The sequence below is a fragment of the Neopelma chrysocephalum genome, unplaced genomic scaffold, assembly GCF_003984885.1.
Source record: "Neopelma chrysocephalum unplaced genomic scaffold, ASM398488v2 Primary Assembly neopelma1_25, whole genome shotgun sequence".
In the NCBI taxonomy this organism is placed as follows: domain Eukaryota; kingdom Metazoa; phylum Chordata; class Aves; order Passeriformes; family Pipridae; genus Neopelma; species Neopelma chrysocephalum.
In genome coordinates, this window is record NW_020897694.1 from 5,580,676 (window position 1) to 5,652,764 (window position 72,089).

General features: G+C 40.6%; 1 protein-coding gene across 1 annotated transcript; it reads right to left on the reverse strand.

Moving 5' to 3' along the window:
• Window positions 1–3,468: 3,468 nt before the first annotated feature.
• OLFM4 (olfactomedin 4) lies at window positions 3,469–26,566 on the reverse strand. Its single transcript, XM_027675199.1, has 6 exons — window positions 26,463–26,566; window positions 24,157–24,234; window positions 19,714–19,866; window positions 13,523–13,735; window positions 12,437–12,590; window positions 3,469–4,887 (listed from the first exon to the last, which is right to left on the reverse strand). The coding sequence occupies exons 1-6, from the start codon at window positions 26,541–26,543 to the stop codon at window positions 4,094–4,096; spliced, it is 1,473 nt and encodes a 490-aa protein (XP_027531000.1). The 5' UTR covers window positions 26,544–26,566; the 3' UTR covers window positions 3,469–4,093.
• Window positions 26,567–72,089: the final 45,523 nt, after the last annotated feature.

Below are 72,089 nucleotides of genomic sequence, written 5' to 3' on the forward strand. Positions count from 1 at the left end.
ACCAGGGAAAGAGGAAGAAGGTATCAACCCATTATGCTAGGTTCTGTACTACCCCAAACTTAAAGACAGGAACATACTATCTCTGTTTAAGACAAGATATAACAAGTGATTGTAACAGGGAGTGAGGGAGTGACATACGGGAATGAATAATAAGAGAGTTTATATGTGCCAGCTTTATGCACTGATGTGCCAGCTAATTGAATACTCGATGCATATAAATACCAATCTCATACCGAAGGCAACAAGTTAACTATATCCAGTTAGCAATTTATCAGGATATTCACAGATAAATTACTGAGAAATTTGGAGGAGTCCAGGGAAGGACATCCCAGAGAAAAATGGAATAAATGGAAGAGCATGTAACAAGGGAACAGAAGGATAAAGGAGGTTGGCATCGTCTAGGCAGCAAAGCAAGGAGGCTTAGGTTGCTGAGAGGGAAGGATGTGAAAGTCATGGATCAAAGAATTGAGAGCTTGTATCTAACTTGTTAAAAAAATAGTGAGACCAAGGAGGACTGCAAAATGCAAAAGAGGATGAATATGTCACTGCACTTTGAATAGACCGGGGAGAACAAGGTCAGCGGGAAAGTCTGGGTGAAAAGGGTCAGAGTGAAACTTAGTGCAGGCAAACACCTTCCCAAGAAATGATGTAGAGCCACCAAACCAGTAAGAGTCCTTGCTGGGAAGCATGGGGATGAGGTCTTCTCCACATCCAAGGAGGAAGAAGAGGAGGAAACACACCCCAAATAAAGCAGAGGTAGCACCAGCGACAGGAGACGATGCAACAGGGATATCTAGTGAAGTCTGCCCAAGGTTGTGTGCCATGGTCAGCTCAAGAACAAGCTTTAGTTTTAATAACCAGCTCTACTGAACCACCTTCAACAAAGGCCTGAAAGGACAGGTCTAAGGGAAGAAGTGAAAAGATGTATTACTCCCTCTTCTTGAAGTGCTCCTTTGCAGAAGATCCCTCTCTCCCCACATGCCATCATTGCATGGATCAGAGCCAAGTTTCCCACCTTAGGTGACCTGACTTAGGTAGTGTGAAAACCACTCATCAGCGAAATTGCATCTAAGTCCCTGTACTGCAGTTCCCTGTGTCACCACGCAGACAGATGTCCTCTCCTCCAGGCTCTGTGGCAGGCACTATTTATGTTCAATATTGTTTATAGACCCCAAGACCTCCAGGGGAGGATGCCAAATCAATAGTCCAAGAGCTGAAATAAAGTCATTTTTTGCCTTTATTTTTTCTGGTTTTTAAAAGGACAATGTTCATTCTACAACTCCGCAAAACTTCTTATAACATTAACATAAGCACTGCCAGCTGCCAGTGCCCCAGGGGCACTCATGTGCCTCACTGCCCAAGGTGCCCACCTGCTGGGGCTCCCCCCGCCCTGCCCAGGACCCCATGTCAGCCCTAAGGGCCATCAGCCCCTAACCAGTGGTGCCACAGCAGGGCCAGTCTCCAGCTACCCACAGCCCTGCGCTGCCCAGCCATGGGCCCCATGGAACCTGTCCCACCGATGAGCCCAATGTCACAGCCTAGCCTTAGCCTGTTGCCCGCGGAGGTGCCCAATGCCTGGGGCTGAGGCTGCCCTGGTGCCCCAGGGTTGCCCTGATTCCTGGCCAGGGCAGTGGGATGGGCCCTGGCTGCCAGGCCTGCCCTGACAGACCTGTTGGGAGTCCCAGCTGCACCCTGGGACCTGAGAAATATTAGCACAGGACAAAAATCAAAGGACAAGCTCAGCCTTGTCAGCACCAAAACATCCTGACCCAGCCCCTCTACACAATATATTTTAAGGTTTTGGAAGTTCAGGGATGTTTCTGCTTTCATTCTGGTGCTGAGCTACTGACGTCCAACCCAGTTGTGGTTTATCTTCTCTGTGGTGACACTGAGCGGTAACCTGAAGAGATGGCTATAGTCACAATCTTCCCACCTCAGTGACATCCATCTGGAACCTGGTGCCAAGTCCTACAGGGTCTGGATCACACTGTAAATGAACATGGTGGGCAGCCACAGCATCCACACCTCAAGTGGAAGCCTCCATTCCAGGCTGACAGAGGTTTCCAAAGGGGAGAAAACTGTTCCCAAGCATCACAGAATCATAGAACCACAGAATGGTTTGAGCTGGAAAGGACCTGAAAGATCTTCTAGTTCCAACCCCCCTGCCATGGCAGGACACCTTCCACTAGACCAGGTTGCTCAGTCCCATCTGACCCGGCCCTGAACACTTCCACAGATAGGGCATCTACAACTTACCTGGACAACCTGTTCCAGTGTCTCACTACCCTCACAATGAAGAATTTCTTCCTAATATCTAATCTAAATCTACCTTTCTTCAGCTTAAAGGCATTGAAACATTAAAGACATTGAAGGAAGGATTTGAGTACCACTGTCAATTCACCAAAATAAGTCACTTACATGCTAACATCAACTGCCTCCCTAAGCAGTGGTGAGCTGAGGAGCCTCAAGGCCCACACTGATGGCATTTCTTGATAATACCTGGATAGCTGCTCACCTTCCATGACACACAGAGATTAAAGAGAGAAAAAATATTTTTTGCAGTATTTTCCTCTTCCTTTCTCAGCCAAATCCTTATTTGTGCTGTTACAGATTATTCACACAGCAGCCCTGCCTGTACTGCCTGATCTGATTAGTGCACCAACACCTCCATGGCTTTCAAATTCATTTCACAGGTTTACAAGAAACAGATACTGATACCTGGTAAGTGGTAGCACCTGGATTCAAAACATATCATCAGTTCATCTGATATCTTCAATATCTTGAGTAACATCTAAGCTTGGCAGAGAAGTGTTACCCTAACCACCATATTTCTGTGCAGGGAAATAAAGCCCCCCTTATGTACTTGTTGGCATACAGATTCACACCTTTGTGTTGTTCCTACCTAAGCATACAGAGTCCAAGTTGAGTGCAGTGATTCTATTTCAAACATTTGGTGCCCTGGCTTACTGTTGTATCACAGAAGTTACCTATTTGTCACAAGCAGCTTTAAATGCCTCTGTAGAACAAATGAGATTCTTTGAAATTTTTTTTTATTAAAACAAAAACAATCAGTTGTATATGTGTTGATTTTGATTATCAGAGGGCACAGACACAGTTGCATATGTAAAAGCACAAAATTAACCACATGAACCGCTTTCTTAGTCGGAGCTCTGAATTTCTGAAATTATGAAAATAAGACATTACAATGCACATACTCAGAAACTATCACACAATACCCATTTAAAAAAAAAACAAAACCACATCATAATATTCAATTAGTTTGACCAGACTCCTGTTTTCCACAAGACCTCTTACTTTGCTATAAGATAGAATTACCCAGAGAACAAATTGGACCCTAGACTAACAAGGCTCTCAGGAATCTAATTACAGAATGGCAAAAATGTTGAAAAGAGGCACATCTAATAACATGTCTGTTATAGCAATGCGTTATATATACCAAGAGCTGTGTGTGGCCAATAAAGTCAATGGAAGGATTTGCATCAACTTATAAGAGCATAAAGGAAAGGAAAACAGTGTCTTTGCATTGTACTGCCAGGAAAATGGAGTACATGACTGAATTGCAGTAAGACATTCGTAAGACCAGGTTTAGACACGAGAAATTGTTAAAGGAAGCAGAGTGGGACAGAAGGGGCCTTATTTCACTCTGATGAAGATAAGTGGAAATTCATTCTCAGTTTCTGAGTGCCTTGCCTGTGTTACTCTGACAAATGCAAACCAGTCGGTAACTAGCTTCTTAGTCAATAGACAGGCTGTGCCCAGCTATTTCTGCAAACAAGATGCACTAAATCTATGCACAAAAGCTACCCTCAGAGGCAGGACAATTGTAAAGCACTGAGCATCAATAAACACTGATCAAAACCTAAAGAACCCAGTAGTGCCAAACACTGCTGCCAGCAATACTAACAACAAATAGAGCAGGCAATCCCTTTAAAGAGTATAAGTATATGACATCCAAAGACACAGTACATCAAACCAGATGAACTCTAAACTGGCAATAGCACTGTTTAAAGGCATAATGGATCTCTCATTTTAGCTGCTGCCAGTTTTATGACATGCATATATCACTAGGGTACTAAGGCTGAAAGGTCACATCATAGCTTACAAGGTAACCATCATTGTAAACATGCAGTCTCTGATCTGTGGGGTTATAATCAATACTCTGGATTGTATCTAACTTTTTATCCATAATGACACTAATTCTATCTTCTTGGCCAGTACTCGTGTCATACATGTAGAAGATCTCCTCTTTCTTAGTGTTCAATGGCCTTGTGGCATAAAGAACACCACATAACATGAAAGCATTGGAAACAGATGGCTTGTACTGTCTTGTCTGCCAAGTATTTAGCACATCAAGTGTGGTCTCATTGAGTTTGCTAATCACAATGTTGCCTACATTATTTTCTGTTGAATATATTACCCATAACCCACTTTCATCCACGGCAAAATCTATGTCTTGCCATGCTACACCTGCATAAGAGAAACGGTTACCAATAGCAGCACCTGGAAGCTCCTTCCTCAAAACCTGTCTGTTTGTTTTTATATCATGCTTCACCATATATCTTGAATTATAAGCATGATAGTACAAATAGTTATTATAAAGAGCAGCACCACTTCCTTCCCCATAGGTTATTCTACTTTCATAGACGGGTTTGAACAGCAGCAAATTATCAAAGGAATTATAAATTCTGTAGTATTCCAAGTATCTCCCATCTGTGTTCAATGGTGCAACCCAATAGACTTCGTTCTCTGGATTAGAGGGAGAGTAATCTCTACCCCAGGAGCCATATTTGTAGGAAAATCCTCTCCAGTTCAGCTTTACCACATAGGGCTGGCTAACATTCAGCAGTCCACGGTGAATGCAGGTACCTGCAATTAAAGAGAAAAACAGGTTTTCCAAATGTCATTACCAGGAGATAGGTTTTGCAGACTATAGCTTCTAGACTGTGCTTACTAGAGATTAGCTTTGTGGCAAAACACAGACATAAATGAAGAGCTTCATGTGTAAAAGGTTCATTTTGGGCTAAGGTCAGCAACTGAATGGCACCCAGTGTTCCAAGTTAACTCAAAAAATTTAGCAATAGAAAACAGAGTATGAATCATTACAGTTATTTGAAGAATAAGAAAATAAGTGCTCACTGTGCTGTTCCATACAAGGGACAGATTTCTATTTCTACCCATTTGATGTTGGCCAGCCTGATGCACTAGGAAATCCCTTGGAAAATACAAGTTCAGAAGCATTTTAGGTTATTTTCTACCTCAGTGGAACCAAAAGCTTGGGCGATGGGGAAAAAAGAGGAAGGAAGGAGCAGCAGCAGCAGTAATTCCAGAGTCACATTTCAGATTAGCATTCTGCTGTCAGAATCACAGCTTTACAACAGTGCGTCACAGCCACATGGTGCCTTCCACCTCAGGCCCTCAAAGAAATCTGCCGACAGTAACAATCACAGCCCAGGAAATGTAGACTGATATTACTTTGAGTTTTCATGTGAGGTGACTTGGAAAAAAATACGACTTCAAGCTAAACCAGAACAGCTCTGTTTTACACATATCAACAGCAAAACCATGGAAAATTTAATTTAAATGCAAGAAATATTTTCCTTTTACTTATGGTGAATTAGGGACTTTCCTGTTTCCTGATAAATTCTCAATATTATAAGTCACTGGTGGTAAAAATCCTGCACTCAGAAGTGTTCATGGGCTGCTGATGTGTCTGAAGCTGCCACTGGCAAAACCAGCATGCACTTTTCCAAATGTTAATATCAGCTTTTTGTACTACTGCCACAAAAGTGTCCCAGATTTTTCTTTGTAAGAGCATTTTCCCCTGAGGTAATAGAGACAGAGATGTCAAGTGATTGGTACCAGCTCACAAGCTTAGTGGTATTCCAATGTTTCCCAGTTCATTAGGGCGCGATAGGCACCAGACAGTCTTTCTTATTAAAGATGGAGTATAACATTAATAGACCCAAGTCTCCCACATCAATTAATGAATAAATTAATGACCACAATTGTTTGATGTGAATAATAACTCCCTCAACACAGAAAATCCATGCACTGCCAGCTATAGTGTCAATGATGGAAGTCAAGATTATATTTTGAGGCTTTAATACTTTGCATGGGAACCATGCATTTTCTTACAGCTTCTACAAAAAGAATGGCTCATAAGCTTAGTCATATGAAGTGACGTCTGGCATATAAATAATTTCTGTCTTATCACAAAGAAGAACGAGAAGTAACAGAGAAAGAATTTACCTTTTGTCCTCAAAGCTGACCATCCCTAAGCAAGGCCAGACAATACTTATGGAGAAGAACTGGAATCTCCTAAAGTCATTGATAGAAAAAACCTAGGAGACATTTTGGTCTCAAAGGCATCACAGTCCATTCCACAGATAGAAGGAAATGTAGAGACAGACCAATTTGAAGCACTCTACTTGGAAAAACACTGGGAAACAAGATATTTGGTGAAAAAAATGGACTGTTGCAAATGCAGAGAAACCTCTTTCTGATCTGTTTTGCCCAGGAGAAAGGTGCTGTGCCTCTGGGACAAGGAAACCTGGATTCTGAGTGTTGGTAATGTCCAAGCAAGTGGGTAACATTTGTGTCAATGTGTAAAGTCAATTTGGGCAGTGAAGCTCTTCATGTCTTCTTTCTCAATCAAAATGCAGTATTTCTTTGCTTCCCCTAATTTACACCTTCATTCTTCATAGTTTTGTGCAGTCTTGTGCTAAGGACTGTGACCTGAGGGACAGGTGACTCACCTGCAGCCTCCTCTCAACATCTGTGAGGAAGATGAGGAGCGGTTTTATATTAATCACTATGCTGAGCTAAATCCCTGTGTCCCCAGGCCATGCTGGCAATTTCCTTGGAGTCAGTATTGCCCATAAGAGCGGCTCTTCATCACTGAGTGTCCAGCTGATGGCAGAGAGGGTGACATGAATTGTAAACAATCCCATCTCATCCCCCAGACCCTTTTGTGTCCTGGGATTCTTGCAGCTGAAACGTGGCATAACCCTGGTTGAATACTGCTTCCCTTTGTACCACCAAGAATCGAGACAAATAAGCATTCCTGGCTCAGAGCAAATGAGCATTTAAGCATTCACTTAAGTGCTTTACAAAGGCCAAGGCCCTGGAGCAGAAATCTCATTTCCAAATATAGCATACAAGGCAGGCATTGCTGTATGGCTATCCAGGCTGTATCTCTGGAAATGGCAGTAGCATGTCTGGTAATGTGGCCTCAGCAGTTGGCACAGATACCAGCATTTGGAGGTGCTTATACCTCAGCTCATGCAAAGGAAGAAAGCTAAGGCAGCCAGTACAAAATGGTTTGCAGCCTGCCAACTTCATAAATCAATTGGAACTGTTTTTTTCTTATATTTCTATTATGTATAACTCTGGCATGAGGACTTCTTTAAAGATGGTGACCTATTGAATATATTACTGTGCTTAAATCACAATAAACTTATCTCAGAATTAAATGGTTATTAAGTGCTCTAAAACTCTTCATTTGTTTAGAAAACTACAGCACCAAAGCTTGCAGGTAGTGGAGCACTGCTAAGCTCATCTATATGCGACCTCAAACAATTTTTCATGCCATTAAGCAGAACACAATTCCAGATTTATTTTAATAATTCATACATTGTTTCATAAATAAAAAACAAACGTATGTTCAGCAGAGAGACCTTTTTTGACAAAAGAAATAATAAATTATTATTTCTCCCCTTAAAGAGATCTCTCTGCTGAACACTTGTTTGGTTTTTATTTATGAAATAATGAATTATTAAAATAAAGTTAGAAGCGTGTTCTGTTTTAATGACATCAAAAATTGTCTGCAGTTTCTATAGAGAATGTGCTTGATTTTGATTCCTTGAAAAAATTCTCCCATAATTTTTTTTTTTTACAAAAAAACTGTGTTAGTCGGGGGTGATCCGTCTTTTGCACAGGTTCAGAAGAATTCATTGTTGTTTATTTAATCTAAACTTGCCTCCGTGTCTGGATCTTGTGGGGAAAAAATGCACAAAGGAAACAAAGTGTCATGTAATTTTGTAAATATTAGAAGGTACTTGAAATAAATCCATATGCATTATTCAAACTTTCAGATTTTTAACTCCTTTCTCCACCATTTTGTGCCACTGATAAATGCTGCCCTGGTATTTTTGCCTTCCTCTGTTTCATGCTAATGTAGCAAATAGACAAGGGAAGGACTAACATAGGTACATACACACATACTTCTACTTCTCCCTACACAAAGTACCAGTATCTCAGCTCAGTTGTCTCTCTTTCTGATTTATCAGAAAAGGAGCTGACACCTAATTGTCAGGACTGGAGTGAGTCTGAATTGCTTGGCTAACAGTCTGCAGAACTGAACGTAAGACACATCCTGTTGGGTCTCATTTTACCCACTTCACTCTGAAGCACTGGCAGAGCACTTCAGCTTCTCACTCCAACAATACAGGAAAACATTCCAGCAGCCTCCTCCCACAAAGCAGCTGCATCTGATTGCAGAAGAGAAGGGACCACAGTTGGCCTATCAAGCCAAAGATCACGAAACAAGGTGGGACTCACTTTTAAAGGAACTCCCACGAGGGGCACCAGAAGCAGGATGGTTCTATATTCTCACACATGCTCCCAAGCACCAGATGGGCACCCTCCCATCCCATCAGATGAACCACTGCATCCAGATATGTGAGCTGTTACCAGCCTTACTAGGACTTGAAATACAGGAGACAGAGCTCTAAGGGAAAGGTTCATCCTGTCTCCTACTGTCTCACTGACATAGGAAGACAAACAAAGACACTCCAGTCTTTCACCAGTATCATGGTGCACAGATACAGGCTGACGGCTGTCAAAGAAGACCTGTGTTGGCAACATGTAACAGCGGATGAGGTGGAGGGAGGGCTGGAGTTCATCTGACCTGTCTTAAAACAACTATAAGTTCTGCTCCCTCAGCTCAGCTCCCTTCACTGCCAGTGGAGAAATGCATGTGTCTCCAGGGGCAGTTCAGGAAGTCCTGGAAAGAAAGACTGGCCAGCTCTTTTCTGGTGCCTCTGGGCATGTCTCTCTCTTTGTGGATGGATGTATTCAGTTCAAAACACAACTTAATTACTCAAAAAACACAGAAAACTTAGGTCATAGGGGGTAAAATATAAGGTAAATTGAAATCACTGTAAGACTCCAATAGAATTGCCTGAGTTTCAGCATTAGGCTACTTCAGGTTTTCCTCCTGCTGAGGTGTATTCACCAGTAGCTTGAAATCCTTAATTTCTGAGTGTATAAAAGCCAGAAAAAAACCCCCAATGTTGCTCCTTTTTTCTTTTCTTTCTATTTTGTCTTTGAGTTTCATCTGACTCACTTCTCCCCGCTTCCTCTCTCAGATTATTTCAGTGAGATGTGACATAAAATCTTCTGCAGTACTCAAAGAACCATTCTGAGGTCTTTCCTCTCTATACCTACCCAATGCAGCCAGATGAGATCGGCACAAAAGAAAAGAAATGGATAAATATTTCTTCCCACTGGAGTGGTGAGGAGCAAGATGCCAGGAACCACTGCAGATAGGAAAGCCAGTGATGATGAGGGGGACGATTAACTATATATCAGACACTCAACACCCACCTCTCCAGTCAGAGGGCAGGGCAAATGGAAACAAGTGATTTGTTTCTGTTATATTGTTTGAGAACAGGCCTGCTCACTTTGAGAAATAGAGCAGCAAAAGCTTTGGGGGACCGAGTCAGAGGGGCTGCGTACTACAGCAATGCAAAGCAAGAAGCTTTAATTAAACTTGCCTTTAGACTCATAATCTTAGACATCTTAGGGATTAGCCAAGGTCTCTCTAGTTCATGTTGCCTACCCAGGACATGCAGGAGAGAGGATGAAGGGGGAAAGAAAAAGCAATCTGAAAACAGGACAAAGAGTCAGTTTAATACAAACTTTATAAATATAACATGAACTAAAAGCAGGGCAAGGCCAAGTGGTTTGGCAGAAATTCAAGGCATTCAAGCTTGCAGAGAAAACATATGGAAATTGTGTTCAAACACATAAATGTGAGTGCTAGAGAGCTTCAGAGGTCTAGGTGTGAGCATCCATGCCAAGACTTCAAAATGACCAACTAGAAAATGCAGCCCTCCCAGATACTTACTCCATCATCCTAAGCAATCACATCTTACTACTTCTATGTGTTTTCAGATACAGTCTGCAGGACATGTAGTTGCTCTGCAAAGTTCTCTGCACAGATGAGAGTTGCTCCCCATCAGTCACACAAAGTCTATGCATATGCTATGTACTAGTCCTGCGTGGATTAGCAAGGATCTGAGCCTACATAACACCTGGGTTATCTGTAGAGCTGGTATCTCCCATCACAAAGAAAACTTGCCAGCCTGCAGCAATTTCTCTGCCAGTCCTTTGTGCCAGCCTCAGAGACTACCCTAAAGGTCACCCTTATCCTTAAGGAGGCCATGACAATACGCTCACGCACACAAGAACCCCTCCCAGGTTCTTGTTGCTGTGAACAGAAGACAAACTCACAGACAACACCAGAGGTTGTCCTCAGCTGACGTCACTGGTAGTAAGTCTCTGGAAGCTGTTATATCACCTGGGATTTTGACCTCCTTGGTTACTTTCTGCTACAATGCAAGGGTGCGTGAGCTAGCTGGCACACCAGTTAGGAATAAGACAATGCTAAAGCAATACCATTTTGGTCCTGGACAAACTCTATCCATCTCCCTACCATGCCCTGAGAAACAATGGTGAATAATTCTATTACAGTCACAATTCCATGCAGTTACATTTAGCCATCCCAGAGTTATCATCCTGCTCTAGACACGACTTGCCTATCCCTTCATGGAGCTGCACTGTGAAGTGTTGTCCTCTCTTTCCCACTTAGTGAAAGCTGCTGTGTCCCCCAGACACACCAACCACCCAGACATAAAATCAGCCCTTTCCTTCTTCGCTCATGGAAGGAAACAGTATTCTTGTTCCAAAGCTCAGTACTTTCTCACCAAAACAAAGGCTTGCTGTAGGCTTGAAGAGAACGAGATGGTTTCTTTCCACACACCATCACCCTCAATAAATCAGTGAGATGCCTTTCATGTACTTTTTTTTTCATTGAAACATTTTAAGCCCTTCCTTAAGGAGCAGAGAAGGGCTTTGAGATTTTTTGATGCAGGTTTTTGTTTTGGCTTTGTCTCCTGTCTGATTCCCAGACAAGGTGTTACTCGTGCATTCTGTCAGAGAAAAGCAGCAACTGCCTGCACCACCATGAAGCTCCAATGAGGGGCTGCTCACCCTAAGGAAAGCTTGTATTTCTACCTCTCACCTTTCCAATGAGATGTTTGAATTAGCTGACCTCAAGGTGATGAAAGGTAAATGCTGATAGGTGCAAATCTGTGCTCCTTGCAAGCAGGATACTACTTGTCCTTTTTTTATAGACTCCTCTAGCTGATTGCTAACCAGCTTATGTGAAAAAGCAAGATTCTTCCCCTGTGTATTGTATACAACACAGCACTTTTGCTCTTACAATACTCTGCCAAAAGGAACCCCCTGTGTATAAAACACTCAGGGGATCAACACGGTTTGATAAATCCTCTTGTCTCTTAGCAAGTGGGATGCTTGACCTGGCATATCTAAACTAGTGTTTCCTAAATGGTCTGCTCCAGTGTATCATATCTGACTCTCAAAATTTCTCAGACTATGATTCACTCACAATGTGATTTTTCAAACTGAACACAATGTCAAGACAAAACTTATTCTGGTTAAAAAAGAATTACCATACACCCTGTAACTGTTGACACCATTATATGAACTGCACTCTGGGAGCCACTGATCCAGGCTCCAGAATATAACCTTTCCTAGTTAAGAAAATTATAAAATCCTAGTTCCACTGAAAGCAGTAATACAGCTCCCACTTACTTCCCTGAGACCAGAATTTCCCTCCAAGTCTCTTGACCTTCTGTTTTAGAAGAATTTTTTGCCTGTAAAGCAAAAGTAATCTTCATGCAAGGTTACCTTCTGGAGCTTGCATGCCAACAGCTTTTGTACACATTTCCCAAGCAGCATTAGAGCAATATTGCCATGTCACAGGTCACTTTCACAGAAACTATTAAAAATCAAAGCTGGTTAGAACAAAACCCATACTTTCCCACAGGTAATTGTTTTGGAAAAAAGAGAAGAGGGGTACTGATTTACTTTTTGCACTATAGGTGAGAAGAAGATTACAACTTTTTCCAGTTGAAAACAGCTACTGTGTCTATAAAAGTTTGACTCCTTCTTTCATTTTCCATTTGAACCCGCTGCTGAAACATTAGGAGCTGTCTACTCAAGGCAGCTAAGGGTTATCATTACAATTGTATTTAATATTAACAAAGGGAAACCTCTGCATTTACTGTTCTAACTATGTATTATGTTATTTCTTATGCGATGTGCTTACCTGGTGGGAAATAAGGGGGTACTGTAGTTTTGTTTGCGTTCTCTTCACACTCTTTCAGTCGTTTCTGCAAGGACGTAATTTGTCGACGAATTGCAAGGACATTGTTTTTGTCCAGTGATTCTAGTTCATTTACCAGTATAGTCAGATTTGTGATCTAGAGGGGAAAAAAACAGAGCAAGCTTGATGTCAACTTTATTGTACAGGTATTTGCAGGCAGGGTTGATCATAACACAGAAGACGCTACAGAAAAAGGTTTTAAAAAATATCCTAAGAATCGGCCTTATCCTGCCAGCCTCAATTTGACATTTCCAGTAGAGGTATGTGAACACAAGGAAGTGCTTTAAGACTAAGTTGTATAACAAAATGCAAAAATATAGTGTTATTTTATATTTAGTAAAAAAATATCCAGTAAGTCATAGGCAAGTACTAGCTATTAAATATAGAAAGTACTTATTCCAGCCTTACAAAAGTATCTGGAAATTTTATTTGCAAAGATAAATAATGGTTTTAATCACCTGCTTGATGATCTAGAGGACAATGGAGAAAGTGATATTTCACTATCCATCTGAAGTAATTATTCTCTCTAGGTGAGTGATTAACTACAGTTTTGAAAATGTGATTTATAGTCAGCTGAGAAGGTGATAGTCTTTCCCACTTCTTGATTTCATATTGATTGGGCCACTGCCCTAGCAACCAGAAGCTGATTTTTTAATTATCCGAATTAAAGCACAGAGGCTTTCAAGCATGGGGGTCTGTAAATTAATATTCATTATAGTAATTTCATCAGCTTGTGTGCTTAACACTACACAACACTGTTAACTTTCGGGCAGATATTCTGCAAAAACGGAGTGGTCTCCATTTGTTTTTGGGTTTCTTTGCTTTTCTGTTCTTATCTTTTCTTATCAAGGAATAAGACTTTAACACATTTAAGGTCAAGTTTTCTTTTAATTTATGTTGATGAAATGCTAAAATAATTCCACCGGCTGCAGTAGAGACAGGCTACATTTCCTCAACCTAAACACTGAAGAGAGAATAGACTATCTGTATATTTGAACCCTCTATGCCTAATTAAGTCTTTGGCAATACCTCCAAATATATTTGCTCAATGATGACATTGCTTCCAACAAGGCTGGGTTTCAGCTGAGTGACCAGTCTCTCTAGGTCACTGATTTCCACTTTCAGTAACTGGAAGTCCAGTTCTGTGTAGGATATACTGCCCTCCTCCATATGCTGCACTCTGATGGTTAGATTAAGAATTTGCTGCTGATACAGTTCAATCCTTTTTGAGTACTCTTTGACCTTAAAGAAAGAAAAAAGAGATACATATTTAAGTCCAGGTTAGCAAATAAGACAAGCCTGTTTGACATCTTTATGATATTTCTGAGTGCCCTATGCATAGCTTCCACATACTTGACATATCTATTCTTCACATAAACTACATAAATGAAATTCTCGTCACATACATAAAAAATGTGAAATTTAACCCTCATTTATTGTTGGCAGTTTCACAAAATCCCCTCAGGAATGCCTGGGGATAACTGAAGGCAGAATATTACTCACAGTCTTCCATTTTTTTAATTCTTTGCCAATATTTTCTCTGTAAGCTAATTTTATCCTCAGTATGCCAAGAACTTCTGTTGGTGAAAATTTTATTAGGAAATATGCAGTGTATTATCGCTCAAAAGCAACCAGAGGAGGCTGGAAAATGCCACAAAGGATTCCCAAGTTTTTCAGCTTCATTTCCTATTAACTCTGAATCCAAATAGGACTTTACCCAGTGTACATTCGAATCGTGTGAAACGTTGGCAATACTGGTTTGATGTTTGTCTTTAGACAGGGGGAAAATGTTTGAACACAGTGTTAAAAATCAAATCTCATTTAAGTGAAAGTGTAAAATATATTGCGGGCTTTAGCTAAAGTAATTTATATAGCAGGCTTTTCAGTCTTTGAACCATTAAGCAGTTGTCCAGATAAATATCTTTTCACACATGTATCTGCGAAGGTAAAGGTCACAGCACAAGCATTGTGATGCAGAATGTTAAGAATATGATATGGATTTGGTACTTCCCTTAGAAATGTTAGTTCCTTGAAATTTAACACATTGGTAAAGAGACATAATTTCTCTCCCATATGCTTCATAAAAGTCATGTCTCTTTTCCCTTAAATCAATATCATTATATCACAAAAAATAAGAAGCATAAATATAATTAGTTTGTTGCACTAGTAACTCCATATTTATACTCTGAGATGGTATGTGTGCCTCTCTCTAGAGCACTGTTGTTTCCATAACTATTATTTCTTCAGTTGAAAGATTTTCTTCTCAAGCATTTTCACATTATCTTAATATTAAATAAAAGTCAATATTTTTCCCTATTGTCATCTGAAATGTCATCAAAGATTCTGTCATGGTGTAAAGACCATGAACTCTCCATTTTTCTGTTCTGGTGCCAGCCCTTGAGATTGGGACCCCAAAAAAACCCTTTTATCAAATAATTCCTTTCAATTTTGATTGGATCCCTTGTGTACCAAAGAGGAGGTATGGGAGCTCATGGCATGGAAATTCATGAAGGGCAGAAAGGATCCATTAAGTTCATAAGTTATTTAGTGATGTGAATTAAGGAGAAGTGTAAGAGTAGATCCTCTGTTCAAAAGTATAATTTTCAATAGTGGCACAACTACATAATAAATCTTAAAGAACCCATTACAAAACCTCTGCATGCACATACGTAGTATACACCAAACCCAGGTTGCTTAGTTCCATATATTTAAATCAGAGTTTGAAACAGGTCTTCTGTTCTAAAGAAGCAGCCAGACTTTGAGCTGCTCGAAACTGTCTCCACAAGCTGTAGCACCCTGATGAATAGCACTGGATGTTCTAGATCTCCCAGGTCAAGCCAGGGTAACTTTAAGCTATTTATTGCAATTAAGAATAAAAAATAATAGCCTACCAAGACTTAGACCTAGTTCCTTGTAACTGATTAGCAACAGTGCCAAGAGCTGGGATCCTTTTTCCTAGCTGCCACCATCATCTGTTTGGTAGGGAACAATAAGAAGAACCAAACAATGCTCTTGGAAAAGCCAGAGGTATTTGGACCTCACACTTTCAATGATCACCAAAATCAGTTTGGAGTTGAAAGAGATCTTCAAAAAATATGACCTGGAAAAACTTTTCAAAGGTCAATGTGTGTCTAGAGTTTGCACAACAATAAAAAAAGAAAGAATATATTAGTGCAGCCTGAGAAATATAAAGTAACCCCATGTTTGAGCAAAATGGCAGTGCTGTGTAAAGCGATGTATATCATTGAGGTGAAGCTATGTATATCATAGAGGTATTAGGAAACCTCTCTAGGTATTAATAACATTTCTCACAGTAATACTGGTAATAATAATGCGATACAGACCAAATCCACAAACCACTGAAATAAACAGGCTGCTAGAATTAGTGTTGGCTATTCATTAGTGAGAAACCTATGAATGTGAAGTTTTCTCCAGGGTCCTCAGAGCCTGGACAAAATGCTGAGGGCTGGAACAAGGCATACATAGTTATTTCAGCACTGATTGCAGAATGCTGCAGGACACAGACCTGAAGTTCTCCTCCCATATTGGAGGATTTTCACTCAGTCAACCATCTAGGTCATTTAAGGACATGTCAACACCATCCAGCAGAGTACAGCTGAGCCTGAATTAGCACCATCACTCTGCAGGGCCACACCAGCATCACAATGAACTTAAGCTAATAACTCCCCTGGCGAATTATTGGACAAATAAAATTTTCTCAGCAGTGCTGCTCTAACAGGTCTATACTGCTTTTTTCAGATAAATCCAGTACATATGTCAAGCATAGCAATGCCCTGTTTGGAAATCACCACCTGCTCAGATCTGGTTTAGGAGTTTCTGTAGTTTAGAAATATCAGTTGAAAAAAGAACATGATGTTGCTCTTTTGATTGGCAGATAGATTTAAGCAGCATGTAATCCCTGCTCTTCTACTGCATCTCCCTGCTAGGGACTGGCTATTGTCTCTTGACAGGCTGGCACAGAAATTTTGTGCATGTCTTATATTTAAGGATAAAGACCAATAACTAGTACTGATTGCGGTCACATTTATCATAAAAGCCTAAAGTAGGGTATGATGAGTGCATAGAGCCCTTTATGGGAAGGGAATGTGAGGCATATGTAGGGAAAAAAATCCTCAGTTTCAGTTTTTTCCTCCTTTCCAAGCATTGTCACCTTCATGTAATGAAAAGGGCAGGAAAAATCTGCAATGCTCATTTACTGTGTCATTTACCTGCAATTGGTATTTATCAAAGCAGGTTTTGCAGCATGCAAAAAGACACTTCTCCAGTACACATTTGAAGAGTACAGAAGGGGGAACAAAGTTGCAGGATGAAGATGAAAAAGACAAAATGTGGGAGGACTGAGAGAAGATAAGAAAGAAATGACAAAACCAGCAACTTTATGAAATCACTCAGCCCAGGACACTAGCTTTGGGCAGGCTTGCACTCTGTAGGTCTATAAGGAGCAAGGCTGGCAGTCTGCCTCCTGAGACAGAGAAGAATTCCATTACAGGTTAACCGGTTTTGCAAAGCAGAGGGCAAGCATGCTTTTGCCTCCTGTTTTAGTTATGTGAGGATGTTGTGGCCATTGTGAGCCGTATTCTGAAAGGCATTTTGTCTCCTTGTGATCATGTGCTGATCCATCCCTGTTATGGAAGTGTCCTTTCCCCTTTTCTATTGAGGGGAGCAGCCAATTCCCACTTTGCTTTAAAAGGTTAATTTTCTTCTGTAATCATAATTATGCTGGCAAAGGTTGATGTGACAGAGGAAAAATTAGTCTGGTATTTTCAGCCTATGGTTTGTACTCACTTGGCACATGAGAGCATCTCTTTATCTGCAAGCTTCCTTGCCTGCTGATTCTATAAAAGGACCCCCTTGCTTTTTGAATTAACCAACAATCAGGCAAAAGGTTAATGAGTCAATCAGGCTGTTTTTCTGGGACTTCTAGCACATGGAAAGCATCCTTAAGAGGGTCCAATCCTGCAGCTCTTACCCAGGAAAAGTTTTCATGAGCTTCAAAGGGTGTTTCAGAAGAGCAACTAAAGCATGGATTCTCAGAGTCAGAAAAGGAAGCATTCAGTAGAAATTCACACTGCTGGGGTGAGACTGGGTTATGTCTGAATGAGATTCCCTAGGAATTTGCTCAGGATCGTTTCTAATAGTGATCAATATTGAAAGCTTGGCTTTCCTCCATTTCATTATTTCCTTCTCTCTATGAGTATTATCATGACTAAAGTAATATGCAGGATTGCAAAAGGAGGATTCTTTCTACATGGGAATCATGAAGAATTTTTGAGCATGGGGATGCATCACAAGATCTCAGAGTACTTAAGTTCAGATATCAATAGGGCCATGCTCAACAGCTCTCTTCTTTCTACAAAAAAATCCACAACATTATAACTGAGAAATCTTACACGCATAAAGTTACACCAAAACGCAATCTGTTCATTTTAATTTCTGACCCAAAGTGTCTCTTTGCCCATATCACACCGAAGTATACGTCACACTTCAACTCGATGCATTGTAACACTGCTTGGCGGATTGGTCTCGACAGGATGAAATTCAGTGAAGCCTGAATACGGTCAAGAATTTTCACTGTCTGCAGTGAGAACTGAAAGTCGAGGTCAGTGTCTACACTGTGGTACACTGCTGGGCACCGAAGGATGACAACACAGTTGTCACCAGCTGACACCAGCTGGCAACCTAGACATGAATGTCTAGGGTAGGGATTCAGCTTGCCATGAATTTAGAGGTGGGTTTCAGGTGCAAATCCATACACCTAATTTTAGGTATCTATAGCAACCTATGTCTATGTATAAGCATGATGTCTGAATTCAAAGGATGTCTGAGACTGTCCACATGGAGAGGTCAAGCAGCACTTGAGATGCTCTGCATACCTGTATGGCATTTGGATAAAGGAAGCATGCACCATTCTGAGGAAAGTACTGGTAAGAGGTTGGTCACACCAGGACAAGTGACTGGAAAAGGTGGTATACAAGCACCTTGAAGAATCATGCCAATTTTTTGGCTGGGAATCATGCCCCTGATCCTGTTCCAACGCAGTTAGCTTCCAATGACCACAGTGGGAACCGTATGGGGACCTTAAATCTCAGTGATTTTCATGGCTCACTAACTCTGAGCTACACCTCCATGCTGCAAGGGATCAGGTAATTCCTGTGCTTGGAGGCAGCGGGACTTCTGTCAACTTGTCCTTCATATGCCTGCTGACAGCTCAATGTTTTACACTGTTAGCTCCAGTTCTTTCAAAACAAACAGTTTGAACTGAAAGATCTTACCACAGGATCCTATGCCTGTTGTTGTGTTTTTTATGCATAACTTCTTATCTGTTCTTGATTATACCAGCAGAGGGTTATGAATATTAATGATTAGAATTTATAATTTAATGCTTTGCCTTTTCTGCTGATTAATTCAAGGACACTTCATTTCTTAAGATGTTCGGTTTCTGAAGAAAACACTTTCTGCTGGGCACCTAATCTGAATCCTGAATATTTATTCACTGTAAAAAATAAAAGGCAGAGTTCTGTCTTCACAGGCAGTTCACCCAGTGCACTCCAGCATGTGTAGGTTTGCCTGAGTTCCTCAAAAAAATGGATCTCAATTCATGCAACAAGCAGCCAAAGCAGTGTAAGGTATGTTTGTCTTCAACAGAAATGCATAATTCAGCAGTCTCACTATCACAGCTTCAGATGTTGACAAGGAAGATATTTGATTTTTATTTATTTTTATTTTTTTATCTGTGACAGCAGAAGCAGTGAAGGGGCAAATATTCACCTAGTTCTTCACTCTGGCCTGTGGTGACCTTTCTCCTCTTTCCTTTCATTGCCTTCCTACAATCTGGCTGGCTTGATACAAATAATAACACATGAAAGAGCAGGAGGCTTGGCTTCCTATAGCATCATGTAGCAATCACAAACTAATAAAACTGAGCCAAAAGAGGAAAAACATAATCATTCTTCCAAAAAATACCATATGTCTCTAGCTGTAAAGGCCTAGAAAAGAGACAGGAGGATATTCAAATGTATGATATGCTACAATGTCAAAGATTAGAGATTTAATCACCTTTCTCCTTGTTCTTACAGAGCCCAGTTTCCCATGGTTTGAACGACACACTACAGAAAAGTGCTGACTGCTGTACTTTTTCACAGGCAACCAGTTTTCAGGAAAGATGCAACTGTTATTTTTAAGAGAAAAGAACACCTTACTTTAGACAGCTCTGTCTCAAATTTCTTCGAGAGTGTTGTGGCTATAATTTCCAATTGCTCGACCTTCTGCACTGGAAAGGTGGTATCCGGCAAGTACACAGAGCATTGGCAAGTTCCCTCATCATCCACGGAGCCGGATACATTGGCAAAGAGCTGCAATAACAAATTGGTAAGAAAAAAAGTGTTAATATTCTTCTCTAGAATCAGTGCCTAATAATGTCTGGCACTAATATGAGCTACGACAATCATGAGATCAATAACTTCATTACTAGCCATCTTTCACCTTTTTCTTCCAAAGAACTCAAAATATCTAACAATTTTTATGACTCAGCCTTACAAATCTCTCTGAAAATAGTCAAATATTGCTGTAAAGATTTTACCATTAGAAAAACAGAGGCCTATAATAGTCCTGACTTTCCCAATCTTATGGACAATGTTCCTAACATAATGAAATAACTTTTCCAGCAGATAGAAAAGCAGGCAACAGCAGGAAAATAGTAACTTAGTAACTTATGTCTAATTCTGTTAATCTAAATTGATCAAATCATCTGGTCATTTCCATCTATAGAGATGAAAGCACCAGAGTAAAACTAGTAATAGGGAAAGTTTTGAAAAGAAAAATCTTTCATTTGAAGTTTCTCAGCCAGCCACAGCAAACAGACATATATTTAATTATACACCACTGAGAGGTGATGAATTAAATATGCAGGTTTGGCCTAAGGTAAAGGTTCTTATTTTCCTACAAAATATTGCTTGTAACACCCACGCATCACAGCCCACCCATCCCTTTTTGTGAATAGCCGGCAAAGCTATTGGCCATGCCATTAGCATGGATCGCCTTGTCCCAGTTGTCTGCATGCTCAAAGCATCATCACTGGAGCAATGTGTATGAGGTATGAAAAGGTCAAGGCTGGCAATTCACGATCTTGCCATAATTTACAGTCAAAGCACACTGTATTCTATAAATACTGGGCTGAATACTGAGTATGTTTGGATCAGTTCTTTTTTGTTTGCTCACAAAATGTTTCCCAATTCATAAACCTATCACAAATTTCTTAATAAAGATATTTGTTGTTACTTTAAAATATTCTAGCACACACTTCAATGCAGTTGCATATTTTAAAGCTACAGACTTACTCTTTAAACACACTTCATTATATAATCTCTCCTCCTGCCTTGCAGAAATACCAGTGTTATTCATGTGTTTTCTCTTTTTCTCTCCCTCTTAAATAAGCAAACAACAAAACTATGTCCTGAAAGCTGACATTTCAGCACTTCTTCTCTTGCTTTTTCACAGTGATTTCAACTAACATCCTCACCAACAAACCAGTGCAGAACACACAGTGATGGCCAGCAGCAAAGCTGTCTTGATCTTTGAGCCCAAAAAGAGAACAGCAGCAAGCAGGAATGATCCCAGTTCACACTTCTGGCAACCTCTTTACTGCAGTCACAACAAACAGCATGCATCTCATTTTGAAAGAAAGCATGAAAAGTCATTTTATCTGAGTTGTTCAAGCACCACGGGCCTTAAAACTTCACTCATAGACAGACTGCAGAAGACATTTAACATGAAAAGAAGGATTCCAGAATGCCCCAGCACATAACTTCCACTGATTTCCCTGCCAGGTAGGTTACCAAAACATTTCTGAAAATCCCACTGAGAACACATTACATATTATGTCTAAGTTTCCAAGTATTTTTGAAGATGTGGCTACAAGTATGTAAAATATGAAAATATGCATAATAAGTTCCTAAGTCAGACATTTCTGCATCTCTGAGTCCTCTGTGTATGGGCATGATTGGGATGGCAAGTTGCTCAGCAATAACGAAAGAAACAGATGGGGGGGAACCAAAAGAAGAAATAAATGTGGCTTAGTGAGTATATGGGACCTTCTTTAAGACTGTTGCACACTGGAATGCTAATTTTTATGTGGAAGGTATTGTATTCTGTTCCTTCTGTGTATAACACAAATATGTGCATATGTCTACAAGAGAGAGTGTACTATACATAGTAAGCACAGTGTGTGCTACACCTTTTTATACATTGTACACTCTGCTATAAACTACAGTCTTTACTGTATATAGCAGTAAGTTTTCTAGAGTTAGCCTGCTTATTTCATGTGCTAAAAAAAATTCATAAATGTATTCAGATGATCTCCCAAAAAAAAACTCTAACTCATGTTTTTAACCTCCCTACGAAAAACAATCATTATCTTTCGACATTTGCGTTAGGAGGGAGCCTTGATTTGAAGGCAGAGCTTCACTGCAGTAAGTGCAGCTTATATCTAAGCCAAGAGACAGTTTTTCCGAAAGAGTAGACCTGAGCAGACAGAACTGCTTCCATTCTTCCATTGACATTACAGACATTGGGATGATGATGCTGACAAGACCAAGAGGCACGTTTAGGTAAAAGCCCTTTGGGTCAGTAACTGCTTGTCCTGGTTAGAACGGCTGGGACCAATTCATCACTGGATGGGTGTAACCCAAAACTGTGTATTCTATACCCTTCCATGCCATTTCCCAAAAACTGTTGTCAGTAGAGGCCTGTGAGGTGGGAAGATGTTCTTGTCCTCATACCCTTTTATGGAATTCCCCCCTTTGAGGGAGGGACTGAGCATCTTCATGCCCTTTTATGGAATTCCCTGCTCTGAGGGAGGGACTGAGCACTCCCGCCTGAACTGGAGAATATATAAACTGGGAGTTTCGGAACCTTGGCACCACTCGTGGGATCCAGAGGAAGACTGCAGACCACCGCTCTCAACTAGACTGCAGACCATCGCTCTCAACCAGACTGAGACCACCACCCTCAACTGGACTGCAATCACCACTTTTGACCAGACTGCAGCAGCTCTCCCACCAGCAGGTTTTTCCCCTCTCCCTTTACTTTGGACTCGGGGGGGGGCCAAGGAACACCACTTTTGTTCATACCCCAGGGTGCTGGGTTATACATTTGGGTTTTACAGGTCAAAACCACTTGTCTGTCTGTATAATTGTACTTATTGTATTATTTTAATAAATTGTTATTCTGATTTATAATCTCTCTTTTGAGTTGAGTTCATTTCCCCTGCTAGTTAACTTTTAAACCAGCACACTGCTTCAATCAAAATGTAATACCAGTCAAACGACAACCATGTAACAAAAATGTCTTCCTTCATCCTGTAGAAAAATGCGTGAGAAAGTGTGCTACTTTTGATGGAGTTGTATGTTTTTTAAAGTTTAATAATTTATACAGAATGCTTAAAAGAGAGTGAACTGTCCTAGCCTACAGCAAGGACTTGACAGAAACTTTCACCCTGTAAAATTAAGCTGTTATATATACATATTTGAAACTATGAGAAATGTTCCTTCTCCACATCTCTTCAAATTAAGAAAGGGAGTAGGAGCCAGCAGTTACTCAATTTTCTGAAAGTCAGGAAATTTGTTACTGTATCCTAGTGACATTCACAATTCTGAATCAGCTATTTGCTCATCCTAAGACAGAGAATGGGATCCACAGAAACCACATGACAGGTACAGAGACCATGGCAGGGACAGAAGCCATCTCAGCTGGGCAAGGAGATGGTTAAGACTTGGGTCCTGGTAGTCGGACTCAGAGAGAGAGACCCCTGACTCCATTTAACTTTCTAAATGCTCTATGGGAGTCAGAGACTTAACTCTGTTTCAGAAGAGGTCCCTCCACACATCCCAGGTGCCACACTTGGCTAGCCTAGACAAGAAAGATCTGCTGTCAAGCTATCTACCATCTCCAATCTAATCTGGAGCTGTTCTTTGAACGAACTCTGTTTATGACACTAGCTTGCAGGACCATTCAGAGCAAGCGTAACCCATTGAATCTGTTTCAAAGCAAATGTTATTAAATAGTCACTGATAGAGAGAAGGAAAGAAACCAGACATTGAAATCTGCAGGCCATGGACTTAAGCGCTGTACCAGAAGGCACAGAAATCAGATTTGGGTCCCTCTATCAGCAAATAGCTGATAACATATTAGTGAAGTAGAACAGTAAGAATCGAGATTTTCTGAATCTCAGCAATCAGAAATGGGTACTCCTCAGCAAATAGTTTCAAGGCCCTGTTCTAGTTTATGAGACAAGACTTCCTCCAGGGAGACTAATCACCAAATTGTTTGGCACATTGCCATCAAATCCCCAGGGCCCCATCTGCTTCATGTCTGGGGTCCAGTTCAGTAGTTACAAGGTTAATGTCAAAGCTTTGGATGCAACTTAAGGCATTGAATGCCATGGTAGCAGTAGCGAAGATTTTGGAAATTCACTACTTCCTAAAATACTGGATACACAACATATAAATGCTTTTCCCAGACAGCCTAACTGGTTTATGTGTATCAGGGTTAAGTCTCTGAATGACTGTGTAGAATTTAAAGAATGGGACACAAGTTCCTAATTTTTTTCTTTTCTGGGCTTTGTTGAAGAATAGTAATGGTTATACCTTTGGTGGAGTGTGTAGTGTGCCATTCATATTCCTAGGCTGAGTCAGGTACGGAAGCATTGTATAGAGATGAGTGCTCTGAAAAGAAAAGGAAAGATTTTTTTCAGTGTGATTTCCTGCATATGGCACCATCCCTTCCCCACCAGTTAGGCCCCATCCTTCTGCTCCAAAGCACTTTGTTTTATTATGGGAGCCATCCCCAGCAACTGTAAAATTAATTGGCTTTTCTGATCCGCTGCTGAGGCAACAGTTTCCCTGGGCAGAGTGTCACTTCACATACACCTCTTCTTGAAGAAAGGCTCTGTGTGACCAGTGCAAGGCAGGGGACACTCAGCCGGTCCAGGAGGTGGGAGCTGGGGCTCTGAACCCTGGCAGATTGCATGGCTGTCTAAAAGGATAGTACCATGCCCCTCTGCCATAAGACCAGAGAATATTGTCCTCCCAGCAGGAATGTCTGCACCTCACCACCCAGCTCATGCTCCAGCCTCTCAGCACAGGACTCACTGCACCTTTCACACCAAGTTGTCAGGGTGTGAGCTGTGATGGCTGGGGAACATGTCCCACTCCGCTACTAGCACCATGGAGGTGACAGCATCCCACCGTGGGAGGGAGTGCTGGGGAAAGACACCACACTGCAAAGGATACAGCCAGGTCTACCTTGGGAACTTTTGAGGTAGTAAGACTATATACATCTACTTTAACTTTCATCTATGGCAGATGTCTGCCTTCCTGCCACAGCAAGGAGAGTAGCTGTCACCTGTACTGTGGGTTACCTCATCCTCACACAGTGTGCAGAGCATGGTGCATTGCCATGGTGCAGCACACTGTCAACCGTAACAGGGTCTTGCCGAAATCTCTGGCAGACTGGAAACTGGAGCAAGACACCCTCAATGTCAAATGGTGTAACAGACAGAACACCAAATGGGCTTCCCTTGCAACAGGACACTCTCTGCTGGGTCTTTCTGCATTTCCCAAATCCCAGCTGGAACCGTATTCCTGAGCCAGGGAATGGTGGAGAAATCCAAATGGCCAGCAAAGGGCAGGTCTATTGAGTGGCACAGTGTAAACAAGTTTTGTGGGACAGTTTGTCAAATAAACCCACTCGAACAGGCATTTGTGTGCTTCCATGGTTACACTGTACACGATAGGGGGCAGCTAGTAGCAATTAACAGTGTTTGGGCAGAGGAGCATCACAAATTGTGTAAATTATGCAAACTGAGGACTAGCTTAAAGCTAAGCAGACTGAGGAGGAATTTCTTCCCTATGAAGCTTTCTATCCTCAGCTTATCAACACATATTTACACCTCCATCTTGACTTTTGCAACTCTTCATTCCTTGAGTGGATAAAAGCACCTTCCCAGGAGATGCTGACTTCACTGCCTGTATCCACAACACTCCCAAACTTCAAAAAATATAAATAGGGGCACACAGGACTTTTCTGGTTGGTGACTAAACCAGATAAATCAGAAAGAGTCATAGGGAGCCAAAATGGGGGGGGTCTCCCCCAATTTTAACTAATAAATACCAAAAGGCAGTCATTTTGGGTCAAAAAAACCCAAAATGCTTTGCTTCATTTGAAAGACCTTTTAAACTATTCACAAAGATTTTTTTTTTTAATAATTGAAGCCCAGTTTTAAATTAAAAAAAAAAAGACAGTACAAAATCAAAATGATCTTTCACTACTGTAATTTTTTACTTTAAAAAAACATTTTTCAAAGTTTCCTTTTCTCCCTCCCTCCCTGAATTTGATGTTGCCTTTGGTTTGGAGTTGTTGTGGTATTTTTTCAGATTGATTTGATCTGCTTTGAACTTCTCTCTTGCCCAACCAGATACAGTATTTTGAGGAAGAGGGAGAGCACCCGACAAAAACCACACAACGTGGCTTTCATTTGCCTATCTCAGAGCATGACAGCAGTCATGCAACTGGGAAAGCTCCCACCTTCCAACTCCTTCCACATCAAAGATGTGGATCTATTCCTGCTATAAGCCCTTGCTAATTAATTAGAAGCTACACAGAGCATTTAATATCCAACTTGGATCCTCACTGGGAGTTGCACTCATCTAACCAAAGGCAGAATTTGACTCTGACTTTAAACCTGTGTCTCACTTTTACGTTTATTACCCAGTCCCTATGCATTACTTGGGGGGAGGATGAAGGAATACTTTAAACTTTCTCCATTCTTAAAATGATGCAGAGATCTCATAATTTGTCTAATAATTTTCCATCAACCTTGAAAGAATTTTCAGCAACCTACGTGAGAATGCAAGAAGGCACCAAAGTTCAGGTTATGAGAGCCCCATCTTACCACTTCTGTTGCTGTCGTTGTTCCAGCCAGAGCACTCACGCTTTGCATGAGGAACAGCACAGCCACCTGTGTGCACTTCATCTTCTCAGCCAGCAGATGTGACAGCAAAGGGAGAAAGGATTTGTTTTATAGTAGAGTCTGGGGATTTCCCCAACCAAACCTTAAGGAACTTGCACGATATTTTTTTAGTTTTTGGGTAAGTAAGTGATGTCATAAACTCATATAATAACAGGTGACAAATTACTAACGTACAAAGAACACAAGTTATCGTCATAAATTAGTTATGTCCAATTTTCTAACAGGATACCTTTCCCATACGGTACACTGTCTGATTTTAATCTTGATTATGCAGAACATCAGATGCTTATTTGCTATGACAGGTAGACAGATATTTCCCTTACAGTGACTCAATCATAAAAATTCTTATAGATTCCTTCAAAGTTATGTAGACAATACAGGTCTTGGTGGTATTTATTACTTCTTATATGTAAAGAGAAGAGCAGGTCAGGCTAGACGGTTCAGACAGCAGAACCATGTTCCCTTTTTTCCAAAGGCCAACAGACCTTTGCCAATAAGTAAAATACACAGGGGTCTCTACAGCTTTTCAGTTCCCTTTATTCTCACAGGTGAGACACAGATTATCTCCCATTTCCATCCCAGCAGTCATACATCTCATATATTAACACTATGTCCCCATTAATGTTTGCTCATGTATTAACACTGTGTACCCATCAATGCTTACTCAGCTGCACTCTTTTCATGGAGCTACATGCCACCTGACCACAATGATTCACTGTCCTGTCTCTAGAGCACTGATCCAGAGAGATGAAAAAAGGCCACACAGAATTAGTGTGGGCCCCACATTCCCTAGCTGTGCTGCACTGCCGTACAAGCGGTGAGCTGCCTGCAGTTCCCAAGGCACCCAACCCACTATGGAAACTCCCCACTTCCAACAAGCTACTATCTTGGTAGAGTCAGCTGCAAGCCTCCATCTGGTGCAAAAAAAATTAAAGTTTCCTGGGTTCTGCAGATCACTGGGAAAATGAGCTTGCTGTTTGGAAGGAAGGTTCTAGTCAGGACTAAGGGAATAGCCATGTCTGTGCACTTGTAAAAGTCAAGAAGTCCCTAGACCAAAACATGACCATGACCAAAATAGCATTTTCCTTTTCCTTCTTCATTTTGTCAGACCGAGTTCTTCTACTGGGTCAGCAACAAAAGGCTATAGTTGTGTCTAGGTGAAGAAAGTGATTAGGAGACCCTTATTCCCTTTCGGTGTTGGTGGGCAGAGGCAAGGGCAGGAGCAGCAGTATTTCCGAGCAGCAGTGCTACCTCATGAAACTCAGCTCCCTGGTAAGGAACTCTTAAGACTTTCTTGTGTTACCACAGCACTATCAGCTCTAGGTGGCAAAGAAAAAGCTGAGACTTAGGGCAAATCCATACTAGAAAACTCTTCAGAGGAGTCAAGTCCATTGGGGTAACAAGTTTTTACCACAGCTTTGCATGAGCATAAGCCTCCTGGCAGACTCACAAGACTGGAAGAAGCATCTTGCAGGGTAAGGATATAATAAGTTCTTGCAAAAAACATTTTTTCACAGCAGAAGCTGCATCTCTACTGGAGGATTTCATGGCTAAGAATTCAATGTAAGATAGACAAGACCTGGAAGGCATGTGATAATGTAAAAGCAAAAAGAAACAGAGCCATACTGGTAGAGCAAGAAAATGAATCCAAGCTTCTTCCTCCCAGGTTACAGTGATCTGCTTTCCTGGGGTAAATCACAGTGCTGTCCAGAAAATGGAGAAACCAAAACTGTAAGTACAGTCAGGGCTCAAGCCCTGAGCTCCAGTGTAAGACAAACAGATTGGCTCATGTCAGAGCAGCTGTAGGCTATGAAATATCCTTTGCACCATAGGAAAAACACTTCTGCCACAACAGAGAAGATTTCAGGTACAAACCAGCACATACATGTTGCAGACAACCAGTAAGCCTATGCTGCCCACCAAGTTAACTCCCAGTTTACTCTCAGGTTGTGATATCTTGATATTGCATAATTGCCACTTCCTTCCCAGACTGTTTTGTGAAATAAACCAGCTAATCTCCATACAAAACTGAGGGAAGTTCTGGAAACAGATCACTTCCAGAAGGTGTCATGGATGAGGTTTTGTTCCTTATCAACTTTGTCTCAACCTAACCAGTCCTCCAACTCCTAACATAAGCCCTTCTGTGGAAATACCACTCTGGTGGGCTTCAACCCATGCTTCAGGTTATTTCTGGTGCTCCAAACAAAATGAAAAGAAAAAAAACAAACCAAACAAAACTACATAAACTCACACAGAAAAGTAATGGTTGCATCCTGGCACCAAAGGGCCAAGAAGACATCTAAAATGACAAGTGTTTCATCATGTGGATACAAGAGAAACCACCCAGCTTGATGCAAAGGAACATGCTCTGTGCAGCATACAAACAGGCCACTTTTCCTGAGGACCAGACATCATTCCCAGGGGTGAATGCATTTAGCATGTGTACATGTGAAGACTCCAGATGAGTAGCATGCTGCATGCCCCATCCATGCAACAACTCCTTGGCAGCCTACGAACTGCCTGAAGGCAGCTGGCTATGGCACTTACAAACCCACTGGCCTTGCTGGGGCACCAAGAATCCTGTTGCCTACAGGGAAAGAAACCTTGCAGCACACATGGCCACACTCACAGGCTCCACTGTGTAGCAAGCAAGTGAAGTTTTGTAGGCAGCTTTGTGCTGTCAGCGAAGACAGCCTGTGAGTTTCCAGCCTGATACATGATCAGGAGAAAAACCTGTTCCTTCTAGAGGCTGGTACTGCAAATCACCCACAAAGCACAACAGTTTCTCAACGGTTTTTCTTTTATGCTTAAAAGGCAGTTCCGAGATAGGAAGCAAATATTAGCTAAGTAATAATAGTTAATCAGTTGCTTTGGCATTTTCTCCAGGATGTATGTTTTCACATGACCTCACAGAGACAATGGGGACCTACATTTTTATTTCTAATCAAACCATAATTAATGCTAAATAAAAATACCTTCTCTTGATCTATGTAGAGCTCTTCATCTGAAAAAATAACTTAGACTCATTGTCTAAATTTTAGAGGAGAGAAACTATTTATATGTCACACAGGAAAGTTGCACTTATTTAGGGATTTTCACTTGGGAAATCAGGAAAATACAAGAATTTTCTCTTTATAGAGCTGCACCCACATCAGTACTTCCTTGTTGTGCAACAGTCCTAGTGGGCAATCCAGGGCGAAGTCCCTTCTTTTACAACAGACCTTCTCTTTGATTTCAGTGGGAAATGTCTTTGCAAAAAAACACAACTTAGGTCTCTCAGACACCTGTTCAGCAGATCCCTTCTCAAACCCAGTCTAACTTAATCACTGCTTTTATTACAGCAGAGATTATTATGATTGTTATTTAACAGAGAGGTAGATGATTCATTTGTTCTCTAAAGCCAATGGCTCAATCCAAAGTCACTGGAGTCAAATATTACTTTAACATGCTTGGTGGTATGAACATAACCTTCTACATCTCAGTTTCCCATCAACATTTGGAAAAGATAGTATTTCCCTGCCTCAGAGACATGTTTTGCAATTAGATGCATTAACAAGAATAAGAGCCATTCAACTATTACAGAACAGGGACCACATTAAACATGCAAAAATACAGGCAAAAAAAGTACATAACTTGTCTCAGTTTAGTAGGCCAATAATAGGATGAATTGAATGTAGGTTATGTATCTTGCTTCTATCTATCAAGTAATCATCAATAAATATATTTATCCCAGCTGATGTGGCAATTTCAAATTTTCTCTGAATTGTTCACTACATTCCCAAGACAGGTGTATGACTTACACTTTCTTAAAACAAAAGAATAAAAATAAGTAGATTCAAAGAGGGGTACAGTACCTAATGGTGCTAACTTGACAGAATGGCTCAGATAGAAAGTACTGCACTGCATGTTACATTTTGCAAGTCTAATGTGAAAGCATTTCTACTCTTTGCCTGCAGACACGATAAGACTCTGAGCCTCATGGAATCAGCATTTCAGTGCATGTCGTCCAGTACCCTCTATACTGTGGATTTAGCAAAGCTTGCCTAAAGCTTGTTAAATCCCCCCTCCCACCAAACTATATATTTCTGAAGCAAAGCCAAAAAGATGGAGAAAATATTAATTCAAATTCATCCTGTGACACAAGAACATAACAGCTAATATTCCTTTTTATTTTCTGAAGGTGTTTCTTTCTGAAACTAAAGAGTCTGGGCTTCTTTGATTATAGGATCATCCTGTACTGAAACAAGGAGGTGGTCAGCTTTCTTTGGTAAGGTGCTCTGTAACAATTGACATCATGAAATCCATCCATTTCATGATATCTATGTTCAACATAGACCTGTTCTACTCTGCTAATCCCTTTACATATTGCTTGTACTTTTTCCCTCTCCAAGAGATTCACATTCTTATGCAACATATTTTGGTGTCATCTATCATAAAGCCCATCTATTTGGAAGACGTTATGCAAATACTTTCATTTAATCCCTTTATCAGTAGAATGTCAGGTTAGTGTTTTAAAAAATATCCCTCTGGGCCATGTTGAAAATAAGAAAGTGTATGGGAAATATTAACCCCTAGTTTCAAAAATTATGTTAGTAAGGGTGAGCCTCATTTTTCTGAGACTGTAGGAAAGGAGCATCTTCCTGGAGCAGAATTAGAGACTGAGTATATTTTGCAGAGAGGGTGAAATTTCCTTTACACCTTTAAAAAGACCACTGACACAAAATGAGCTGATTGACAGTCAAAAATGAAAGGAAAAAAAAATCATAATGTCAAAAAAGAAAGATCCCCACTAAGAAAGACATAAGACCAAGACAACAGCAGGTGAGGTACACACCAGACAGATGTATGAGAAATTATTAGCCACCGACTCTGGTTTGGCAGAAGAGCCTGTTACCCTAAAACAAAGCAATCTAGAGACTCTTGGATAAATTAATTGTGTCTAACCACAATCTGCCTGTGAGTTCAAAGCCAAAAGTTATCAAGGAAGTATAGTCCTGGTCTGTAAGAAAGGAAGGACAACAGGGAGAGTGAATAGCAAAAAGGCAAGAGCATACATGAAAACTGGCACATTTTGTTAGAGAACATCAAAATGCCTGAAAACCAAAATCCAGAAGTCTGTATATATTAAACACAAACAGCAGTATCAAAATATGCTGGGATGGTAAGAGAAAATGAAATCCCATTGCAAGGACACTTAAGAAGAATAAATAACTACTTCATTAAAAGAAACAAGAACAAAACCAGAGAGTAGGTTATATTCATATAGCATAGCAAAAGAAGGCAGAAGAAAACATCCAGGAGAAGGAGCGTTAGAGGATAGTCTGGCTAGGAAAGGTACACTGTTGAATTGTGATTATGATAGGTTTTCATGGACATGTACAAATGCAGGAGAAACCTTCATGCAAATTTTTTTAAAGAAGAAAGAGTAATTGCTCAGCAATAACCTGGGGCAATGACAAGGCAAGGGACATGTTATTGCTGACAACAGATACCCACTCCTTCAAAAGGCATCTGGAAAGCAGACCTAGCATGACATTGAACATAATTGTTTATTTTGGTATTGTATTGCAGATAAATAATTTTCAAAAGTAAAAGGTGACACACAATTAGGAAAGACACCAATCTATTAAAGGTTGTCTTCTCGTCTGAGCAGCTATTTGTTTAGCACTTCAGTACACTGCAGCTGAAATTCTTAGGTTTGCATTTAATTCTGCCTCTTCGCATAAAAGTGCATCCAATGATGAGAATACCTATTCTTTCAGGAAAACTTGTCCTTCATACATACGTCCCCAGACCCAAGGAATAGAGGAATATGGCTTGGATGTGCTCTGAGTCATTAATATGAATCCCAGCACTTACAGGCACCTATATAGTAAAGACTTAATACAGAAAGGTCCTTGAAACATCTGCTCCACATACCACAATATTACAAGTCCCAACAACAATAAGACCTTTATTAAAAAACGAAAGCCATTTCTCTAATGCCTGCACATGCCTGTGGTTGGTGAATATAAGTGCAGCCACTTGGCCAGAGGGAAAAGGCTCTCAGCTGCTTTTTATGGCTTTGCACATTCCAGAAACACTGCTACTTCTGTCAAATCGTAGAGCAGCACCAGCCTCATGCACCTGCAGCCCTGGCTGCTCTGTAAAATAGAATGTGGCTAGCCCAGCCAGGAGGTGGCATGCATTTAGTGACCCCTTGATTAAATGTGCACACATGTGCAGAGTTAAGAGACAAGAAAAGAAAAATCTTCTTCCCCACAATAATTCTACATCTGAATGATGTGGCCTTCTCCTTACTCTTTCTACCCGTTTTGAATCTCAGATCAGGGTTGCCTTGACCAACCTAAGGAGGTGATGAGAGAAATGTGTTTTCATGACAGTTCTACTAATACTTTCCTTCTCAGAGATACAATCTCTTCCCTCTACGTGAGTCAAGCAATGTAAAGTATTCAATCACACCAAAAGTACTAATGACGACTTTCTCTTCTACAGGCAAAATCTTCTGGGGTTGGCACGGTTGCAAAGATCCTCCTTTATGTTTTCATCCTCAGCCAGATATCACAATGAAGAGGATATGGAAAATATCTGAGCTGGAATAAGAGATGAGGAAATCTATAGGCTATCAGCTGGATACAGTTGCAGCTTTATTAACCTTTAGCATTGTGAATATTTTCACATTAATATTAGATACCCCTAAAGAGGCCTGTAGCATATATTTCAAAGGCCTCATTGATCCCAGGCAAGGAGAATATTCTCATCCCTTTCCTGTGGCATGCACACAAAGTTAAACTAATCCTACACCTACTCAGCCTCCTTGGACCATTCCATCACCTCAGCAGTATTACATGCAGGATCAAGGTGTGGCCATTGTATCTTCAAACTGCCCAACACTGCGTGGCATAGGCATGTCCACTCATGTTAGACAGGATATATAGGGGCTTGACTGTGATCAAATAGAGCAGCTATTTACATGAGTAGTTCCTTCAGCTGCATTAATCACTCGGGGAGAAGAAAGCTCACACCCAGATGATACTTGACCCTAGAAAAGAAAGTCATCATTTGGTTTTATAAGCTATTCAAATGTTCTATTTTGCAGAACCGGTAGACATGGACATGTGTGCTTTGGGCTTCGTAATGGACACGATGATCCATTCTGACCAGATACATAATTTTGTGTAATGGTAACTGCAAGCAACGCCAAAGCAGCTCTTCTCCCCTAGAAATAAATAGGTAAGCCACACAAGAATGTGCTTGTTGGGCAGCACAAAGAAGAGTTATGCTCAGAGGTGTTCTCTGCAGCTGATTGACCTGAACTGTAACTATAGGGACAAGCCAGATTTCTGCAAACCTCAGGATGGGATAGGCTCTGCATCATCTGCAGTTGCTATTATGCAACTCAGCCTGCTTCTCAGAACAAATTAACATACCCGCTCTCACCTTTGAGACAACTGAAGCAAGAGAGTCTGAAGGTAATAGAGTGGCCCAAGCAGCCCTGGGGATCCTTGAGCAAGGCAAGCTTTCCTCCAGTAATGCTCTCACTATAACACGCACACTGATTGCTTTCCCCGCTGTTGACTACCACAGACTTTCTATCTGCTTCAGAGTTTATTAGTCTGATCCATCCTCAGCAGCAGTGAGATTAATCCAGTCATTGAGAGAGCACAGGTAATGACCCCTCTATTAAGACATTTACCAGGACAAATATCTCATTTTCAGTCTGTTTTAATACAGCCAAATTTCAAGTATCTGAGCTCAGTGCCCGCCTTAATGTTTTTTTAAGACTCAGGGGGATCAGAACAAGGTTAAAGGAGAACAGACAGTTCTCCTGAATGCTATTTTTTGGCAGAATTCTGAACAGCCTCACTGGCATTCAGAGGAATCTGGTATTCAAATGAACCTAGTTCAGGGGCTGAAAAAGCTCTCTTGTTGACCTCAAGAAAAAACTGATTCCTTTATAGAAAAATATCAAAGACACCATGCAAGGTCACTTATAGAAGGATGGGGGAATGAACATGAGTCTATAGTGCCCAGACCCCCGGGTGAGCTACTGAGCCACATCACCTCTCAGGGATTTTCTGACAAAGGGTTGCTCCTGCAGTGCTGTGTTGCATCCATCTGCTGCCCTGCAAGAGTTAAGCAACACCAAAATTAGAGTCAAAGTAACAGAACTGCATCCTTAATCACATTCCCGTTCTTAGTCCAGTGTAACTCATGAGTGAAACCAGGCTTGTGCTGAGACAGTACCCTTTGAACCGAAGCAGTAGGACTTGAATGAGTTAGTGCTCCAGCCTGCTTCTGCCACCCTGGCAGGAACTTCTGACAGACTGACTGTGATAAATAGAGGAGAAGGTGGGAAAGTGATAACATCTTGAATTGCTGTAGGTTGAATTGCATATGAACATGAGTTGGAGTACTCACAAAAGCTTGCAAATGCAATTCAGAACACGTGGTATGCTCTCTAGGGCTTGTTTACACCACAAAGTGTATTTAGACTGAGACAGTGTCATCTTTAAAGAAAAAAAAGTTTTTCCTCAATTTTTGGATAGACTCTCTAATTTCAAAATAATAGTGACTTAGATTGAAATAGTTTAAATCCACTCTGACTGGAGTTAACCTAATTCAAAGAAAAAAAGCACTCTATCAGTGGAATTAGTGCATCTGCCTAGAGAGTGCATCGCTATTAATAGATCGCTATAGACAAGTCTGGAGCAATTTCTCAAAACACATATCAAAAGCAGGTAAGAATGTAGCACCAGAAGAAATTACTGCCAAAAGGAAAGAGAAGCAGGGAGAAAATCCAAGTTGTAAAAAACCACCAGAATTATAATATTCACTTATTTAGCCATTAATTTCTGTAAATGCACTTCTTCACATATCTTTCTGAAGAGTCAACAGCAATATCTGCAAAAACAAAATGTTTTTTCACAGATCCTGCCTGTTGAACCTCTTTTTTCTTTACAGTCTGGATTTCAGCTTCTCCCTGAAGGTACATGAGTGTCACACCATAAACTTGACAAAGGCCCATCTGCACACCTATGTATTAAAACTCAGTCCTCTTCCCATGAGACATACTCCCAATGACTGTTTAGTGGAACAGCAATTAATTTCGAAAAGCCTGTGGAAGTTTGCCATTGCGTTTGAAAATTGCTGCCAGTTTGTAACATTATTTGCGTAACTTTATCATTATGATCTCACCAGGAGTCTGAAGTTATGGTAAAATGTATTTACACAGAAATAGACCTTACCTTGTTTCCTCACAAATACACAATATGATATCAGAATAGTTTAATTTACCCACAAGAAAATTATTAACTTCACCATCATGAATGATTCTATGCATTTCTTTAAAATAATCATAAGTTAACCCTATATTTTTCAGTTGCAGTTTTTAAAGAACAGCAGTAACATCATAGTCAAATAGGGTCTCAGTATGATCTCTTCAGTTGTTTAATTAAAGAGTAGATCTTCATCTTTCTTATATATTAGGTTACAAACTCAAAATGAAAGCAGAAAATCTACCTCTCCTTTAAAATGCAATTAAAGTTTCTGAACTCATTAGTTTTTATTTTAATTGAAGTAACATTGCTCTCTGAGTTGCTTAAAAACAGGAGTGAAACATTCATCTATATACCCCTTTTTCAGTATCTGTCCATCTGGACTCTGCTGTCATTATCAGAGATGTGTCAATAGAGCTTCCTCAGTGCAAATCTGATGAGAAAGGAGAAAAACTCTTGCCATCTGTACATACCAAAACAACTTGAAATCTCTGAGAGACAAGTTGTGGCCATTCTTGATGTGGCACTTTCAGAGCTTTCTGACTCCAACTGTCCACCACACCACTCTGCTGGTAGTACCACCCATTAATACAGCAGAATGTGTGACACTCCCCAAGACTTCTCTGCTCACATCTCAGCATCTCAAATGGCTGGAGGAGGCAATATCTGCATGCAGAATGTGCTATGCTTTTCTTGTTGCCTCTTCGGTTTGGAGGGCAAAGGGGAACATGAGGCAAGATCATCAGGGAAGAAGTGGCAAGGACTGCAATGTCTCCGACATCAGTGAAAGCAATGGACCTAAGCCTTCAAGAAACAGGGTGTACAACACAGAATGAGAGCACCTGGGGCAACACAGCTCTTAGAAGAACAAGGCACAGTATGAAATGAGTCTCAGAAGGGGACTCACTTCCCCAGTTGAACTCAGCTGAACTGAGATGCCCGACCTGAGCCAGGGTGAGGCCACCTCACCAAGTCCAGTAACGCTGCTATCTGATGGTAGAGCACGTGACAGATTATAAGATGGGAAATGCATGGCTGAGAGATGCTTCCTGTTTCCCTGCTACACTCACGCCAAATGTTGTATAGATATTATACAAAGAGCTTCCCTTCTGTTGAACTTGCACCTGTTATAATCTAATTAGGGGGAAATTGGACTTCTTTTGCTAGCATCATAAACAGAGGCAACATAAACATATAAATCTTTCTCTTAAATTCCTTTTTCTTCTTTTTGAAATGCCAGAAGACTGCCCTGTGAACCCAATGTGCAATTATCTTTTGCATAGCATGTTGAATAATGGATCAAGCTTATATCTACTACAGAGGAAAATCATGCTTTTCTGAAATCCATTCACTGCTTCATGGACCCCAAATCCTCTAGGTGCTATACATTTCAGCTATCATAAATCCATGTAATGTTCCTGTGCATGACACCATTCATTTAGACCACCAATTTAGTTAAAATGATAGATGTGAAAAAAACCACATATAACCAAACAACTCCCTAGTGATCACACAGCTGCTGATGCTGAAGGGACTGTGCACTTTATTCAGCTACAGTCAGGCACTTCCATCCACATTTGCCGCCTGCTGTCAATATAATGTCAGATGGAGCTGTGCAGTCCTCACTCAGCATACTCTTGTTCAAGCTTATCTCCTTCAGGATTTTGCCAGCAAATCAAGTGCAGTAGGTGGGACCCTACACTCAATGCCACTGTGGCTTGTAAGAATCTCCCGACTGGTTTGATCAAGACCCAAAGACCAACTCTTAAAAAAGAGGAAAGCTAGCATCTACTCCTCATTTTACTTTTTTTTTGCAAAAAGCCTTTGTGTGTATCAGGAATAATCCAATATAAAAACAGAGAATAAGACAGCACACTAAACAAAGGTTATTTAGTACCCTTATCTTTGAAGTCTGAATCCTGCCATTCAACTATATAGTTCAACAGTCCTTACTCTCCATATAGTCCTGGGCATCCTCAAAGTAGTTTGGACACCTTCTCAAACTCAGCTAGGCAAGGTATAGCAAATCAGGCTGTTAGGCCCCTATTCAGCAATGTCTTTATGCAAATCCTTAAGTAGCCAAGCACTTCGGTGATTCGTGTCTTTAAACAGCAAGGAAGCTATATGTCAAAGTGTCACTGCATATCTGTAAAATGAACATATGGCTCTTAATATTTTCTGAAAGGCTTTTATTTTACAATATGCATCAATTTGTTGTGCAGTCTCCAGTTTTCCACAATTTTTAGAATAATGAAAGTCATCAGGAAAAACTAGGTTTTCTTTTCTATAAAACAAGCAAAATGTCTTCATATGATATTTCTCTTTGGCATACAACAAAGAACAATCAGAGGATGCACTTTCTTCTCAAAGAATTCACCATTGTCTTGATATGAAATGGGAGAAATACATGCTTTTATTTTCAAATCACTATAAATCAGCTTTCATAGTGGACTTTCTGCATAAAATTATCCTGCCCAGCCATGTAAACAAATAAATGAATCAATGTAACATTGTTTTTATATGGCATATTGTCATCATTCATTAGTGATTTAATTCTGCACGTGTTCTGCAGTTTGATAGACAAGTTGTGCATGGGAAAAAAACCCAACATTCTTAAGACTTTGGCACCTACAGCAAAGCTATTAAATTCATATTAATGCATCAAAATAAGTAATCAGCAACTCTGAAAATCAGGTCATTCATTTTTGTGCCTAAATATAGATCTAGATGATTAACTTTAGGCATTCACAGTTGAAAAATGTTCATCCAAATGTGTCATCAGGGAGGGCTGAATAGATTTCTACAAGAAACACTTGAGAGAAAAATTCTAAACAATAACAATTTAGATGATAAACAGTATTATAATTTATTATTCATATAGTTCTATTGGTGTGCCTGGCATTCTAAAGGCAAGAGAAGAAATACAGCTAAATATGCTATTCTAAATATACTTTAAAGACTAGAACTGAGGCTATAAAGACTTGAGACACAATTACTGGTGTTCAGTTGATTGTAGTATTTTTCTATGGAAAGGATTTACGAAGAGATTTTTCTCCTCTGCCCTGTGAAAATAAAAGGTAAGATGATACTTGTGAACTTAGAAGCAGACAGACACATCATCAAACAAAATTTTCCAACTCAGTCCTATATCCATAAAGAAATTTAGTTGCTTAATTTCTATGTCAACATCCAGCTTCCCACTGACATCAAGAGATAAACAGTGGGAATCAGGAGTGGGATTAATCTCTAAAATCAGTAGAGAGAAAGGTGATTCTGAAGAGTGACATATATGGCACTAAGGTAAGTGTCTTAAAAAGATCTTTGATATGACTCTCTTTCTGTTTAATTAGAGAGGAAGAAAGACAACTAGTTTCAACCTGACATCTGACTTTCAGAGGTAAAATAAATCCTTTTATTGGTGCCTACATCAAAGTTTGTTTTCTTTTACAAAAATATATTTCTTTTGGATTGAAGCACACAAAAATCCCAGCATTGGTAGGTGCTGAAATCTAGGAGTATTCAGCACCCAAAAATCTCATGGCTCTGTATAAAAATGCATGACCCCTCATGACCAAGAATAAAGTATTTTAGCAGAGAGGGTCAACAAACATTTTCAGAGTGAGCAGTCACACTCTTGACAAAGTGAAAAGCAAGTGTTCACTTGAAAAGAGGGGAACAGATATGAGCACCAAGATGTACTCCTTTGTAAAGATGTGTTAAGCAAGTTGTGTTTTCCTGGTCAATCCCACTCCTGGCAGGCAGTGTAGTAAGCAGATAGTGACCATCTGAGTTTCATTCTGTGCCAGCCTCTGTATCTGGCATCCCATCCAGTTAGTATAATGGATTGCTCTTCCTAAGGGTCTAACATCACTAATGAAGAGGTGCTGAACAAGTTTAAATGCGAAAGAAAATGCATTATAGCAGGGCCATTCACAGAAATAACTTAATAATAACTACCTATTTTGCAAAGAAGAAGATGGATGTTGTTTAACAGGGTCTTTTTATCAGAAAACATTCATTTCTATCCCTCTAGCGAAATGTGTCATCATATGTTACAGAGAACTCATTCCTTTTGTGTCTAGGGAGAAAACAGTTGCAGCGTAAAAATTTCCCGTGAAAACAGAAATGAGGCCAGAATCTGGAAAGCACTTTAAATGTGCACACCAAGATTACACTTAAGAAGAAATGTTTATATAAAGCCCACCCATGCTACCACTCCCTGACATGACAATGGCAGCAAACCACCTCTAAATCTACCTTCAGAAGTGACACTTAATTCTTTGTGGAGCACATCTTTGGACAGAACATCTTTTCACTCTGGTCAATACATATGGCAAAGCTGAGGCTCAGGATCTGTTAAATATAAATGATGCAGCCACCAAATCCTTTCATAAACAGCAGAAGCATGAGATGGTTCAGAGAGGGTCAAGTCTGTTTGTATAAATAGATAGATCAACTCTCTCTCTCCCTCCACTGGCAGTAGAGTCTAGAGGCAAGATGTCTAACAAGTTTAGGCTAGACACCTAATTTTTAGACAGTAATATTTCAGTAAGATCGATGCAGGGAATTGCCTACAGCAGGGATTAGCCCTAACGCACCAAGCTCTAAAAGATGTGCGCAAAGGTTGAATGAAGTTGGCTATGTGGAGTTAGCTCCTTGCTACCTTATCTGCAGAAGTCCCCTCTTGGTCCTGCTGTGGTATTCCCTTCAGCCTTAGTCCATGAGAACAGAGCAAGTTCCCCAACTGAAGTCAGACAGGAACATATATGATTTTCACCTGGATCCGTGGGCCAGCCAGAGCAAACATAGCATCTTAAACTTGATGACACGTTGTTTTGCTGAATCAAAAGTAATTCTTACAATCTGCTTCTTGAAACAAAGTAATAAAAACACATGCAAACTTCAGCAGTAGCAGAGCAAACCAATATATGAGTAGCAAATACTTATCTAACTTCAACACCACAAAACAGCAGGCAGAGGCCTGCTACCCTCACAGCACAGCTAAACAAGCCATGCATCAGCTGTTTACCAAATCTGAAAAGCACAAGCTGTCAGTGCTTTCCTGACAACTCTCAACTTCTGCAGGACTCCTCCCACGCCAGCAGTGTCTCTGTCTTTGTACAGTGCATTTCCCACCAGCAGGTCATACAGCAGTACAGTTGAGGGGGTGCAATGGATACAATGCCAGTTCCTGATCTCCCCTGTCACCAACAAAATTGACTACCTTTCCGCTGGTCTCAAGCAGCCTTTGATGAGGAACTCCTACAGGGAGTTGTCATTTTGATAGAAGGCATCAGTGACCTGTTTTCTCCCACTGACACCTCTGGCAGAGGTCCCACTCTTCCTTCCATTGTCTTGCACATCCTTAATGAGAAATATCAAACTCTCACACCCTCAGACTTCTCCCCACTCAGGCCCTCCTTGCAGCAGGGTGAAGTGGCAATAACAAGACTGAATAAATGTGATGCAGTGAATATCACTTTTCTTAGGACTGCTCTAGAGCAAACACAGAAATGGAGTTTGCATCCTACAATCTCCATAAACTTCATGATTTAGGTCCAGCTAATCTAGATCCAGAACAAATATCTTGTGTCAAATCAGGCAAACCATCTCCCCCCATGATAAAATCTATCTGATAAGCAACTGATCTTACAAACAGAAATGCCATTGTTTGAAAACTGTAATGATATTTTTAAAGTCTATTACAGAGCGGATAGAGAAGTTGTATTTAATTATTGTATATGTTTTACACCATTTTTTACTATCTTCCCATTTTTATGGACTAGACAATTTTTGACCGCTTACAAAGGCAAATATTCTTCCTTAACCTACTCAGTGTTGATGAGAAAACAGAATAAAGAGAATGTTTGCAGTTTATGGGTACATCTGGTGATGCTGCAGCTCATGAGCCAAATTGATATTATTTAGTTGAGTGTCATCTACCACCAGTTAAATACAATCCTCATGGTTCTCATGTTAGAGAGCTTGCAACTGGGCATATTTGAATCAGGGTTTTAAAGTTTAGCCCTTCTTGTCCTTCCAGATACTAAAAAAAATTGTAATTTACAACCATAATGGGTTATTCTGCTATGAAACCACTAGATGAAAAGAAAGAAGTCTTCATATTCACAGGGCCTTCAATAGTTAAGAGCATATAACCTCAGTGACCTGCAACATCAAATGAGAGAACACAAGCTCAGTCTTTCAGCTTTTAGCTTTATGCACTTTGAATCTACAGTTAACTCATTTCTGAGCATCTGGTCTTTTTAACCCCTTACATTCAAAGGTTATTTGATTTTTCAGCAATCAAGATTTGCTTATATGACAAACATAATTTCATACTTATGAAAAATGGAGACCAGCTTGTGACATGGAAAACTGGCTAAAGCAGGGTTTTTCTGATCCTTCCTGTTATTTACAATTCTATTGAAATGCTAAAAACAGTAAAAAAAAAAATTAATTCTGTCCATTTGTATGACATCTCTTCTAGCAAACATGCAATACAGTGCATGACAGAGTTTATACACTGATCAGAGTGACCACTTTACAAGAAGCTCAAGCTGTCTTTTGTCTTTCCTTCAAGCACTTATCATGGAGGTTACCTTGGAGTGATTGGTTTGAGCCACTACTACTTTTCTAACTCAGTTAGGTTCTGGCACTGATGAAAGTACATCCCCGCTGCCACTGAAGGCAACAGCAGAGTCCTGAGATCTGTAGTACAAGTAACTAGCCAAAAAATAGTCATGATTCTATATTTTCACTCTAATATTCACAGTATCAGGTATAGTGCAACTGCTTGGATCTCTGCTTAAGATGAGTGAAAAAAACACTTCTGTCCTAGATTTTTCAAATATGAAGCTTTTAGAAACAAAATCTGGGGGTCTTTATGTTTGAGATTCATTTGAGACGTGTCTTTAATTCTCCAATATTATGAAAATATTTTTGTGACTGCTTCAAACACTAAATGAGTCAACTTGAACTTCCATTCATCTTGCTCAGAAACAACCTCTTCAATTTATACTATAAAGCTGGTAACTATAGAAGACCCACCACTCTTACAAATATTTAGGCTTTGTTTAACTAGCTCATTGAAGTCAATCAGACTATTAGGTCCACAACTCAAGGCACTTCAGTTCAACACCTTATTTAGAAGGTTGGAAAAAAGGTGAGGAAAAAGAATCAATTTCACTTAATTTGAGACAACTCACTGAGGTAATAAGGTAATAAATAGGGAATTCAATAGTATTAAATGATTTTATGCAATGGATGAAGCAAAGATGACACCTCCAATGAACAGTTCATGTTAAATCACTCTTAACTGACATTGTCACACAGCCCGAGCACAATACTTCAGTGCAGGATTCATAAATAATACCAGAACCAAGCCATCTTTTTCAGCTGCTTCTTTATTACCATTAACACCAGAATTAGCATATCAAGGTAGGAAGAAATGCATGAATATTTATTATCTCCATTCCTACATGGAAACTTAAATGAAGAATTTGCAAGAATATGAGGGACAGACCTACACATATTTATTTATATGCTTAAGCAAACCTTTGAGCTAAAATTCTGATGGCACAGTAATGACTTTGAAGGGATGAGAAAGTTGTGGCTATGAGCATGTTATTTCTGTGAGATATCACTGAAATAATGACAACAATTACTCTGATTGGCTGTACTGACAATGAGTGCAATCCCTCGAGCCCTTGAAAAAAGGTAGCTACAAAACAAGGGAAAGAGCACAGCTAAAGCCAGCTAAACTATGGCAGCGCACATAAGCCAGGCAGGCAAGCATTGCTTGGGCAATGTTTTGGCACAATGAGGGCACATGAACTCGCAGGACTTTCCTCATTTCACCCTCAAAACTTTCAGTGGCAAAACTCCCAACCGCTGCACCGCAGCTCCTCCTCATCACCAGGCCTTTGTTCCCCCTCAGTCACTGCTCACAGGACTACAGAGAAGGCTCTACCAGCGGCCATCCTGCTATTGACAAGCATCAGACTTTCCAAAGAGAGGTTTAGGGTGGAAACCATCCTGTCTCCATTATCTCTCTGCCCAGATCTCAGAGAGCCATGCACTCTATCTCAATATCATGTGGCCCTTCTCAGCCATTCTTGTATCTTAGAAAAGAACCGGAAACTTGGTGTACCACTGGGACACTCCATTCATTTTCTCGAACAAAGAGAGGGACACCTAAATCCAGAAGGTTTACAGAGGTGCCTACCTTTCTCAGTGTCCACCTTTCTCCATTGTTTAGAGAGAAGGTGCCCCCTACAGGGGACAGGATTATCCCTTCCTCCCAAGTATAGGTAGCAAAAACATAGACACACTTGCACTCAGGTAAGGTAAATACCATAATCATACCCACCTCTAAATATTTCACAGGGGTACAATAGTTCTTTATTACATCATTTATGATTCTCCCATGATAGAAAATCCCCAGCTGATTTCTGCATTCTGCCTAGTAACCTGTGAATGGACTAAAAGTAATGCTATATATTCATCACATCAGAACAGGTGGTCAACGCAGCATTGGTTTTGGTTCCAATAGTGGAGGAACTATGAGAGAAGGGAGCTTTTCAGGAAGGAGAAAGAAGGGGAGTCTAGGGAACATAGACATAAGAAACAGAACAAGGAGGGGAGATGAAAAAGAACATCACTGAAAGCAACTTTTACTGCAGTTCAAGATTAATGACTGCTCATCCACAAGCACTCTACAATCTGAGGTAAGTGGAAGAAACTGGAGCTGCTACTCAATAGCCAATGCAGCCCTTTGCAGATATAAAAAGCAGTATGCTGATGTTCCCACTCAGACATATAAAACCAATGTGATGTATGTAGCTTTTAAGGGTTGGTGCAGTATAAAAGTTTTATTGCTGCTTTGGCTTGAAGAAAGCTACAAACCTCAGTTTAGGAATTGTAAGACCCTGTAAAAACGGTTATGAAAGGCATTTTTCCTAATCACGTTAGCAAACCCTTCTCTCCATTTTCTCTCTCATTAAAAAGCTTAAATATTTTACAGTTATAGCGTGCAGGCTTATGTCCAGATTACCCTTCATTAAATGACTTTTACAGTAGCTGGATACAAGCCTTTTCTATTATCACACACCAGCTAATTATGTCTCCTTTGTTTTCATTTCATCATTTTAAACAAAGCTTTTAGGGACACAGCCACTCTGTGAGAGGTGTTGCCAAGCCGAACATATTTCCAGCAAATCCCAGCTGGGCTGCATTCATTTCATCTGATGATCTTTGCAACATGAAGTAGCTTTTTGGAAAAGAGAAAAAAAAAGAAAAAAAGGAAAAAAAGGGGGGGGGGAAGAAAAAAAAAGAAAAAGAGGTAGGCAGGAAGGAAGGAGAAGAAAAATAACAAGTAGTTTAGTGCAAAGACAGGTTCTCACTGGGGAAAAATCCAGCAGGGTGTTAGTGAAGAATGAAATATGATGTACAGTGATTCTAAACATCATAGCTAAGCTATGTGAATGATCAGTTCTATAAGGCATTTTCTGAATTCTGACAGCATTGCTGTTTTTAGATTACCCCAGTAATGTTTCCAAAGTGTATTATTATATTCATGGCAAGAAAAGAAGGGGAGGAGGCCTGAAAATTACTTCCCTCCTGGCAGTGAATTGACATTTATGTCCCACATTGAGCCAGCTCTTTGCATTGCCTGGGAAGCCAAGGGAACCAACAAAAAGATATGATTTCCCCAGAGCTAGGGAGCCAAGGGAAATGATCAGGCATCTGAAGACTCCCCAGGGTGCAAAGAGCAATAGCAAAAGGCTTTACTAAAGCAATATTTTTCAGTACCTGTGCAAATAAAATCTACATTTAAATTTTATTTTAATTACTCATTCTCACCCATGATACACTGCATTATCAAAGTAATCATATCAGGAATGATACTAAGATTCGTTATGTGTGTTTGCATATACAAAGTGCTTTGTGAACAGTATGTAAGATGGCTGGTCCCTGCTCCACAGAGCCTAAAAGCCCACATGTGTACAAGTCTTCTTTTCTCCTCCTTTTCTCATGGGTATTTCATAACACTTCTTTAACTTTTTCTGTCGTTGTCCTTCAATCCTTTTAAGCCTTCCTTGACCAGGTAGTTTTCTGACCCTCCTTGAGCAGATAATATTCAACTAGCCCACTGAGGGAAGTTTTGCATGTTCCTGTTATCGACAGGATGCTTGTGAGTCCCACCCTTTACTTTCTATATACTTGCAGTTTAAGGCACATGTAAAGCTTTCTATGATTTAGTGAGTCTAAAATCCCAAAAGACAGGTAAATTTGAAGATCTTCTATTGTTATCAGTCTAGAAGTTTATAGGATTCTTAAGGGACTGTTAACCTTTCTACAAATTTTTCGAAAGACATTTCACCGTGAAGAATTCAACAGGAAACTGAAAAGACTGAAAACTTGACCTTACCTCTACAGAGTAGCACGAATGGTTCATCCTCTATCAAAATATGTGAAGCTTTTCAGTGACTTACTGTGCCATCACATGTTCTTACTATGTATCAATCATCACGTATTCTTACTATGTACCCACAAGAAACCAGTCCTTTTTTGCCTCCTAACTGCTTTCTTATGTAGACAGAGGAAGAAATGAGCTGCTAAATGCAGTAGATTTCACAGATTTCACAGAATATTCTGAGCTGCAAGGGACCCACAAGAATCATCAGTCCAACTTTTATGTGAATGGCCCATATAACAGCCCTTCTTCAACCTTCCTATCTTGTAAATAGGGTATGAATGGACAGTTTTGTTCATGCTTTCCCATTCCAATTCTAGGTTATTCTTCAGCTAAATAGGGGCCAGGCTAACCATTCTTCCCAAGAATCAGCTGTAGTTTCCTCAATGGTCCACTATTGCCCTTCGTCCCAAATATTGCCGGAGCAATATGACCAGTACACTCATAAGATCATTGGTCAGTAAGTAGAAAGTATGCACTCTACTCCAGAAACCTACTGCTCTCCACTCAGTTCACCCACTCTCTTTTCTAATACCGAACTTCATGGACTGTTTCAGAAAGACCCATGAGGTGAGAAGGCACCTTTATCTCCCACCAACAGAAGGTAGGAAACCATCTCCCATTCTAATTAATCCACAGACCTCCAACCCCATACAACAGCAAAAAATAAGCACAAGATTGCTCCCCGTTTTTCAGATGCATGAAACATAGTAGGAAGATGAAAAATGGTTTAGCAAAAATGTAGCTCTGAAAGATCCTTAGCCAGGTTATCTTTCCAAATCTTGCTTGTTTTTCAGAGATATTTGTTCATAGAGTAGAAAAATATGGAAAACAACCCATCTGCCCATGTGGGTGTTGCCTTCATTTTTCTCTAAACCCCCCCCCCACATTTCTCTCCCTTTTCAGCCCAAAGGGAGAGGGTCAATCACGTAAGGGGAGTCGCAAGATCCTGTCTCCTTGTCGCTGTCCCATTGCACTGGCTTTGGCAGCAACACAGCAGGGGTCCAATGCAGCTGTTGGAAAGCCTGCCCTGCCTGCCCAGCTTTGCCTCTGCTCCTGCTCTTTTGCTACTATATACACAGAATAAATACCACAGAGAAAAGCCTGTCAAGCAGACCATTTTCCATTATTTGGAAATTAGCAAGCTTTATATTGTTTCTAAAACAAATTGTTTCCATTATCAGAACACTGCAATGCTGTATGCATCCACAAAAAATCATCACACAAATATATTTTTTTCTTTAATGTACTGTGCTTTTTTTTTTCTGCAAACAATTTTCCTCCCTTTTTTTTCTGAGATTCCATTCAAGAGGAATACAATAAAAACTCAGGTACAAACAGACTGTTTGCAATTATTTTCTTGTACCCTTCAGTACCAGCAAAACAATTTGTTCTCCTTAATTTCAAGAGAGAGCAACAATTAATTTAGCCAATGAGAATTACAGAGAAAAGAAAAAAAAATAAAATAAAAAAACCCAAACAAGTACTACAAAGGATTCCTGACCTATGGAAAAAAAATCTTATTTTGGCCCTGGTGCTAAAAAAATTTTTTTGCATAAATAGCCTTACTGAAGCTTTATCCTTTAAAACTTATTCCCAGGATTGTGGATTTGGCAAATGCAGGCTTCAAACTGCAGTTAGATTGATGAACTGATTTGTTCGCAAAGTCCTTTTTTAAGGGAGGATATTATCACCAAGTTGGAATCTTAGACATAAGCCCAGGATGCTACTCAGGAAACAAATCGGGCAAATGTTTGTATTTTTTTTACAACAGCACACAGACATTTTGACTGTTGCTTTACTTAGGAGAAGAAAAAAGAAGTGCATTCGCTGGTTCAAACATCACCCTTAGCAGAAAAAGGCCTGCAGGGAAAAGAAAATACATAAAAATGCACTGAAGCAAAGTAATGCTCCTTGAAGCTGGCTGTGCCTCTAAACTATGCTCCTGAGATTATATCCCGAGGCGGCAGGGGGCATGGTTAAGAGCAATTCTCCCCGGCTCCAAAAGAATGAAAGCAAGTGTCAGCACTGCCATAAAATCAATGCATGGATGATTGCTCCCAGGATGACTTGAAGCAGCAGTGACATGAGTCTGGACATGGTGCTGGTGCAGAATCAGCCCTAATGGCTTTCCATCTGATCCCTGGCTGCAGAGGTCAGTTCAGCTGCACAGGGCTGAAAAGCTAAGTCACAAATCTGATGTGTCAGCATGCAGCCAGCTCATGACACTTGTTGCACTGTAAAGAGGTTGCCAAATGGGATAGTGGAGCTTAGGATACAACGCAAATCTGGCAGGCTTCCTTGTACCGCATTAATCCACTGTTCCTATACCTTATAGAGTACCATTTGGTGGGTTTTCCCAGTTTTGAGTTCTGAATTACAGCTTGTTCATCAGTTAGATGCTGTTAACAAGGGATAGGTGAACATGTACCATCATAATATAAGGGGACTTTGAACATTTATATTATGGTAATTACCTTGCATCTGTTACTCTTTCCAGTATGCACTAGCCTGGTCTAGAGAGCATGGATCAGTCTTACGCCCCACTAATAGCATCTCTCTCCTTTCTGCCAAGGTGACTGTGTGCTTCCTCACAAAATTTGCACTAGTATAATTAAAATCAGTTTTTCAATTCATCAGCCTTTAGCTAGCACAGCTTCTTCGCACAGGAACATTTTCATCAGCTTACCATCAGGTTAGAGTAGCTAGCACAGGCTTCAGTCCCATGAAGCATTCAAGACTGCACTGCTCACCAGTTGCCATCTGTCAGCTGAACCATGACAACAGATTATAAACCCATTCCTGGCCTGCCCCTAGTGTCTAATAAAATGCTTTTAAAAGCCCCACTCTCACTCCTCCAGCTTTTCAAGACCACATAGCACCCTGGGGCCTGCCAAGCATAGCTAGGAATTCTCAAGCCTGCTCTCAGAGCCAGCAGAGTAGCTCCCCTCATTCTGCTTACATTCTGCCAACAAGCTTAGTACCTTGAGCTCTTTTCCTCTTCACTGCACTACACAACAGACCTGGAAATCAAGCCTTAGATGGATACCAGTGGCTATTAAGAGTGAATGAGAATTCTAATTACAAGCACTCACATTGTGAATGGGGTTAATTTCCCTACATTCTCTGAAGGACATCGTGAGGTGAAAGAAGGGAGACATATGCCCTGAAATCCCAAAATGGCAAAACAATTTCCTTTTTGCATTGTATTCTGCCACTCCCCATGAAAGACATGACAAGAACAGTATGACCACTGGTGCAAACACACTTCTGCACGTGGCAGCATAAGAAGGACAGCAAGAGATAGATACTTACACTAGATGTATAACTGGGAGTGGTGGTTAACAAGACTTCCAGTCCTCTGTTCTTGCCATTTTTCTTTATTTTCTTTATTTTCCACTCCCTAACTTCTTGCGTGTTCCTCTGGCTGCTCAGAGCAATCATTAGTGGCAGTTCAATCTCAGGCAGCAGCAGAAATAACAAGAGTCCAAGGGGGAGTATGAGGGACAAGGGAGAGGCTGTTTGGGACAGACCGTTTGCACCATTTCTTGTTCATAAACACATCACAATGCTCAGGACCTGAAGGCAGCTCTGATATCCTGGCCTTCTTTCTGCACAGTAGAAGGAACCAGAGGAGCAAGAGGCTGCTGGAGAGTAGACTGGAGCAAGCAGCAACAGGACAGTGGCAGCAGTACTCAGCAAGCAGCACAGGTGAGGAACCATATCTGATGTGCTGAAGCAGATCTCACATTTCAGCCACAAAAGCCCATAGCAGTGTAGCCCCCAGCTGCCCACAGAGTACCTGCCACAATATGCCATACAGTACTCCAAAGATACCTACTGCCTAAAGCTGCTCTCCATGGCTGCAATGGAGACTTATGAAACTTCCTGTATGTGCTTCCTTATATGAAAAGTACCAAACTAGAAAACTCATCCTGGTGCACAAGGGATTATACTGAGGAGGATCTATAGTGGAATCCTAACATGATACAAGTTAAAATCAATTAAGGTTGTTATTTTTATTTAAACAGCAGTAAGCATGGCTTAGATCCAGTGATCAGTGAAATAGTCACATGGGTTTTACTCATGTGAGTAAGTCCCATGGGGTTGGAAGGTCACATTTCCCATGCACATCAGTAGCAACTTTTCCATTAATATTATCTGTAATTTTTAAATAGCAGTACCCACATGCTAAGAACAGGATTTTTCCCACTTACTGCTGAATGTCTAAACCCAAGGTGTCTAGTCTGACTTCACTGCTCCAGGCTAGCCTAGTCAGTGGGAAGAGTTAAGCACTTACAGTTGGATGAGTCGTCTTTCATAGAGCAGGAGCTGAACACATGCCCTTTGGTAGTGCTAGCTCAGAAATAGACAACATTTAAGCTGCAGGCTTCTAGAGGCAGGTAAGATGAATCCTATGCCATATTTTTAAATAATTGGGCCTGAATTCTTTGAAAGATGTCCCTGTAGTATCAAACCTCTCTGTCTTGACACTTTCCAAAAGGACAATCTAATATTAATGGTAAATAATTTATCTGGGGAATTAGGTCAAGGTGCTGAACATTTTTGAAGTGAAAGAGGTCTGCAGAGCAGCCACATCTATGGCATGTCCCACCTCACTCCTATGCAAATGGCTTCTCTCAGAGATCCTACAGTCCTCTACCTTTGGCAAGATGTCACACACTTCCTCGCTTGTGACAGTAGGGGGCCTTAGGCACATCCAAGACTACTTACAGGCTGAAAGCTCTTGGCAGCCAACCACCCACTGACCTCACTTCTGATAGGGCATCCAGACATGACGCATGAATGCTGAACGACAAGTTGCTGTAATGCACCACAACCTGAAACGACAGTAAGAAACAAAGGTCTTCCAGGAATGCCAGTGACATTGCAATCAGCATTCACCTTACCAAATCTACATCTGACCATCTACATCTAATCTACTAAAACCACCAATTGGAGTGCCTTTACGTTTCACAGACCTGCAACAGCACCATAGTGGGAGATCTTTACCTCAACTAACTCTAGCTGCCAGAGAATCAGGCATCTGATGTAAGCCAGTTGCTCCCTGAGCTTCCTCCTCCACAGTTACTGTGGAGATACATTTGTCAGTGCTCTCCAAAGGTTGCTGACCCTGTTTCACAGATTCATATAATGGTTTGGGCTGTAAGGGACCTTAAAATCATCTAGTTCCAAACCCCCCATCAAGGGCAGGGACACCTTCTGTTAGACAACGTTGCTCAAAGACCCATCTAACTTGGCCTTGAACAGTTCCACAGATGGGGCATCCACATCTTCTCTGGGTAACCTGTGTCAGTGTCTTAACCACCCCCACAGTAAAGAATTTCTTCCTAATAGCTCTTCTAAACCTACCCTCTTTGCATATGAAGCCATTCCCTCTTGTCCTGTCACTACAAGCCCTTAGAAAAAGTCTCTTTCCAATCCATTTCTGTTACATACCTCCACCAGGACAGAATACAACACAAATTGGAGAAGTCTATTGTTCTTCATTGACTAAAAGTGAAGCCTAGATGGCTACTTTATGCTAGCCGACTCTTGGGGGTTTTTTTTTGAAGCTAGGTGAAATAGATTCCACCTGAAATTTGCAAAGCAATTCACCAAGATTTACTAGAAGACCAGAAACAAATATGACATTTATTATATTGTGTTCACTCATCTCCACATTAAAAAGACAAACCAATGTCCTCTCTTAGTTACAGGAAGTGAAAACCTTAAATGTTACATGAATACTTAAGACTACTGTTTTTCTGCCTATTTTACTTAGTCACTTATCATAAAATGTAATACTCAAAAATTTGCACTCTGTTCCCTGCATATGCCTGTGTTTGTTTTCATAGGCTTTCAGGAACAGGAGGCTTTTTCAAGCAAACAATTACTACACACAAAAAAAACATTATTGCCAGGATGTTGGATTTTTTTTTTTCAGAGGCAATCTAATGTATTTAAGAGAAATAATGCTTTTACTATGTTGGAGGGGAAATTCTGATGCAAGCCCTTTTCAGGTCACAGTCTAAAGATCTGCAAGGGAAAGAAAGTGACACCAGTCAAGACACAAAAACAGCCTACTTCGATTTGCATTCTCTTCCTGTCATCTAACCCTTTACTCCTTAGAGAGAGTAACTGTAGATCTGAGCTAGTCTGCAGTACTAGCACTAACTGCAGAAGCTGATCTCCCACAATATAAGAAAAAAGAATCAACCTGCCCTGAACCCAGTACTCCTGCAGCTAGCCCAACACAAATTAGACATTTCAAAGGAAACGGGGTTAAAATTAGCTCTTTCAAAGGTAACTTAGGTATATCACAGGTACTTATTTAATGACAAAAAGCAATAAGAACACTGTTGGTGTTGCATTAAAATTCTTATTCCTCACAGTTACCTTTGTAGCTAGAGCTCACTAGCCAGAATCTAGCCCTTGATTAATTAATCCAATTAATTCCTTAATATTATTGAATTACTTTTAGCTTTAACAAGTTTGAGGACTTCCAAAGGACATCAAGATCCTTCTTTCATTCTATATTTAAGTAGATTAGAGGTAATTTTTGTATTCAAATGAAGAGTAACAGATGTAGATGTGTGAGGTAGTGCTGAATCAGAAAGTAATCTTATAGTAAACAGCTGGGCTTTTTACCAATGTTGACTGTTCAAATCAAATTAAAATACATGCAATTCTAAATTTCTTTGTCTCAGTGTTCTTTCCTTTGACTTGCATATAAATATTGATCATGGATACTTTGATTACTCAACTTTTGATATTTTTGCTGGTTTTAAAATCTCTTAACGGAACTAGAAATATTCACCTTTTAATGTGAAGAGTTTCCTTATTTTTACATTGAATTTTTGGATATGGTTATAATTAGGTGTTTGCACCTCAGCTACTCAGATTTTACTCATTCTTGGATCCAGTCCATTTCCAGGGCATTTAATTCCAAGCCAAGTTCTCTCCCCACAGGCCTGCAACTGGAGTTTGGCAAGTTTTTGCCTGAAAAATACATGTAAACAAAGGCATTTGAACCCTGCTGGGTATGCCTTTTGAGGCATCAGATATTTAAATGGCACCTAGAATAGACAGCACAATCTGCAGAAAGAAACGCATTATCCTATTTTGCTTTCTGAGAGTAATAGGTTTGTAGGCAATACCATGAATATGCTCTGAAAGGGACTTTGATCAAATTCCATGCATTCCAGTTGCAAACATAAAAGTTAATTGAAGAAAATGGAATTACATAGATAGGGATTGAGGAGCAACTGCAGTTCTGTTCCCAAGTCTCCTTAAATCTCTTACCAAGTTTCCTCTGTTTGTGGAGTTGTTCCAACGCTTGATATAGCCAGTCAAAGCACTTCCACTTTCACAGAATTCAAGAGTGAACCTAAATACATAGGTTACCATCTGCAAGGGATGTAAGCACACATTTGACTTCAAGAAAGAAAGTAGTGCCACTGCAGTCAGTAACATTACTGAGAAACTTCAAGACTGGTTTGTATTTTTATGCCTGACTGAATGAGGTCATCATTTCTAATTATGATCCTGATTATATTCTGAACTGAAGTCTGTTGGAATAAGAGCAGGGAAGTATGTCTCTGGAGGGTCACGTCAACATAAGAATTAAATCAATACCGTGCAGCTCCACTTCAATGAAATCACTGGAGTTAACACCAGTAGAGACTGAAAGTGTACAGTGGTGAATCAGATCCGGAGCTTGTTATGTGGTTTTGACACATCTTTCAGTTTTATCAGAAATCCAAACACAAAACTTAGCACTCTGAAACATCAGTGGATTTTAGACACTCCCTGAAGGGTTTTGAGTACTGAAATCAATGAATGGATTGCAACAGACTGACCTATAAGTGTAGTTTTTCAGCTATGACAAATGAAATATTGATAATGGTCTTCATTTTGCTTAACTCTTTCTCACTCTTTTAAAACATCACATGTAATAGACCATAGCAGAATGGAAATTACTTACAAAAATTTGGCAGGGCTTCACAGAAAGCAACAATGATTTTTATTTTCCTGAGAGACATGTCGTACACCAAGAAATGCATCTATATATACTGCAAGAGACTGCAGCAATGACTGGGCCAGAGTAGGGATTACTAATGGGCTGTATCAGCTCACAATGCTAACATACCTAATTAAGTTGAATTTAATGAATTTGGGGATTCATGATTATGTTGACTATATGAGCCTTATCTAGCCATAAGAGTTCTCTTACCTGAATGCCCCCAAGGTCAGCATGGCTTTACAGAGGGAGGCTCACAAAGCAATGATGAGATTTACAAAGGGGGGACTTCCAGAAACCTAAGTGGTACCAGTTGAGTCACTAAGGACTTGAATAAGTCCTAAATAACCTAATAACCTTAAGCATTCACAGTCTTGTCATAAACAACTCCATACGCATGCAAATGAATCTTCTTCAGGCATGGGCTTTCACAGCTGAATGGCTGAACTAAAGCTTTTTTGATCTCAAAGTTCCCTTGCTGCTGAACATGGCAACATTACATCTTTGTGGACATCCTCCTTAGGGACCTGTCCAAAACCTTTCTTATTACACTCCAGAGGCATCTGTGGGATAAAGAAAATCTGATGGTTCTCAGAACAGAAATAACTACCAGATTATCCATCATACCAGATACTAGGAAGCGCACTCTGGATTGTTTAGTTCACCTAAAACACAAGGTGAGAAATACCTAACCACTTCTAGACACTGGAGGCAAGATGTAGAGACAAGTCCATAATCACAGTTTCAGAGGAACTGAATAGCAAGACTGGGGCACTGCCACAGTGCAAGTGTCTGTGAAAAATAAAGTGGAATTTTCAAGTTAACCAGGACATCTTCAAAAGCAGAAGATGGGGTCTTTCATTATGGATTACCAGGCTGTCTCACACAATTATCACTCTCCTTCCATAATCCACATCTCTGATTCTTTCAAGCTAACTGGGCTAAGAAATCAGGAAATTAGAATAAAATAAATTAAAACCTTATAATACTCATACTGATTATTTTCAAATGTATTCCATACACCTCTCCTTAACCCAGCATAATAAAGTTTCATTGTCGTCTCTCCACAATATGAAAGGAATCACCAGACGTGAAGGAGCATAAGTAAAGTGGACAGTTAGTGAAGAGCTGGCATGTTCTGAATGTTTATTCATTTATTGGCATGGATCTTTTTCTTTTTCCTTTTTTTTTTTTTTGGAATTGGCTTTCAAAACGTTTCCATGGAAAGCAGAGAGGAAGGCAGCTATCACAAGCAACAACAGAGCCTACCCAGCAATGTGCTTTTTGGATCCTCCTTTTTCTCCCTCTCCTTTTTTTTCCTCCTTTTCTTAAACTCATCCAGGCTTAAGCTGAACAGTTTGCACCAGCATATGGCAAAGGTTGAGGTCAGACAGATAAAACGTTTCATTGCACCAAAGAATGGTTAACAACACGTGAATGTAAATTCTAACACATCGTAAAAGTGTTGCAGAGCAGCCTGAAAGGGGGCTTTAGTTATGGCAGGAAATCTGCTTCCTAGCCCCACCCCATCCCTTCCAGTTCATTTCAGGTATTGTGGAGGTCGGAGGGGCTTTGGAGTTCCCTCCACTGGCAATCTGCGCCCGGCCCTGCCAACAGATTTCTAATGACTTTCCGATGAAGATTTAGGAGGTTTTGTGTCCTGGAGCTGTGAAGGATTTCAGCCGGGCACGTCTCTCCGGCAACCAGCCCCAGAAACCTCTTTTGTCCCCTTCTCGCTCCGCTGCACCCTCTGGCCCCGTGGCTTCTCTACAGATCGACCAAGCAGAAGGGGACACCCCTCCCGACACTACCCCGCTCTCCCGCTCCTGGGCCCGCAGCCACGGCAATTTGTAGCCATGCTGGTGGCAGGACCACCCCGCCATTGGGCTCGGGAAAACCTGCGGGACGGCCGCGGCCGCCTGGGCCTCGCCGCGGTCTGTGGGACACGGCCCCGCTCCGCTCAGGGGACGCCGATTGCCCCAGCGCCCTCAGCCTGCCCCAGCCCTGCGCTCCCTCAGTCTCTCCTGGCCAGCACCCAAAATGCCCTCTAGGCCTCGCTCCTCTCAGACGTGGGGTGCAGCCCACTCCCCAGCTGGGTTTTCCTCAGTTAAACCAAAAACAAAGAGAGGGAGCGACTGCCCCACTTCTGCAGGGACCGTTCCTCTGTCTCTGGTGTTGCTGTCTTTTTTTTTCCCTCGCATTTATGTTCGTTCTATCCCCACTCCCCCGCCTCGTTCCCACATTTTGTCACCGTTATTACAATAAATACAAAGGTTCTGTGCCTAAGAAGAGACTACAAAAACATAAATGAATAAATAAATACTTAAATATCGAGTGACACGTTTGTGTCAGACATTAGCGCAGGCTCCGGCTTGATGTTCTCATTTATCATTTGCTCTAAGTTCCTGCAGCTGAAAGAGATAAACCACGGCTATTCAAAAAAAGAAATGTATAAATCATAACAAAGCATCCAGTTAAAAAGGGCTTTTTTTAAACCTTTTTTTTTTACTTCTCCAGAGATAAGACAAAGAAGCGCAGTGCTCAATCGTGTGCCCCCCATTTCCAGAGTGAAACTATTGAGGTGGTGGTAGATCATATATACTGGAGCAAGATATTGGAGAGTTTGTTATTTGTTTGTGATACAGACACGAACACACACTAATGCGTGCACTGAGACACTGATCATCTTAATACCCCAGGCCTCTCTAAACTGTGCCTGGTGTCCTACTTCCCTCTTCAGAGCTGCTCCAAGGCGAGAGTGATTAACGCTCTTTTTTAATCTAGGAAGATGTTAAAAGTGTGACGGACATTGAGTTCAATTATGAAATATGAAATGCTGAAAGGGTCAAGTCTACTCAAGCCCTGTGATAGAAGAAACACTCCCAGGAGACTTTGATTTTTGGTCCGATGACTGATCATCATGTCCTCAGAAAGAATTAAATTTTATTACCAGCTTTTTGGCAGCATTTAGAGTTTAACGTGGCTAGAATTAAAGAGTGCTTAGTCTGATTTTTATTTCTTGTCCTTCCCTTTTTGTTCAAAAGCTACTCTATTTTTCTCGCTGACTTGGAAGTGCCTGTTAGAGAAATGCAGGTGGCAAGTTATCTCTGGAGGAGTTGTACTGCCAGGATGTTATTCACAGCTCATATTTGCATAATCTCTTGTCTTCTCTTAAATCTTCTGTTTTATTCTCCTTCCCTTCTTACTCCCTCAAGAAGCTCTAGCAACAGTCTGGCTTGGATTTCTTTCCTTCCTCCTGTCTCAATAACACTATTCTTATCAAGGGGTTGCAAGGCAGTGATCAGTCATACCTTCCTCCCATTCAAAGAGGCAACAAACACTGCAGATTGTGTTTACTTTTAACATCTGCCAAGACTTTTAACATCACAGTGCAAGGAAAGCCCCAAAGACAAATCCAAAAATGAGCATATTAATAATGGTTGGCAACCACAATCCTGCAGCAAACCAGTGCTTTACCTTTTGGTGCTGTTTGCCCTTCCTTAAAGTTCTTTCTTGCCCTACGTCAGCCAGACTTCTGCTGGCTAAGAAGAAACTCACTGGTGTCATTGAGAACCTGGTAGTAAATGTTAAAATGCTCAGTTTACCATGCTGAGAACATTAGTGAAAAATCAGCACAAGGGTTGGGGCTGTACAGAGGGAATTCATGCACCCATTGAACATGGAAGCCTTTACTTGGGAAAGAAAGTTATACTCATAGTTGATTTCTTTTTAGTTTAAATATGCATAACTCTTTGCTTCTCAAGTTTCTGGAGTCTGTTCTGAAGTATATGTGACCAAACTAGACAAATACAACAGAAAATCAGAAAAAGAAAAGAGGAGACAAGGAAAGGAGAGGAGAGAAAGTTATCAAGGTTATGATTTCGGATTCATTGCTCCCTCTGTCTGGGATTCAATCCAGTTGCCAAAATATAGGCAGCTTGCGCTTTATAAGTTACCCTCATGCCTACTGAGCGCCTGGCTGCTCCTTCAAAAGAGAGCAGGTCTTCTGCAGGTCCTATGCCATATCTGCCTGCCCCTGCAGATTTCCTACTGGCCTCTCAGATGGGCCAAGACTCTTTTCTGAGCCAGCTGAGTCAAACCCCTGTAGGCTATGCAATTAATTAACTCAGAGTAAAATGAGATTCCAGTGCTAACATCTAAATTGAGGTGTCCAAAAGTAGGTGTCTGTTCACCTAACCTACAGTTAGTGGAGACTGATCAAATGCTTGTATTTACATTTAGCTGAGCTGGATTGTTCTCCATTCTCTGAGGGATATAATGGGAGAAAAAATACTTAAGTCTCTTCTTGAAATGTAAACTTACAGTCTGGACCTGGGACCTCCAGACAGAAAAACTGGAATTAATCTCTGAATTCACTGACTTTGGTCCTTTACTACCTCAGGCACCACATAGTGCTTTTTTCCTTCATAACCACCCTGGAAGTAGTTAGCCCTTCCCCACTCTGATAGGAAGACCTTTGCAGAACCTCACTGCTGCAACCATGAGGAACATTCTCATAACTCCAAGGCTTAATACATCCATAGCAAGCCTATATGCATGTGATTGTTATGTTAACATCAGCCTTTGCATAAGAGATACTTTTTGCATTGCTGGTGTTTAACCCCCTGATCCAGAGAGAGCAGGTATATCCCCTCTCAGCCTTCAGTTTTTGAAGGAAAACAAGCCAGGGTATTCTATTTTTCTCTCACATGGTAATCTTTTCCCTTTCCCCAATCACCCATGCATGAGCCTGTCAGTTTCCAACCAGAACTTACACAAGGTGCTCCAGATGAGATCTCGCAGGAGCCTTGTGCAACCTTGATGGTGCTTTGCTATATCACTGAGACTGTTTAAAGTGGAGAAAAAGCTGTAAAAAGCCAGTAGAAAATACGAGGGAAGTTTAATTCAGGGAGGAAATTAATAAGAAATGACACCATATAAAAATATACAATAGCAAAGGATATATGGAAATATAAATTGTGCATTAATCCTCTGCTGTAACTAAAACAGCCACTGCATTCAGAAGGCAACTGTCAAAGACATCTCAGAGGACAGGATTTTTAAAAGATCCTAGACTTGTCCAAATAGTACTAGCTCCTGCAATCACAATAGGAAATACGATTAAGAAAGAGACAGAAAATCACATTTGGTTCATTATATAAGCTAGAAATTTACTGATAGGGATACAAATAGGAAGGAATTTCTCCTATGAGCAAGTTTTGTTAGTATAGGAGACCCTCCCAGCCTTCAGACTACCAATAGACACTGACCAAAAAGGACTGTGGGTATAGCTGGACTGCTGACTTAAGTTGGAAATTTCTGTTGGCATGGGGTTTGGGTGAGGGTTTCTTTCATGAGAAATAAATAAAAATGCTTTTTTCTTTAAGGATAAGGATAAAATAAAAGGATACTAGTGGATTAAAATGCAGATTTGTTTGATTTTGAGATTCAAAAAAGTGTTGTTCCACTGGCTGGAAATGCAAATAGTGAGCAAGTGCCATGTATTCCAACTCTGTTGTTGGTAAGAACTTTTATTGCCCTGTGAGCAACAAGGAACAATGACACACATTAACAACAGAGGATGTGGCCAGCCCAGATTGCCAGTCATGCTATACCTATGAGAATTCTATTCCTCGGAATACATTGTGGTTTTTAAACAGAACCACCAGATCAGGATGACTTTACCACATGGAATTCAGTACACCACTTGGAAACCATATTGGCCATGAGGTGTAATGACAATGAAATGTTTGTGAGGGTCCTCAGATTAATGTGATGCTATTTTCTTAAAAAGAAAAGAAACAAAAAAGACTACATGAAAATTCATATCTACCGAGGTAAACCTTTAGTTCTCCTAGATTAGCCCTATGCAAATCTTTCACCTACTAGGCTTCAGTTCTATTCATAGGTACAACAGGCTCTTCTGGGTTAATTCCAACCCTCAATGTGCACTTCCTAACTACCATCAGCCTCCTTAAATTGTCCTTGAGACGTGCTCATGTCCACAGAAGATAGCATATTGATTTTGCATAACTTAAACGATGGGTCTTCTAATGCAACTCATTTACAGAAAGTATGTAAAAATTCACAGTATGTTTGGCATGAGTGATCTCTTTTTCTTTTTTTTTTTTTTTAAGTCCAGTCTCTAAAAATTATGTGCTGAGAGTCTCTAAAAATTATGTGCTGAGAACATCTCCATTGTCTTCTCCCTCCTGTGGAACCTTTCTCCTCTCAAAGTTCAGCAACAGGCAACAGTGAGTAGCAAATTGTACTGTCATGAGCTTGAGTGTTAAGCTGAATTCACATAATTCACCCAACATTATTTCAACCCAAAAGGATACATGATTGAATTGTACATATTAACTTTAGAGGCAAGAAGTAAAGTTTCAAGCCAAATGTACTAAAATACTGTAAAGAAAAAAGCAGGTATACATCTTTCCTTGGGAGAAAACCCACAGTTTTGATTTATGGACAGAGATTATTCAGTCATATGTATAGTTTATGTTTGTGTCCTTTCTTATAAATCCCCTTAAACTCATTGGCCTATGTCCCATCACTTTAAAGCCTCAGTGACATCACTATTCATAAATGTTTCAATTTGCTTGAGAGGAAGGGATAGTTAAAACTGTAGTTTGCGATTCAGGAAACATGAAACCAGTTCCTGGCTCAGGCACAGACTTCCTTTGTAGCATTTGAAAATCCAGTTCTCTCTCCTATGACCAATTCCTCATCCCTAAAGAGGGAAAAATAAAGTGACCCCAAGCTATCCTTTGCCTGCTTTTCTGGAAAGATAGTTACATGGGACAGAAAGTGTCCGTGTACAGGATGCTTCATCAGCAGGGCATCAATCTTTAGAATAATAGTTGCAGAATTGATCAAATACTAGAATATCAAACGCTTAGTCAGACTATGAAGGGGCTGTGGCCATAAAAAAAACACACTGCATTCAGTGAAGTTAAAAATACCAATCAACCCAAGATAGAATAACTAAACCCCAGCTCTTCATGAGTGGCTTTCTCATGGTGCCTGAACAGCCCTTTTTCTCTCTCTTTGTCTCTGCCAACCATCTTATATAATAAATGGCTCGTGCTCCTCAACAATCAAAGAGGGAAAAGGTCTCATTATAGTATTCTGCATGTTTTGCCCTTCCTTCCAGAACCATTCTCCTGTTGCTGAGCAGTCGCTGTTGTGCACATGCTGACACATGCCAACAAGTGGCACTTCAAATGAATAGATGATACAGACCTGAGTGATACAAACCTTATTTATGTCTATTGTCATTTACGTGTCTGCTAAGTGCTCAGCAGAAGTGGCAGGACTTACTTTCCTAGGCTGTTGGCCAGGAAATCAATGGAGCTCTCATGCGAGTACAAGCTTATCTGTGCAAGTAAAGACTACACAGCCTATCTCTTATGAGGCTGACTATCCAGAAAAATAAAACCCAGAAAAAAGAACTAGAATTTTTCCTAACAAACATGGTTGGAATCAATTTGCATTCTGTATTAATTCACTATTTTTTATTAAATAGATGCAAAAACATTCATCCTTTCCCTTTCTTAGATTTGGTTGTACTCACTAAAAAAAACCCAAAACAAATAATCCAATTTATGTTAATCATGGAAAATAGGTCCATTTGGGGTACGAGGAAATGGTGACTTCCCGAGACTTATCTGTACTACCTTTGTTGACATGATCTTGAACGGTGGCTACAAATTCTGCAAAAGTTTTTATAAAAGCGTTGTTCATTATCTGTTTTACAGCAGTTCCTTGAGATCCTGCCGGTCATCGGGATATGTTATTCTGATGATGTCAATAACCTACAAAGGCACGGCCCGTACCTTAAATGTTTAAATGAAAGTAAGACAAAGCTGTATCAAACAACCAGAAGGAATATGTGAACAGGATTCTTTAGGCAGTATTGACTGGAAGTTTCATAACACTGGTGAAAAAGCAATATGATATCACCAAGTACTGTAATGTAATAAAACCATGACACATTGCTAGAACTGACAAGACTTAGAGAGTTTGAGGTGACAAGCATTAATAGCTGAAAAATTCTTTCTACCTCAGCTTACCTTATCCTGCTGTCCAACGGAAGGAAAGATCTGTTTCTAGGACATGGTGATGGAGTTTGCAACACAAAGTAGCATCACAGGAATTTCCATGCCTCTCTATGGGACTATAAAACCTCTTCCAAGCGTGTCCTGAACACAGACATAGTCCTGCACCAGTTTCACACACACATACAAACTCTGCTCTGCTGCATCTCTTTGTTCTGAGATGGTTTACAGAGAAGTAGGACAAAGAGTCCATCTCCTCTTCCCAAAGCGAAGTTTATGGGAGCCTGCAGGCAAGTGCCTGGTAACACAGAGAACAGCAGCATTACCTGCGGGCCAGCCCTTGTAACATGAGACCTGCTAATACAAGAACAGTCAGCAGTTATACCTGGTAGTACAGACGAAGTGTGTTGTCAGCAAGTTTCAAGATTTCAAGTGCAGGTTAGCTCAAGATTTACAGCATTTCTAGTTTTCAGATGGCAAGGAAGTACCTTGAGAACAGCTTTTTTTGCTGTATTCAGCAATCTGTTTCCTATTCTGGCCACAGTCCAGAAAAACACAAGAAAAAAAATAAGAAAAGGGTAGGCAGTAACTAAATATTTCAGAACCTTCAAAATGATTTAGTTTGAGCAATTTTTTCGAAAAGGGCAAAAGGCCAGTGGAAAAGTGGGGGTGGGCTTTTTCTTCCAAAAACAATTTGCCCTTTCCCTATCATTTAAATTAACCAAATTTAACAAGTACCTTCTTGTGCAAGGGTGCTTACAGATTGTGTGACTGCTTTGTTTTATAAAATGTGATCCTTGTTCACAGCTTTTCCAGTAGCCATGTTCTGTTTCCTAAGTGGGTTCTCTAGTGCCTGCTACTTGGCTGTGCTCTCACTGCAGGTTTTCCTTTGGTGGCAGCACTAATCTGTTTGCCTTTCCTCTACTTACCTGCCTGTTTTCACAGAAGTCACAGGACCACAATGTCCTAGAGCCTCTACTGCTGTGTCAATTTGCTTAAAATGGACATTTCGATAGTTGTTAAAGGAGTGCAACAGTAAACACAGACAGTGGGATCGTGGGAGTCTAATTGCCTTAGGAAGCCTGGCTAAGAGTAATCAGTAGCACTTCTCTGGAGCATGAGCTCTTCCTAGTCCTCTATGAATATCAGTTATTGAGTCCTCACAGCAGTTCATTTGGGTAGGTTACATACACATAGTCTTCTCTCTGCAAAGGTGAATGAAGCAGCAAAGGGAATTAGCTTCCTAAGAAAGCAATGTATCTATGGCAGGCAAGCACCAATATTTCTCAGATGGCTTTTGGGATGAAATCCTGACCCCGCTGACACCAAAGCGGGTCCGCACTTATAAAGGTTTGCATCCTCTACAGACGCAGCCACCCTACTCCTGTGCGCAAAACCATGGTCCATATAGGAATCAGATCAGTCTCAATATGTACACAAAACCCTCCAGCTCTGCAAGGCGCAATGATCCAGGAACACAAAGAAATGCAACTGAGCAGTGTCTAGATGGAGAGTCTGATGTGTTTGCAATGCATGTACCAGTGGTCAAATTACAGAAAGGAAATCTTTGTAAGCTGACAACCAAAACTTATTTATTAATATAGGCTAAATTACTAATTTATGGCCACATATTTTTAGCCTTTTACAGAGCAACTATTTCATTATTTAAGATGTTTAATTATGTACCTGTATAATTAGTATCTGAAGAAAATAGGTTTCTTTATTACACCATGTCTTTAGTGAAGAGCAATAAATACTCATATTAACCACAAACTTTTCTAATGCTAACAGCCTTTAAGTTGAAAATATTTAACACCCTTCATGCCATGTCAAATAAGGGAGACCTGACTCTACCTATAGAAGAGTCACAGTTGCAAAAAACAAAGTAAAATAATGCAGCTGACCAGCAAAACCACTAAAATAAATAGTGGTTTCACTTCAGATTTCTAATTGTTCCATTCAGGCCAGAAGAAGGACTTCAATAGGAATGACTTGTATACAAGTGGAACAATTTTGTTCACTTGCTGCAGGTGTGTCAGGTAAAATCAACATTTTCTCACAAAGAATCTCTTCTCAAGGTTTGTGGTTCTCTTTGGTGTGTCTTCTCAAATAGTTTTAGTAAAACACTGAGCTTAAAAACAGAACAAAATGTTCCTGAACTGGAAAACTCAGTTTCATTTTTAAAATGACAGATCAAATAGAATGAAATATTTTTTTTAAATACAGCATGTTATCATATCTAAAAATAAGAGCTTGTGCCATGTCTTGGATAAATGAGGCAAGCAACATGGAGTGGAGGATAGTGCTGCAAACCATATTTGTGGCTTTTTGAAGCTCTTATTCATCGAAGAGAGACACAGCACAACGCAGAGAGCCCTACCTCAGTCAGAACAGCCTCCTCAGACTACTCTGTAAGGTAGTAGTCTACCCTGCTTGAGCCCTCCAGGAACCAACAAGATACAATCACATCCCAGATATATGTCCCTGCTCATGACATCAAAGACTTTTTTGTCTACCTTTGTTTGAACTAGAAGTGCGCACGAAGGAATCAGAAATAGTGAACTGCTCAAAAGGAGAGAAGGTAGGTTGTAATTTAGGTGGGGGAAAACAAGTACAAAACAAGCAGTTCTTTTCTGATATTTCTGGTATTTTCATGTTCAAACTACAGAAGCAGAACCACTGTATTTGCCTGTGTACCTGCACCCTATAGAGATGAATCCTGTCCTGAGTAGTCAGACCAGATTTTTTAACTGGCTAGATGTCAAGATTTTCATCCCAATTTCTTTCACTCTGCTTAGATGTAGCTGTTGGTCCTTTTGTGGATGAAAACAAGTGATGAGCTACTGCACATGATTTGAGGAATGCTGTTTATTTTCCACATCACATACACTGGTTTTGTCAGGTGCATGAGCTGAACACACTCATCTCCATTTTATTTCAGAACACTTTTTATGAGCCATTCACCAACCCATTGTGTATCCAGGTGTATGTATAGTTCTATAAAAGGAAAAATCATCTCTGCTGATGCTTTTCATTTTGTGATCCCTGTAAATGGTGTGAGCACAACTGCCTGCCCTCAGTGCCAAGATCTGGGAACTCACTGCATTAAGCATCTCCATAGCACCAAGCACCAGAAAAGAAGTGGCTTCAGCAAAGAATTCCAGTTGCTCAGCATTTTGGCAAATGAGTTTTTACATTCAATGTATTTCAAAATAATTTTTTAGAAGGCAAGACCAGTCAATGTGACTGCTCAGTCCTGTATAAAAAGTCCCTGCTCACTCATCTGGCTTGTCACTTAGAAGGTTCCTGCAGAAGCTGAACTAACTCAGGAAAATGGCAGAAAAGAAATCCAAAAGAAAATTAAGAGATTTTGATAGTTTCAAAAACTGGCTATGGGAAGGGTCTGGCAAACAGGAGTAGACACAAGGGAACCAGGCATGAGAGCAGAGGAGTAACAGAAGCCTCGCCACTTGGCAACAGCAAGTTCCTACATGAGAATATTATATGTTACATGACTCCAGTGCCTAAATTTCTTTGTGAGCAACCTAGAGATATCCTATAGAATGGAGAGGATTTTCTGAGGCAAGTGGATCACTGAAAGTGAAAAAGGTGCAGAAATGTGAGGGGAAGAACCTAGTTATCTATACTGGAAAGGAGAAGGTAGTGCAAGGAAGGACATAAATTTTTGTTAATAGGATGGCGGTAATCCCAAATCTGTCTTCCCTTAGGCATGCCACTGGAAATATTGTGCTTTCACTCCTACCTCAGAGGGCAGATTCTGCTGATGCAGACTGGTTGAAATTGTTGTTTCACTAGAAAAGGCTCACATGGTTTTTATCAGAGCTTGTGGTCTCAGTTTGAGTGCTTACAGAAAAGGATTCTCTGATCTGTGCCAAGTCACCTTCTGGCATATTTGCTGCCTTGTGGGACAGTAATGTCTACTTTGTGGGAGATCAGCCTTGTTCTCTGGAAACTGTGAGACCACAGAGACAACTTTCCACACTCACATCCCTCAATCACTATGCCTCCACCGAGGTACATCTCAGCTTGTCCAGCTGCCAAGATTCAATGCCTCTGCCAGCTCTCTCAGTAGAGGCTTGGATGCCACATGTGATAGTGGACTGTCCCTGGTGACGATTCTCCTGCTTTTGGGGGAGGAACTTCAGCATCTTCTGCTGCAGCCAGTTGTGATCTAGTGAAAAACAGATTATCCTCACTGCAGGGGTGACTGAAAGTCACCAGTGCTGCGTGCGTTCCCTGAGTAGCAGCACAGGTTGGGTGGAGGAACCTGTGTGCTCAAACACCGAAACACGGTTAATTTTGTGATAAGCACCAGCTACAGACTTTCCAGTGTGATATATTTTGGACCTGGACAAGTGAAAACAAAGCATCCAGCATTTACCTGTTTACATTTTGGGTTGTTCCACAAGTCATGGAATACAAATGACCAGCTAGTGGGTTGCTGGCCAAGATTATTTTAGATATTTCATAGTCTATGGATGAATTCTGAAGCAACAGTCTTTGTGAAAGGCACTTTTTGATTGTTATTTATGGAGATTTGCAATCAGAAGTTCATTTTTTGCTTACCTTACTTGAAAACTTTTTCTTTGTAATGACTTAAGGTTGCTCATTCCAGTATTTTTGTTTTTATTTAACGATAAAAAGTACAAGATTCCATCATAAACCAGGTACCTTTTATTTTCCTTACTTCAACATTACACATGCAGTCACCCTCTTAAGAAAGGACAAGTAGAGGGAGAAGGACTCTGAGGGAACAGACAGGATTTTATTTTTTTTTGTGAGACGCTGGTGCAAGTTGCCCAGAGAAGTTGTGGATGCCCCATCCCTGGAAGTGTTCAAGGCCAGATTAGATGGGGCTTTGAGCAACTTGGTCTAGTGGAAGGTATTCCTGCCCATGACAGGGGGGTTGGAACTAGATGATCATTAAGGTCCCTTACAACCCAAACCATTCTATGATTCCACAATTCTATTTATTTTTTTATCCCAACTGAACTGCAAAGAGATGACAGCCCTCAATTTGATTTCTGCTCCCCCTTTCTCTCTGGTCTCAGCAAGTTTCTTGTTAGTTTGTGGTTCAAAAATTCTTTCTTCCATCTCTTTCCAGGATGACTGTGGAGGCCCTGCAAAAGACACTGTTCCCCTGACATGTGCCCATGGTATCCTTTGTCCCCATTCTGGACCAATGTTCTTCAGCTACATGCGACACGAAGGAGGATATAAACCTTCAGAAGATAAAGATGGATGTCTCTTTAATTGTGCCAAACAACATGCAGACAGTGCTAAACTCTCTGTTGGCCTTCTCTGTTCTCAGGGCTGTCACAGCTCCTTCCTGCTGCCTGGCCTTTCTCAGCTTCTCCTCTCTGTCATGTCCCCAGAGGCACCTTCAGTCTCAGAGTGACTCAAAGCTTTCACGACCCCATTCCTCCTATCCTCCCTCTCACCCTCCCATCCAAACACATCCCAGTCTTCTCTGCCTGCACAAGGACACTAGTGTCAGAGTAGCTTTCTGGGGAGCCATGCATGTGTTCAAAATACAGTTGAAGCCAAGAGAAGAAGCATCTCTAAAAGAGCACTGTAGAGTCTAAAAGTAGATAAGGCAGTGTCTGGGCACTGGGATTACTGGACAGCAGAGTTCAGGTCTGTGCCCAGAGCTGTCACAGACAGCAAGAAGTGAGGGGTTGTTGCTGGAAGCGTATTTGGACCAGTAGAGGAAATGCAGCATCCACGTGGGCATTGGGCCATTTAATCAGCTAGTTTAAATTGGCTGATTGAACTCCAGGTTACACCTGGGCACATGAGTAACACTGCAAAGCGCAAGCCAGTGCTAGGTGTGTTTCCCCAAAGGGCATGATTTCCCTATGGAAATCAGATGGAGGGTATTCATCAAATCCAGTTGGACCAGAGCTGTACCCTTTGTCACTACAATTATTTCAGGTCTACTTCATACTGATTTTAGCGATCAAAATTCCCTCTGGGAATGCTTCTTGTTTGCAAAATCACCTTCTGCTCTGACTGAAATGTTTGTATCTCAGTTATTAGCCACAATAATGAGTTGACAATTTCCTCCAATTGGCGCATTTCATTCAAGACACATTATTGTAACCACAGCTGCCTAAGGTGAACAAAATCAGGTTCACCAAAAGCGCTGTTAACTGACATGAACAGAAAAGCCTCAAAGTCCATTGTTGTTTTCTTGCCTTTTGACTGGGACTGATGTTTCCTAGGCAGATGGGGAAAGAAAATCTTTAAAAATACAGGAGGAAGCAATGTTATGGGTCTCTGGTGTGAGTTTCTGCTTGTGTTTCCAGCCCAGCTTCAGAAGCAGTTTCAGCAGCTGTCACAGACTGGTGTGAGATGTCTCACAGCCCTTATGGATCGCTCCTAGTTCAGAGGAATGCTGGATCCCCAGCAGAACAGGAGAGCCAGCTTCACTGTGAAAGAAAAGGAACAAAATCACTTGTCTCCATTTCATCATCCCAAAGGGTCGGGGAAGGTGAAAGGGGAGGGGGGAAGAAGTCCAACTGCAGTGGTTTAAATCTATTTTAATAATGTCTCACAGCCATGCGGTCTACATGAAAGACAATGGGTGGGTACAATTAATAATGATTGGTTTGCCATTACAGTGATAAATAACTTTAAATAGCTCTTCATAGAATTTGTTTAGTGCCTTCCTTTCCCTCTTTTTTTTTTTTTTTGGTGGCAGATGGTGTAAAATCCCTGGGCCCTTTGGACCTTGACCTCCTGCAGATGTTGGGATGGGACAAAATGGTCCTCAGGATGGTAGAAAGGGAAAGAAAATGAAAACCCTTCTAATGTACCGTATCAGGGCTATCAGTGGGGTGGACCACTAACTGCTTTTTTATTACTGTCACTTACTAGCCCTGATTCTTCTATACTTAAAGAGTTATGTCAGTAATTGTGCGGCAGCTGAAAAGGAGAGTGGATGCATGTGGTGGTGAAGTATTATTGGAAAGCAGACCAATAGAAGATGAATGAAAGATTATGAGAGGGGCAAGCTACTGTAGTTAGCAATGCTGCAACAAACTAGACATTGATTTATTGTCCTCTTGCAGATATTCTGACAGCCTATTATAGTTCCCTTAATGAGGTTGTCATGCATTTCTCTTTTTGTAGCTATTAAAATCTTGTCTACATCTGCTGAGGTTTGCTTCAGAGGGGTGGAGGAGGGGACCCTTGATATTTTGTAGTCTGCCCTTGTTTAGTATCCAGGGTCATACCTGACCTAGTAGCAGAGAGGAATCTATAAGTTGTCCAAGATACGAAAGTTCAGTGGGTTTTCAAAGGAAAATAACCTCCACAGTGAAAGAAATATTTCCATGGTTGTATCCTCCAAGTGAGCTGAAAGCATGATGGATGTTAATATGACTAATGGGAACTTTCTACTATTCCCAGATCCACGCAGATGGCGAGATAATGTGGTATGTGAGTCTCATTAAGTATAAAAATCCTGCATATCACCTCTGAATTACAATGTTACAAAGCTGCACTGCTGTGTATACTAGCAAGGGTAATCTGACTCTTTCCAAAGTAAGGAATGAAAATACTCCCTTAATGATTTTCCTCAAAGTAATCAATGCTTCCCATTAGTAATATGCATGAAGATAATTAAGTAGTTAGATAGCTGGGTAGGTGAGTAGATATGGCAGATGTGTGAGCACCATGTGAGTAATAGGAAGCAAAACTTCCACTGCTTGAACAGGTCTTTTCAACAAGGAAGATAAATAGACTTTGTAACATGATTTTTCCCCCTCTAAGACACTGACTGTTTTGCCTTTGGCTCTAACTTCTGGCTGTCCCAGAAGAGTGATGTGCATGAGAGGCCTCCAAACAGAGTTTTAACTCAGATCTCTTGCATGCATTTTGCTAATTCAGTTCTCTGATACAAGGTCAGTCTCTGGGAGTGAATAGGAGAAGGGTATCCAGGGCTGATATATGCAGGTGGGGAATCTCCAAGGGCTGGGGAACTTGCTTGCATCTGAATAAGGCTGGTTTAGGACCACCAGCTTCCAGCTGTAGGGCACAAAGCAGCCTCTCCTTCTTGCATGCTCTAAGCCTTGATATTTAACATTTGAGGCCTTTCAGATTCATTTTGAATGAAAACTCTTTGTCTCATAAACATTTTTTACTAAAACATGATATACTAGGAAATTTAATACATCAAATCAGATGCAGCAAGTTCATTTCCTGCAATTAGAAATGATACAGTTAGATAATTGTTTCACAGGGCCAACCGATTTATTCTAAAGCCTCTTGGAAAATGTTCTAATACATCCAGTTTGTACATCTTAATTGTAGTTTAATAAACAGAAAGCACACGATATATGCTGTAATGGCAAATCAGAAAGCCAGGATATAAAATAATTTGGGATTTGATGTCTAAGTCATCATTAAACTAGGATTTGCAATGAATATGTCAGATGTCTTAACACTGCTCCACAAGTGGTATAGAAAACAAGCTCCCCCTGCTCTAATGAGGCAGAGCGAAATGGGTGAATACATTTTGATACACAATGCATCAGTGTCTGGTTTGTTTTAGTGAAACAGTAACCTCTTTCCCTTTTTCTGGGTAAATGCAGTACAATAGACTAATGCCACATGAATCTATTATGTCTTATACGGCTTTTAGCAGGAGTATGACTGTTTAACCAGGCAGTGACACGAGAAGAATTACTATCCGACACTCCAGCTGAAAGTAGAGATTTTATTGATTCACTGCACTGGCCTGCCATTTTAGCTTTGATTGAGAGTCTTTCATGAATCCAAAAAGGTAACACTCCCTCATTGAAAACAACAGCAGGCAGTCCAGCCTGGACTCAAACCATCTGCCAGCTTAAAAGAAAGATGAAGGTGTTTCCCAAAGCATCTACCAGCCTAGATCTATCATTCCAACTAGTGCATATCCAGGCTGACATACAAGAAATGCCTGTGAAGTCATTGACTGGAGGTTTCATGTAAATCTAATTATCAAAAGTGATATAATCTGGAAACTAATTACACCCAGCAGCACAGTAGCTACCACTTCCCTCATTCAGTCCCTCACATCTGAAAGAAGTTATATCTCCACATCCCAGAAATTAAGGGATATCCTTTTCTTTCCTTCTTTTTTCTTTCAAAACCCCTTTTGAAGAATTTTGTCTTTGTTTATTGTAGACCAGCTGTTTCAATTAAATATTTTCCTAAAAGCAGAATGTTCTATTTTAAACAAAAGACATTTGCATTCCCAAGCAAATCTGAATCCAGAGTGGCGTGTGAACAGTATGCATGTTTACACTTCAGTAGATATTCATGTAGTCCTGGTTCCATGTGCTGCCATTTCAGGCAAACCCGAACTCACACTGCAGACACAATTTGATACCTGTAGCTTTCCCTTCTCAGACCTCACCCTTCTTTAGTTTTTAAAGATCACAACTAAAAGCATTGTAAAATATAATTTTAAAAAATCCTAGAAAACAGGCATGAAACATAAAGTCAATGTAAAGAAATGTAAAGCCAAGTATAGTAACTTAGAATATTTTGGAGTCCTACAGTCACCTGACATAAGCTTGAAGCACGTTCCATGTAAAACCTACCAAAAAAAGTGTGTCCAGCAACACTTACTCAGAAACTTCTGAGTTCTGTTCACATCTGTATAGGACACTGAGGTATTTCAAATCCTGAACGTGAGCCATT

Coding starts and splice junctions, on each gene's coding strand:
- OLFM4 (XM_027675199.1), bottom strand. CDS start 26,543: ATGAAGTGCACACAGGTGGCTGTGCTGTTCCTCATGCAAAGCGTGAGT. Junction 13,736..19,713: donor TTGAGACAGAGCTGTCTAAA/GTAAGGTGTTCT, acceptor TCTTTCTTTAAG/GTCAAAGAGTACTCAAAAAG. Junction 12,591..13,522: donor TTGAGCAAATATATTTGGAG/GTATTGCCAAAG, acceptor TTTCCCCTCTAG/ATCACAAATCTGACTATACT.